At 39.2% G+C, this 72,089-nt stretch overlaps 1 long non-coding RNA gene across 1 annotated transcript; it reads left to right on the top strand.

The window, feature by feature from the left end:
• Positions 1 to 14,917: 14,917 nt before the first annotated feature.
• On the top strand, positions 14,918 to 56,320 carry LOC308559735. The gene is made up of 3 exons (XR_013999202.1): positions 14,918 to 15,147; positions 41,979 to 42,104; positions 55,643 to 56,320. It is a non-coding gene; the product is annotated as an uncharacterized lncRNA (long non-coding RNA).
• Positions 56,321 to 72,089: the final 15,769 nt, after the last annotated feature.

Genomic DNA, 72,089 nt, shown 5'->3' with positions numbered 1-72,089 from the left:
TAATTGTCTAATTCATTGTGTGTGTCTACAGTGAACTTAATCATTGTGTCAGCTTCCTAATAAAAGGTTATTATAGAAACAAAGATCCCAATTTTACATATGGTAGGCAAGGGAGGATTCGAAGAGCTGGTCTCCAAGGTAGACTTGAGGATCTTGACAAATGATGCCCATGCTGTGATCAGATACTTAACAAGAAATCTCGTTATTAACTAGGCCTGTACAGATAATTAGCACTTGAGCTTCAAATTTTAAATCTGGCTTGAGATGTATAATTTATCAAAAGCCTTAGCTTGCTGTCAAAGTTCAATAATAAGGTAGTGTTATTGATGAATTGAGATTAAGAGCAGATTGAAGAGAAAATTAGGCCACTGGTTAGCCTGAAAGGTCTGATTTCAATATTTACAGTACTAATTTGGTATTATTTTGGTAAATGGATGTGGTCCCCAAATGCTGCATGGTATAAAAGAGTAAACTGTGCATCATTATTCTAACAGAAAAAGTATTGTTTACTGTGTACTGGATTTTGCAGCACTAGCAGTCTGGTTAATAGGCTGCTTTATAAGATGAGTGTACCTGTTTTTTATTGCATGCATTTATTATAACCCATTCAGCACCTAGGGCTTTTAGTGAAAATTAGAAAATGTAGCTTCTTTACATTAAAAATGATATTACATTAGACTAATTGCTACAGAGCCGGTCTTCCTGATTTAAACTCACTTTCGTTTATCTCTTGGCATTGTCTTCCAAACATTCTTGCCTCTGGAATTCAGATAACTACCCTTTTATATATTCAAGCTACATAAAATGAGCAATCTCTTTTTAATGATCTCTGGTAGCACTTCATTGCAAGCTATCTTGGGGGTGGGGGAAGGAATGAGATGCACCATAAACCATCTATCTGTAGTGTCTCTTGGTTTCGAAGCATATTCTGAGTACACTTATGTGACCCTTAGCAAGTTAAATCTTTTTGATGCATGTAATAAAATGTCGTTTGGGGCAATAGCTGATTTCCAAAATTATATTAGGCATAACATAAGGCTGTGGCAAATTGTCTCCCTATTTTTCCTTGCTCGAGCTCACAAATGGGATTGGAAAGTGTTGGAGTGTTTTATTGTATATCACATCAAGTATAAATAGTACACTGCACCATAATATATCTATATGTAGCTCATAGCAGTATCTGCCCGGGAAATAATAAAGCACAGGACTGTTGGTCTCCAGAAAATTGCTCTAAAATCCCTTGTAACATGTTATTGGCAGCAGCCCCTCTTCTCCAGTCTCCAGCTGTCCAGTGGGGTGTGCCAAGTCACAGCAGGACCTGAGGACTGTTTGCATTGAATGGTGGCACAGAGCTTTATGGTGATTTTCCTTGTATATTGTACACTTGCAGACAAGCAGGCTTTCCGAGACTCAGCAGGAGCGTTCCAGTGTTTGTGCTGAGGTGGTTAGCTAGTTGGCAAATTGCTATTATTCAGAAATGTGTGGCGGAGGAAAATGGCCTGCATTACATTTTCTATCAGTATCATCCTAATGCTGACCAATCGCAGGCCTCCGTTCGAGCTGACCTTCCTTTCTGACTTTTATCTCAGGCATGATTAGATTGAGTGGAGTTTAGTGGAGACATTTTCTTGGGACTAGGAAGAAGAATTTTTGCCCCATTCAAGGGGCATCTCCCCAACCGACCCCCACCTCGACTCAGCAATGCCTCCCCCTCCCAGCCCCACAACTCATGAAATAACATTAGTTTAGCATTCTGCTTCTAAAGGAAAAAGATTTGGTGTTTCAGCTGTTCCAATATATGTTGACTACTGACTACTGGATATTTATTTTGCTTTATTGCTTTCTATAGGCAAAACTCAAACAAAAGGAATTGGATTTTGCCAATGGCAATGAGCAACATTGGCATTTTTTGACAATAGTAAGCATAATAATAGCCCTCTCCCCCCATGGAGATAGAACACACAGCTTTTCAAAGCAGTTTTACATACATCAGGCCCCTTGATTCTCATGTATGACACAGGGAGGGGAGGGATTATAATGCCATTCATCATACGAGGAAAAACAAAACAAGGAAAGAGATTATAGAATTAGCTTATGGCAGAGCTGAGACCATTTTGTTCTATGAAGTTTTTAATTTTTGTGCTCTGCTCTTTCCTCTGAATAAAGCAATTCTATTCTTTGTAATAATCTTCCTTTTTCATCATGAAAGTTTGCAGGAATACTGCCTGTAAGGGCATTTGTCCTGCATCTCTCAGTTGTCGAGAGCCAGCAGAGTGGGTGGAAGGGTGCTCCTCCTGGTCTGTTCTCTGTGGGATTGTTCTCGAACTCCACGTATACATTCTAAAATTGTCCCTTGTGGGGCACTGCCCAGGAGCTAAAGAAGGCAGCAGAGTTTAGCCTCGTGTACTCTGCATTGAAAAATCAATTAGTTATTAATTCCAGACAGTTTGGATAGTGCATAAATTTCAAGAAAATCACTGTGTGATTTTTTTTTTTAAAAACTCCTTCAGAAAATGTGGTGACAGAAGCAGCAGTGCTGGGATTGGAACTCAGGGCATTTCCTTCTCTGACATCTACATCCCTGGGCCCTGTAGCTTTCTGACTTTTTTGAAAACCCAATATCCCACCTTGCACCCTGGTCACACACTAAGAACTTGGTGCCAGGAAAGCATTTGTTTCAGTGCTGGTTCTGTGAGGCCACGTTCACTTGGGGACTTTGTGAATGACACTTGGGAGAGGGACATGAGTGTGTTTCCTAAAAGGAGAGGTTTTTGCTCAAACATACTCCTTCCCAGGCTTCAGCCTACAGGACTACATCTCAGCTTGTAAATAAAACGTCCCGAGCAGTTTAGCAGCTTTTGCTTGTAGTGGAGTAAAAATACTTTCTTCCATTTCAAATAAGGTTCGGAACTCATCATAAATAAATCACACAAGCATGTATGATTTGGTCCACATGGCAAAGAAATAAATGATCGATGAACACAGTGTGTGGATAGAAACTTGTATTTTAGTGTTGAGCTCACAGGTATCAGATTGTTATGCTCCACACCCAGGCTCTCTCCTACAGTAGGAGCTTCATCTAAAGGCAAGGAAAGGCTTGTGATATGAAGAAAAGACTGTCCCTGTGTGTGTGTGTGTGTGTGTGTGTGTGTGTAGTGTGTTTTGAGGGGGGAATGACAGAAAGAAGAAAGGTGAAAGAAATAGCAATTTAGTTTGAAAGGAAAAATCATAGAGAAGAAAACAAGTATGAAAATGTTAACAAAACCAATAACAAAGGTGAATCAAGAACTGACTGTGTCTGTAATTCTTTTTCAAAGGCTTGCCCCCCATTAGCAGTATTTTTGTTTAATAAGATGTATTATGTTAACATGCCTTTTTAGGGATATGGATACTTTGAGTCTAAGCACAAAGACATTTTTCACTTGGTAGGTGATGAGCTTTGCTTTTTCAGAACAGTGTGGACAGGGTAGAAGTTTTTAATGTTTTTAAAACTAATACTTGAAATAAATAGCTATCATATTCATGTTGCCATTATCTCTTAAAAAATTTATTTTAAAGGATAGATTTGAAAAGTATAGAGGAAAAACACCAAACAAGATGTACGATTAGCATTCTCAGACAATTCCCCGTCCCAAATGAATGAAGATTTATGGTATCATACAACACCTTTTACATTATAGTTATAATAGAAACCCTAGCTATTTAATCTTTTAAGCTGCCAAATGAATTTCAATATACACATTGAAGAATACATCTAGAGGTTTGAGAGGTAATTATTTTTTCATTATAAATTTTTTTTTTCTTTTCGATTTAAATAAAAATGTTATTTTAAACATTTGGAGGTTCTAAACTAGTGCCTTTTAATTTAAATTAAGCAAGGTACCACTTAAAGGCCCTGCAAAAGCCTAGTTATTTACTAAATTCTATCACAGAAGTATTTAAAACCGATACAATATTGTTTTTAGAGTTGTATACATGAAGTGTATAATTTACTACCCAACTCTCAGAGAGACTGGGACTTTGCGGATGCGTTGCTGTATTTGATCAATATGTGCTTATATAACAGCAATGCTGCATTTATCCCTGTTGTCTATTATCCACGGAAAATAAATTGCCCTAAAATTGCAGGTCACATACTGTTTTTCTTGTCATTTGTTCTGCCTTCTCACTCAGTGAAGTCTTCATACAAACACAAAATACACTTAACACACACATTTGCTTTCACAAACTGATTAATCGGTGGGTAAAAATCGTCAACAGTGTCGCTTTGGGCTCAGCTGGAGCCCAAAGGAGCCGAGCCAAGGGGACCGGCTCCTGTTCCTCGGGGCGAGGAGCCGCGCGGTCAGTGCCCCCGTCCCGCCAATAGGGGTCCCCAGCGCACCGCAGAACCATCCGCAGCCGCGCCGCGCCGATTATTTACCGGAGGCTGCGCGGAGCCGGGCGCGGGGCAGGGCAGATTTATCCCGGAGGGGCTGGCACTGAATTTATTCAGGGAGTGAGGGGGTGACGTCAGGAGTTAGAAGTGATGAGGAGAAGCAAAGACAGTCTAGGCCTGGCGTGACAACACCTTTAACCCAGCGTGGTGGGCACAATCTGACTGTTCTCAAACAGAGGAGGGAACACCCAGGTAGTTACATTGGTGTTTCCAAATATTTAAATATGTGTCTTTGCTTAGATGAAACAGCCAAAAGAGTGAGTGAATTTCTCTGTTCACACCTGAATCTTCTGGGAATGAATTGATGCTGTGTAAATATAACCCTGAAAGTGGTTCGTAAGAACGTTTTATAAAGTTATTTAATTTTAGTGAGGCTGTAGGTATTGAAACTTGTCTTTCTTCCTCTTCATTACAGATAATTTAGCTAAGGAAATCTAGAAAGGGCAATTACAATTTATCATAATTGAATATAAAGTTTAGGTCATGCTTAGAAATAGCAATACAGGGTCATGGTGTACAAAGCAAGTCATACATTTGTTTTTATGCATCACGGAATTTCTTTATATCATACATTCTGTGAAAAATTAGTTTTTAAACCCTTGACTAACAAATTAAGACATCTCTGGAGTTTTGGGGTTAGATCTATTTGTGTAAAAGGCAACGGATTCTCAAAATGCCTTTCTTATTCACTTATTCATCTAACAAACATTTATATAGATCATGCTTTGTGAAGTCACTCAGTGCCTAAAGGAAAGTATCTCTTTTTAGGGAGTGCAGTCTGGTAAATAATAAATAAAAAAGAAATCCTAATAGAAAACAGACCAAGGAAGGAGCTAGCACGGAGGCAACGGCCGCATTGTGAGGGGGAGAGGGTTAAGCAATGGGCAAGGAGGGCTTGAGGGTGGTGCACATGAGTTGGCCTTTGAGAGGAGTTGTGGGTCAGGCTTGGGACTGGGCTGGGCGGTGCTGGGAGGAGAACGGTCCATGTGCAAAGACCGGAGGCTGTTCACGGAATGGCAAGTCACCTATGGAAACGGAGTAAACTTGACGAGATGTGTTGGCTTGTTCGTCCAGAGAAAGGTTAGGTGAGGCTATAAGGGTTAATAAAGCCTTGGTGAAGATAAATTGAATTTAGAGTTCAAGGTTGAAATGGACTGGAAGTGAAGCCAGGTAAATACAGAATATTAGTTTCCAGAAGTCAGAGTCAGGAAGCTTAGGGGGATTGGCAAAAATGACCCCATTTAAACAAAGCACATGACTGTGGAAAGGTTGACTCAGTAACACCATGTGACCAGCACCATTGTGGTCTATTTGATTTTTCATCACATTTAGGTGTGGCCAATGTGCTCAATTAAGGTTTGGAAACAGAACACTGATTCTAATCCATTCATCACCCTAACTTGCTGGATGAGTTAGTTTCTTTAAGCTTCCCCGGATTAATTTATTATCTATAAAATGAGAGGTTATATTAGCTTATAGCTGAGGTTTCTACCAGCTCTGAAGTTAGGCATATTTCATGAGACAAAGGAGTTCAGAAGAGCTCCATATTTTAAAGGAAATACCATAAGGACACAAGGAACTCTTATCTCATTGCTAATGTGGGAAAGATAAAAGCTACTGAGGAACAACTTGATTAAATGAGGACCAAAGAGCCCAAATTCAGAAAACAATATTACAGAATGTGAAAATGAGACTAAGATATTAGAGATGAATATTATGGATGATTCTAACCTCCCTGGAATCAACTGAGTAAGTGCAGCAAAACTGCACTTGGATAAAACTCTGATTTCAAATACATCTTTTTTCAGTGAGTCTTTTGATTCCGTCAAAATTAAGTGGCTAACATAGGGAAACAAATAAGGACAGAGTGATAATTCTAGCTTGAGGAAGCATGGAAGGCTTCCCAGGAGAGATGATACTTGGGCCTGACCACTAACAATGAATTGTGCTTTTATAAGTGGACATAAGGGTACTTTGAGTTAAGGCACCAGCATGATCAGAAGATGATGAGAACCGTGGAGACTCCTTGAGATTGTCAAGTGACACGCAGAAGCAGAGGAAACCTGTTCAGATGGACACATAACGAAGGAGATTTTTCTGACTCAGTATTGGCTAGGCAGATGGTCTTCCTTAGGAGCCAGCCACCAATCTATAACATTTCTGAAATTATTAGGGACATAGATAATGGAATGGCACCACGATAATCAGAGGAAATGACGAGCAAAATTTGAAATCTAATAACCTTTCAGGTTGTAAAAATGGCTATAATAATTGGGATAACCCTTAATAGGAATATAATGCATGCAATATACGTGGGAAAAAGAACCTCAATGAAATTTAGAAAATGATTCACTATGCATATTAGACAGGAAATGATATGGGGTTATAAAGTTAAATATGAATCAATAATATAGTTATAACACTAGTTATGAAGTGTTAGGCTAATATCTTAGTCTCATGTTTTGGGGCCTCCTAAAAGGTGAGAGAGTTTTGAAAGAGATTCTTATGCTACACCAGTCCCAAATTCTTCAGTTTGAGTTAAAAGATAGACATGACACTTACCAATTTTCATTCTTCAGTAAACACTGTTATGGAAAAATACAGCTATAAAGCCAAGTTAAAAGTTTGTAATTTAATTAGTTTAATCCAGTATTGATTGTGAATGCCACAGATGCTCTTACAAAACTCAACCAGGGTTTGCTTTGGGATGCAGGTAGGGTTGGGGAAGGGTGTAAAACAAGAAAGAAAAAGATACTGTGTTTTAGGTTATCTACCATCTCAGGCAAAGGAGAAAGATGTAAGTAAAGGGATGTATCGAAAATGACTAAAGGCATAGAAAATGGGTCCTCTGGAATAATATTATACTTATGGTGGATAATATAGCTCAGAGAACAGAAAACTGAGGGGTGTCTCAATAACACCCTGTAAGAAGTTTTTGGATAAAACTAGTGATCAATTTTAAATCTTCACCAGATCCTCAAATTACAGGATTACAGACACTTGCTTTAGTTGAAAGAATGTTGCTTGTGCTAACAGAAGTGATTGTTAGATATAGGAATTGGCCCAGAGTAAGGCCTGGACATCAGATTGCTTTACTGAACTTTGGTTCTTTCACTTGGTAGTTGTGTACTTAACTTCTCTGGGCCTCCATGTTTTTATCAGTAAAATGGACATAAAAAATAGTTTCCATTACCAGAGGATATTGTGAGGATTAAATGTTTTATTACAACAAAAGGACTTAGAATAATTCTGGAACGTAGTAAATGCTCAGTAACGTGATTAGCTCTTATTATTATTACTTGAGCATAATTGGTGCTCATTGAATATCTATTGATTGATTACCGTAGCTAGTGCAGCCAGATTTTTACCTGAGTATTTTGAAAAATAAAGGTAATCCTTTTTTGGCATGATTTAGTTCTAGCCTTGCTTGAATTAAATGTTGCCCTAGTATACACTCTTTCTTTCTTAAAGAAGCGTGTCTAAAGTGTGCACAAAATACTTCTGATGTTAAGAGCAAAATTAAATAACAAAATAAAATTGATAACTCAGTGTGAAAATAGGTTCTGGTAATTAATGGGAGGCATGGAATAAATTTTGAGGGGCAGCTCTACATTTCTGATGGCCAAACAAGCAGACAACTGTCCTGAACTGGGGCCCAGCTCCATGGTCTATGACAATGCACAGCGGTTGATGAGTTAGTTCTGGAGGCTTCTGAATTTTAATGATGCTGGAGATGATATTGTGTGTCCTTCAGCTTGTTAGAGTGACACCAGCACTCCATAAATCATAATACCTGTGTATTGTAAAATCAATAGCAAAGTGCTATCTCAGCGCTAACCCTTAATACGTTTTTCAGTGCTCTAACAGCTTAAACTTTGCTGTAACGCCATTGGACCTGGAGGTTAGGATCAGAGCCTGCTTAATTTGTTTTGTAATAGAGACTTCTCACTAATGAAGAACTGATTAGTTAAGCTTTGGTTGCCACTCTGGTGATCAGTTGGCACTACAGCCCCTGCAATTAAACTCGTGTATCTCTGTCCTGAAGCAAAAAAGCAGGCTTAAACAGTCAATAAATGTTAATCCAGTCACAACCTGTCTCTGCCTTTGAAGGCTGCCCATGAGGGTTTTTTCCCCCACATCACATTTTTTTCATCTTGTTTTAAGTGTGGTGGTCCCCGTGGAGTCGGGATGTGGCATACATGACCTCCCACGGTTCTGTAATAAGATCTGGCATGCTAACAACATTGTCTACAGATCTGTCATCTATAGGTCTGTCTGTCCCTCCCCCTCCCTCATCTCCTTGTCTTTTTATCCAAGGTTGAAGAATAAATGAGCAATTGAAGCACATGAGACCTCCGGAAGAGACGGGTAAATATGCATGCAAAAGGGAGGGTGTGCGTCTGTGTTGCTAAAGCATGTATTATGGTCTCTCTCTCTCTCTCTCTCTCTCTCTCTCTCTCTCTCTCTCTCTCTCTCTCTCTCTTCTCTCTCCCCCCCACCCACCCATACACACACTTTCACTACATACATACGGCCAGGATGGTATAGAAAAGACTTTTCCTTATTTGCTGTTATTGCAGTGAAAGTGAGTTGCAATAGTCACTGATGAATGCTAGGAAGTGAGAGCTCAGGGCAGAGCCAGCACGCAAAGTGGAACTTCAAAATAATTTCCAGCATGGGGGAAGAGGGGAGAGGAAAAAAACACACCACTGGGAAATTTAAAAAAAAAATCATCTGAAAACTATTTGATACCCCTCATGTTATCTGTATTCTCAACCAAAAATCCAAATATTTTCCCAATGTTTTCACATAAGAGAGAGGAGTAAAGACTGACAGCCAGAGAGGAAAGCAGCTAATACAGACTGGCCCACAGACTTGTGGGTGAATGAAAGTGGTCTGAAAATGTAAATGTCTTCTGTTGGACCCAGGACCACGTGCTTTGGGAATCCAGTGACATTTGTTTCTTTCTTTCTTCTAAGTAGGAGCTTGCATTCCACAGTGCTTCCATGGGATCCATTTTACTTTATATAATTTAGCCTATGTTTCTGATTGGAAGATTCAAAGTTGTGGGGAAAGGAGATGCAAAGGAGGGTGAGTGGGTGAGAACATTGAAAGCTAGTTTTCCAGGAGTCACTGGTATGGGGTGGCAGAACTGAAAATTGATACAAGGAGCAAAGCCCTAATCAAAACATGGAGGTTTAGAATTTAACTTGCCCTTAACCTTGGTTTTGTAAAGATTGTTGTTTGGTTGACAATTTAGCATACTGGTAATTTATGAAAAAAGTTATTTAAAATAAGGTAAATTATTACTCAACAGCATATTAACTTAATCTAATTATGCTTTTCAAGCTTTCTGAAGCTGGAGATCTTTTTCCTGGGTCTTTTTCCTGGAATGCAAACACTTGGATAAGACCTGATAGCTATGGAGCAGGCAGGAATTTATCATGCCCCTATGAACTCATTTATTTTATAAGAACCCCCAGTGATTTCTCTGTGGCTCATTGGTTTTTCAAAGAAAAGAGTTTCAAAGCCATTCTATAGAATATACACAAATACACTAACCCTGCCTTAATATTAGTCAACTACTCAGTCAACAAATATTTATTGAGTGTCTACTATGTTTCTTCTTACCAAACCAGGTACAGAAGAAACAATGGAAAATGACAAGCATGCTCTTTGCCATTGGTCCTCTGCTCACTGTTGGGAAATCTAATATATGCAAAGAAATACATTTAAAGTAAAAAACAAACACAAATATATTGATCTTGAGCACTGAAGGCAAAAGATAATTAGCATCACTCAAGTAATTTATGACCCTAATGAACATTGAGCCACGTGCTATAAGCCTTAAGTCATTCAGTTAATGGCACATTTCTGAGAAGGCAACTGTGTGAGACACTGCGGGTACCTGTCAGGAACTTTAAAGCTACCCAGATCTCAAACTTTAGAATTCTATTTATCTCCCTCACAAATGTAAGATGGACTATAAGTATATACATATGTATATGTTAGGAAAACGAATCATTTAAACAGATGTAATATCTATATTTAGACCTCATTTCCTCATTTTTTACATTATAGACATGCACGATTTTAAAAACCCTGCTGTGATTCTTTTTACTAAGCAGAGGAGAACCTTTGTAACAGGGAGACATTACTGTAAGTTTTCTGTCGAGTCTGAATTTTGGTCCATGGGATAGACACGCACACACACGTATAAAGCCCCTCCGTGAGTCTGAGTTAGGGAAAAGGCAAGAAATGCGGTTGGCCCTGCCTGGGCGTTTTTAGGCAGAACTGGCTCTGCGGCCAGTGGCCACCGAGGCCACTTTCTCCTGGACTTTCACATTCCCCACCGACCAGACAGCCGCAGCAAGGACGGTCATTCTGACTTAGTGGCAGACAAGGGAGTAAGCAGAAGCGGAGAGAAAGAAATCAATATCATCATCAGTGTTGTTTAACATTTCTTTGCTAAGCTTTGCAGCCTAACAAATATTTTACAACTCTTTTGTTCCCTAGTCTGGTTAACCAAGAAACAAATCCGGAAGGAAAAGAGCTCTGTTCTCAAGCTCCTGGGAGGGAACTTACTGTTCCCTTTAACCAATTAAAGGTCGTTAAAAGCATGTGGTTTTCCCTTGAGGCTCTAATTTAAATAGACAGAAGCAAGGACATTCCTAATGGAGGTGCCTCGTATTTCTTTCATTTACGCGTCGATGGCACAAATATCATCCCAGCGGTGGGGAGCGTAGCTTGACAGAATGAATGGCATATGAAGCAGAAAGGAGGTTGTAGCCAGACTGGAGTCTCCTTGGCCTCTTGGCCCTTCCTTACGGCCTCTTCCCACCAAGAGCTAGTCACCTGGCCGGTTAGTGGCCCCCCGGTCCTCTGCCAGCCGGTCTTCCCAGTATAATAATACAAATGGACAGAAGGAGGTCTCATGGGACATTGGTCTCCAAAGAGCAAGTACGGCTTGTTTAATAGATAGGCATAGCTTAGTGGCAGATTGCAAAGAAGCATACAATTAATCTTTATTAAGGCAGAGCTCCAGAAGTTAAACAGATAGTGCAGGGGCAATGTCCCTCAGTAAACTGAGACTCAGTGTTTGTTCTCTGTGAAAGCACACCCATGGCTTTTTGGATGAACCTCCTCTGAAGAGGGTTCAGAAACTTGCATTTAATTCTCAGTTGTATAATCTGTCCTGGCAGTTCCGTTGGAAAGGGTTCTTTGCATTTCTCTGGTTGAGCTTTTCCCATCCTTCATTCTGCTAGGGTTGCCTTGAGCATTGGGCACACTGGTAATCTAATGCTTTCAAAATTAAGCTCCACTCTCAGCGTTTTTGTTAAGATTAGCAAATTCTGGCAGCAACAAGCAAGGCTAATTTAGAGTTACTGTGGGTAGAAACTGAGGAAATTACGGAGCAAGAGCTCCACAGTAAAATTAGTTCAGGAGGGGAAAGAAAGTCAACTGTATAGTAAATTACAGCAAGCAGAACACAGCTTTTGAGGTCTGACACACTGCGTTTGAATGTCTGTGCTGTCATTTAACTTTGTGACTCTGGGTAAACTTGCTTAACCTCCTGGAGCCTTATTTTCATGGGATTGCTGTGAATTTTTATTGAAAACGCATATATAAAGCATCTAAAACAGTGGCAGGCACGAGTTGCTGCTCTAGACTTTATTGATTTTCCCATCCTTTCACTTTCTTTTTGTTTGTTTTTTTGGGCTAAATTCAAATACTCATGGTGTCTTAACCTTTGAAGATAAAATGTCTACAAACAAAAACTATAATTAGCAAGGGTAACATAAACAAAACTAAAGCTAGGGAGATAGTGTTTAATTTTATTTGTACATAGGGTATGCTATTGTTAAGTATATGGATTTGTGCATTCCCCATTTCCTCTTGCCAAGATGTAGAAATAAAATTATTTGTAAGCATTACTAGATAATGTAAAGCACTGGTATCATTGCTAAGCTTTCCTCTCAGTAAGCCCAGCTAATGCTTAGGATTTTACTCCACAATATGATCATGGTTAACATGCGCTATCATGAAAAACCACTAATGCCCCTGTGATTGAAGGCATTGTACACTATTTCCAACTCAATTTGAGCCAGACTCAATCCTGGACCCACATTGTGAAACAAAACTAGTGTGTGGCAAGCAATAGTTTCTCCTCAGCCCCAATAATTCAAATATTTTCATTAAAATACACACCACCCTTTACTTACTTGATGCCTGGAAAGTGCTTTTATTTTTTCCTTTTTTATTTTTAAACAAAGCAAGGAGCTGAAAACATCAGAAATAATGAAAGCAGCATATTTTTATTGCCCTGTTCTTACAAGAACTGATTTTTAATGAAATTTGGTTTAAAACAAAAAATCTTATTCCTGTGTTGAACCTTTTTGCGTGGCGCATTCCAGCCTGGGGCTATCTTTTATTGGCCAAGTTATAAACCCCAGAAAAGGGGGTTTTATAGTGGAAATGCTGACAGAACCCGCATAGTGCTACTGGGTGCCTCTCTAATTAGTCTGAAATCCTGAAAGCTGAATTCCATAATATGTAGCCTGTACTGTAGTGAGATTACAGTGTGGGCCAAACCTCCAGGCTTAACTGGGCGTTTCATGTGCAATCAGGGCTTCATATAGACTATGGCGGAGCCTTTTACAGTTGTAAAATGCTAGTACTTTTAAGCAAAAGAAATCTTTATTGGTCCTCTTACTTATTTAAATGTTAAATAGGGCTGTTTGGATATTTTTTTGATAATCTAGGAGTCCCTGGCATGCATTCCCCCCTTTGCAGGCGATGAGCTTCCACCTGGGCCTGGACAGTCCGATTTCTAGGGACTGGTGTTAGCACTCATTTAAACACCTTCCATAAAGCCAACTTTTATTTGTACTCAAGTGTTCGGTGCTCAGGTTGGACAGAGAAACATCCTGCCCGGGCACTGAAGTGAGTGAACAACAGGACACTTACAGCTTTACACACACACAGGATTCCCATTTTGACTTTCTGCTCTCTCCCCTGCCCCCACCCCGATGTGCCTCACCTAGGCCCTCGGTTTGCCTGGAAGATTATAGGCGCTCACACTGGCTGGTACAGGTCTGATCAGACCTATTTCTCTTGCAGCTGCTGAGCTCAGTTAGGAGATCCCTCTATTATGGTGCTCTGGCCTGGACTCAAGGTGGTCATGCTCTCTCTGCAGGGCCTTACCTAAGAAAAAAGGAAAAGTCTCAGATTCATTTAAAAGGGGAGCACGTGTTAGACAGGCCTATGGTTTGTGAAGTAGCGCCCCCTCCTTTCCTCCACTGTGACCTTGATTTCCCTCTTAATTTTTCCTTCATCTTTTGGTCGATTGGGTTTCCTGCCCTGTTCTGCCGTGTTCTGGAGGTTAGATGCCACACCCTGAAAGAGGTTCCTAAAGCTATCAGTGCTTGTGCAAGAGGTGAATGACCGCAAAGTAAAAAACCTGGGTAACAAAATGTCAGAAAGATTGGAAGTTCTCACAGCTACACCTTGGACTGCAAACCTGGTGCCTTTTGGCCAAAGGCTGTGCAGGCATAGAATCGGTCACACTGAGAGCTGTTAGAACATTGTAATGAAACTGTGGTAACCCGATTGTCTTTCTCCTGGAACGCGCCATCTCTTGGCACAGTATTTCTGGTCCAGAAATTACTCCTTAGCAATTTACAGGGCATATGATATATGAAGATGGAGGTCTGTGATATAAATTATCTCCTTAAAATAGTAATAGCAATAGCAAACACAATTTCTTTTGCTCTTTTCTGTTTTGGTAAAGTGCATGGTGAATGGTTAGTATGTATACACTCAGCTAACCTGAGTTCCAATCTGAAGAATAAACTGTGCAGTAATTATAAATACATAACTAATAGTAAATTAAGTATGTTTATGTACCTTTTTAGATTGGACATTTCATAGGAGAAAAAAATTTTCAGAGAAAAGTCTTAAATTTGACCAGCAAAAAATGAGGTTGGCTTTTTTTCCTTTCCCTTTTTTCCCTTTTCCTGTGAGAGGGCTACTTTTAGTCTGACCCAAAGGCTATCTTACTAAGATTTCAATGAATGTAATTTGGCAAACTATTCATCTTGGATTTCTCCAGGTCCGTTTTGATTACAAATATTTTGCTAGTGTTAGACCATGGGTTAGATCATATATGCTGTTTTGGAGTTTGGAAAATATGTGATCACTCTGCCCACTGTCCAGCAAACTGTCCAAAAAGTAGATGATCACCTCTTGCGTGGGGTATGGGGATGCAGGAGTGCTGGTGCAGAAGGGAGACAGGGAGAAGAGAGGGAGGGAGGGAGAGAGTGGGGCAGGAGAGAGAGGGAGGGAGAGAAAGAGAGAAAATTATTCTTCCAAGTTATTTATGCAACTGTATTTGCTGATTGAAAATACATCATGTTAAGGAAAAAGACCTTGATAAAATAAATGATACAAGACTAGTCAACTCTCTAGGATTTAGCTGATTGAACTTGCAGCAAAGTACGGAGATCTCAGGGAAGGCGCTGGAGCAATGGCACACTGGCTGACTCCCTCTGAGTGGCTGCAGGCAGAAGCAGCTCACTCCCAGAGAGGGCAGGCAGGACCTGGCGAGCTGATCCTAAAGTTTGGAAGATGAAGAATGAAAAACAGTCAAGGCACGTTTGAAGAAGATCAGAAGAGGGAATTCATTTTAGAAGATATCACAACTTCCTACTAAGGTACAGTAATTAAGACATTGAGGTATTGGTTAAAAGACAGACAAATAGACCAATGAAAGAGAACAGAAAGCCCAGAAACAGACAGACGGGCATTTAGCAGTTGGCAATGATAGCATGAGATTTCAATGGCATCACAATTTTTAAAATGCTGCTTGGACAAATGGATATACAGGCAAAAATGTAGATTTAACTCATACCATATACAAAAAACATTTCAGATATGTGAAAAATTAAACTTTCAAGATTAAATATGGAAAATACCTATATGAAATGGGATAAAGAAGAATTTGCTAAATAAAAAATACAAACCATTATGGAAGAGATTGACAAGTTAGACTAAATTAAATGTAAACTGAGAAATAAACTGCAGACTAGGAGAAGATATTTACAATACATATAACTGATAAAAGATAAACTCTGTGTGTGTGCACACACGTTTATTTATAAGTGCTAGGAGTATAAATTATCAACTCATTTAGGGGAGAATCTGACAATATCTAATAACAGTTAAAACTGAGCGTATGTCATAACAGCGATTCCTAGTCTAGGTGTATATAACATAGTAAAGCAACTTTTGTCCATGTGTATAAGTCATTTATAAGACTATTTGATGCAGTTTTAAAATGTTAAAATATTGGAAACAACATGAATGTCTATTAATTTTAAAATAGAAAAGTGAATTGTAAAATCATAAAATGGGTCAATATTATATAGTGGTTAAAATGAACACATTAGATCTACATATATCTCCACGGATGCCTTTGAAAAACATACTTGATTAAAAAAACAATTTGCAAATGAAATATACAGTATACATACACTTTGAGACCATTAATAACAATTTTTAAAATTTTCTAGATATTTCTATTCTGTTATGGGTACATATATAGGTTGAAACATGTAATGATAAAGTTATGGAAGCTATATGACATCTCCTAGATAGTGGTTTCCTCTGGGGAGCAAATGGAGAATTGTTAATCTGCATAGTGTGGTAAATTTCATAAGAATTTCTGTTTATATTATAAACCTCATCCTCTTCATATTTTCATTTTAATGTATCATTTACAATGTACATAGGTTATTACTACAGTAGAAGACAAATATTAAAATATTTATGCAATCATCTTATGCAAGATATTTTTGACACCCTTTTCACTTACATGGAAACAACTTTATCAATAAATAATTTTCTTCAATATCATTTATTTAACTATTACTTTTATAATATTTAAAGTAATCACATATTTCTGATTATAAAAATAATAGATATTTATTGTAGAAAATACAAAGAGAAAATTTTAAATCACTCATAATTCACCACTCAAAGAAAATCAAGATTAATATTTTCATGCGTGCATCCTTCCATTCTTGTGCATCTGCACCTTCACATTATATAGATTATCATTCTAATTTCAGAAAAACTTAAAAAGTAGCATATAAAGTTTCACTTTTAAAAAACACTTAACATTTTATGATAAGCATTTCTCCATATTATTAAATATTCTTACAAACTTACATTTTAAGGGTTGTACAAGCTTCTATCAAGTAGATTGACCACAATTCATTTAACCAGGCCTATATTGTTGAACATTGATGATATTTCCAATTTGTTCCCATCATAACTAGCACTGTAATAAAAACTCACATAGAAATTGTTAGCCTAGTGATTATATCCTTATGATAGACTCTGGGTAAAAGGATAAGAACTTTTGAAGGCTCTTAATACATATTGCCAAATTGCTTTCCACAAAGAAGCAGATAATATTTTATACCTACACATAAGTGATAAGGGGATATATAAAAGACACTGAAAGTTTAATTCATGGGGTGAATCTGTCCCTAAATTTCATAGAAGAATCTATGCTTATGATTTAATTTTCTTTGAAATTCATGGATAAAAGTAATTCTTATAAAATGTTTTCATAGTTGTTACATTGGTCATCTGACTTGATAAATGTCATTTTAAGGCATACTGGAAACTAAAAGAGAAAAAAATTGAATGTTTCTTTTGTGGTTAAATGAATGAGTAAATCTGGAAATACTATAAATTTACATGTAAATTATTACGTGCTTCAAAAATATAGAGAAAAAAATACACTTGGAAGAGGAAAAGATTCAATGCTTTTTAAATAATATGGACCATAATTGGAGCTTATTTATAAAACATTTTCGTTATTAAAACCAAAACATATGGTTGTTTTTCATGAGAGTTGGCAAGTGATTTTATTGCTTTATAAAAAATTATTGAATTATGCTCTATAAATCTAATCGGCATATAGATTTTTAATGGTATATATTCTCTTTCATTAACTTAGAGCTGTTTTCCATAAATACCAAATAGTGGTTAAAACTCAAAATGAGGGGATACAAGGTTAAATGTAGGTGTTTAAAATTTTGACAAATCAAATTTTGAAATATAATTTTAGAACAAGTTCTAGGTCCTTAGGATTTTCATGGCAGGTTAATTCGAGTGATTTATTTCAATTTCCACTTTCAAGTATAAATACTACCCATAGGAAAACAAAGACTTGGGGATATTAAGTAGTTTTTAATTTCAGAAGTCAATAAAGGTCAGAACTCTGTGGGAACAAAAAGGGGTTGTATTTACTGTGCTAATTCTTTTAGCACTCAAACAGTTACAAAATTTCACAAATGATTTTTGCCAGTCTCAATCCAAGAAGGAAGAATCCTATGGAGATAAAGACCAAAATTGTCATCATTGCTCCTTAGAATGTGAAAACAAACCAAAGTTAAATAGCATTTTGTTGAAGTTTGGAATTCAGTTCCAAATTGCTCAGCTCTAATGGTTCAGTCTATTAAAATAGTTTTGTCTGTTTGTACCACTTCCTGCCTTTCATGAATGGGCTCTGAGCCCCTCCAGACATCAATGATGGACATCAGAGACCCACCAGGTCTCTCTGGGGAACAACTAGGGTAGGAGTGCTCATGTGCTAGGAAGATGGACAAATGATGGGAAGGAAATCATGACTGCTCTTCTTGGATCTCCTAGTCCAGGCTGCTAGGTCCTAGAAGATTAGTGGGTATCGCAGATGTTCCAGGGATAAAACAGAGATATTGTAATTTATTGAGTTTAAATTATGATGATTTTTATTGTTGAGAAAGAAAGTGAAACAGAAAGAAATTAAAAGAAGTTTTATGCAAACCCAAAGATGAACTCTTAACAGTTGAATCAAAACCCAAATACACTGAACAATAGTAGAGTGGGTGAATAAGCCTATATTTCTTTTCTTTTTTTCCAGAAACAAATTATAATTGTTTCTTTAGGGTGAAGATTAATTTATTAATTAATATTTACTGTTTGCTTATTATGTGCCCAGCTATGTGCAAGTGAGACAAAGAGATATGAGCTATGGTTTCCTGGAAATAAGCAGCCTAATCTATTTGGGCACCTTAAGGCACAAGGAAAAGTGAGACCCAAACATGGCAGTCATCTTTTGAAGCTCACATTGCCATAGGAACTCACTCAACTAATGACCTGTGTGTTCTTAGGGCCACTGGACTCATTCTACTCATCATTAAGTCAACTAGTTCAGACAGTTAGGCATGCAGAAGGCACAGCTGACACATCCTCACCAGAGTTGCTGAGATTTCAGTGCTAGAAAATAATGGGAGGCACTGGAGTTAGACTAGAACCAAGTTCAAGTGCTTCACCACTGTCCTAGCTATATATCTTGGGCAAGTGACTTAAACACCTTGAACTACAGTTTTCACATCTGTAAAATGTAGCAATAGCTTGTAGCATTGCTGTAAGGATTAAAGGAGTGATCTATGAGAATGTCTAAGGCAAAATATCAGATTTCTTTGAGTCCAAGATGTTATCAGTTGGACAACGTACCCTTGGCCAAATAACAGCATTGGAGACAAAAGAAGAAACATTGGATTACTGACATTAAAATCTGCCAATAGCATATATTTATGTACTTTCTTCTTATAATACTCTAAATTTTCAACTTAGCTTTCTCTATATTGAGATAAAGAGCCTTCTGAATCACTTTTGGTAATCAAGTTAAGTTTGTGTAACAAGACAGTGACACGTGGCTTTCCAAAGCTGACAGTAATGATATTTAGGACTAAAAATATAATTTTTGAGGGTTATGGATGAGAACCAGGTTTTCATCTGTATTTCCTGTTTGGTTAAACATATAGTATTTTCTCCTTATGTAAAGAAAATTAAGTAGCTTTTTCTTGCAAGTCAGATGGAATCTCCTGATGTAGATATTTGGTGCTTAAAAGATCATCTTTCATGATCCATGAATCAGTCAAACCAGTCTTAGTTTTGGTAAATCTAAAGTGTAATCTGCTAGATTCAGTAAGTTCTATTGCCTTTAGTTATATTGCCAAGGACAAGACAAGCATTCTTCTATGTCCCCAATAATTTTTTCTTTCAATGCTGCATCATGACATAATCTTTTTGAAAAACAGTTAAGGATACACATTTAAATAAAGTTCATTTACTTATGGTAATATAGATGCAAATAACTTAACCCTTATTCTAATTGTCAGGTCGGAAGCAAGACTAAGAAATATAAGTGCAGTTATCTAGAGAAATAACTTGCACTGTAAAAAAATACCCAGATGAAGATCCCATGGAGCTGTACCATTTCTTTTTTTCTTTTTTCTTTTTAATCTACACCTGAGGATATGTTTCCATTGATCTTAGAGAGAAAGGAAGGGAGAGAGAGAGGGGGAGGGATGAGGGGAGAAGGAGAGAAAGGGGGGGAGGGGTGAAGGGAGAGGGACAGAGAGGGGAGAGAGAGAAGGAGAGAGAGAAAGAGAAACATTGATCAGTTGCCTCCCATACATACCCTGACCAGGGATTGAACCCACAACCAGGATATGTGCCCTGACTGGGAACTGAGCCAACGGCCTTTCAAGGTACGGGACAACCCTCCAAGCAACTGAGTCACATTGGTCCAGGCAGAGCTGCACCCTCCCTAAGAGCTCATCCTTGATGTAAGGATAATGATGGCACCTGTGAAACCCTGATCCAACCACCCAATACCATGTGCTGAGTGTAGACATAGCACCTGGCAGGAAGGAAAGGCCTTCACTGGACTTGTCTTGCAATCTTAATGCAATTTCAATGCTAGAAATGTTTCACCGTCTAACATTCTAACTTCAACTCTCATCATAGAACAGAATGTGTTGCCTGATATCCGGAGATTATATATATCATGAGGAATTACTGACCTATAGAATCTGGACAGGTCTCAACAGTGAATGAAATATTAATCAACCAAGTGATTAAAACCCAAGATGGGAAAGAGAAGAACATGAATGCAACAGGTTTGCAAAGATGACACTGGGTTTGGTTACCTATTGTGGAACCCTGGATTCCATGTCAGGAAACTTTTTTGTTCCTCCCTAGATACAATGACTTTGGAGTTAAGAGGCTTTATATATATGAGCTTGTAAGGTCACCCAGAGTAGCAATAAGAACAAATAAATATGTATCATACCGGGTTTTCACTGAGTTTTATAGCCTCTAGAAACAGCAGTGCTCTGTCTTAGTGTAGTGTTGGGTTGGGAAACTTGTACAATATTTAAGCAACTATGTAAGTGTAGTGAAGCATTGCCATACATACCTTTTAAAATGTATTCATAACATGAAACCATGATGAGTTCTAATTTCACTATTTTCTAAGCCATTTGCTCTTTATTCTAGAAATATAAACCAATGACACAGTCAGAAATATAGAAACTTTATAGAGATAGAGAACTCAAAGAAGTGAAGGGTGGTAACACCTGAAGAAGCAATGATGAAATTGTGATGTACTATTTGAAGTGGGGACAATGGAATGACAGACAAAACAGATTAAAGAATAAAACAAGAGGATGCAGAACATGAGAATTTTTTTAAAAAAATCATGTTTCGTGTGTATAGATATAGCCATACAATTCTTAAAAGCATCAGATTAGAGAATGTTCATGGAAGTGCCCCCAAATCACAAAGCACTACATAAATATGTGATTATTTATATTTCCATTATGTTTTAGGATAAGAAAAAAAATACTTTGTAAATAATGTATTGTGTTTGAGGTGTGTTCCACTCACACCATTTAGGATCTATCTTAGACTGATCCTTCAGTGCTCTAAGGGAACTTTTAATTCTTCATGTTGTTTTAATGGTTTATGCATTTATAATTATTACTGCTTATATCATGTCTCCCTGAGAAAGAGAAATAGAGGCATAAATATGACATGAGGGTGACATAAGGAACATTTTAAAGATGGAAAGAAAAAAAGAAGTAGGAATATAGAGAAAAATTAAATCAAGGACAGGAAACTAAACTTCAAAATAATTTATCATTCAATGAACTCAATCAACAAATGTTTATTGAGTTATATGCCAATTAAACGCCAGGCATTGCTAGGGCCTGGGAGTCCAGAAATGAAAAGATAAGGAAATTAAATATTTATTGTAGTCTTGAGTTCCTTGAAGGAAAATGATACTTATCTGAGGCAGAGGAAATTGACTATGACCAGCTTAGAGTATTTTGACTAATATGTTTTCTGGTAGAGGGGATCCTTTCAGCTTCATGCATGACCTCGAGACAGCCAGAGGTACTATTTTCACAGAAGATGCAGTATGTTGGGTCACTGGTCAAATGGTTGATCATGTGTCAGTAGCAGTACTTAGGTGTAATTTTATAGGCTTTTTTCTCTCTCATGTCAAAAAATACACAGTATTGAGAAATACGCGACATCATTTATTTTGAAAAATGGACAACCCTAACCTAGTCAATGAACTGAAGGAGTGGCATCAGGAATTTAATAGTGGCTTACTGGAGGACGAGGAGAGATGACAGAAGCCATTCATTTATGGGTGCTGCAAAACAAATGGGTAGTGGAAACCTGCTGTCATTGGTCTGGGGTTGTGAAACATGCTTAACACGGCCAAGCTGCACTGAATAGCCAAGGAACGCTTACCTGGCAATTGATCTATAAATTGTGGAAAGATTTTATTCAGCAAAGATGTACATAATCAAATGTTGCCACGTTCCTGCCTGGGAGGCTGAATATCAGAAAAGCAACTTATACTGGGTAAAGGGTCTAGTCGCTCAACAAAGTGATACAGGGGGTAAGTGTCTGCCTAGGGAACGGTCAGCTGCTTGTCTTCCAAGAGGTCTCACAATGTGGCATTTATTATGTTGGTGGATTAATGTGGCCCAGAGACTGATCCTCAGTTTCACAAGCTTAAAAACTTGATCTTTATGGGCACACCAAGAGTGGGTTCATTTCTGGGAACTGAGCTCATGCTAACCAAGCTCATGAGACAGATGTATAAAACCATAACTCCCAGTTAACTAATTTTATTGATAGTGGAAATGTATGTGTCACTGGAATGAGTATTCCAAGTCTAAAAGATAGAGTCAATTTTTTCCTCATAATCAGAAGGTAACTTGGTGAGTGTTGAATCAAAGGGAGTTCAAAGAATTAAATGTTTAATCATGTTGCATTAATGGAACTTGATGCATAAGCTTACAATAGAAATGGCCTGGCCCAAGGGTTCTGAAAATCCAAAGTCCTTGGCTTGAAGCCCTTCTGCCATGGCTCGTGACGTTTAATTTTCATCTCTGAGATAATTCCATTTTCTTTGCTCCCACTATTAACCACACCCTCTGATTTATAAATAGGTGGTGGGACATAAACTGGATTTGGAGAGTGAAATACAATGTTCTAGAGGAAAAATTTAGTATGCCCTGGAAGACACATGAGGAACTATTATGTATTTGGAGGTGATTCTGTTAGCACCACCCAATTCCCTTGAATCACTCTACACATGTAGGTCATGTGGCAACTAGCAAATAGATTAAGCGGTGGTGATCTAAAGTTGATATGAAGACCTCTATTGCTCTTAATGAAGAACCCTGAACAGTGTGCCCCGTGTGATCATACCTTCAGTTAGCAAGGCACATATGCTCAAGTTAGCAAACAAATTGAAAGCACAAACTGAAATTGAGATGGAAAAAGATTATGGAATAAAGAGTGTCTTTAACTATCAATTAAAGATCGGGAATCAGTAGAATAAGTGTCTTCCAAAGTGATGTTCTTTGGTTTGTGGCCTAGCATCTCTGAACCCTTTCCTGCCCTGCTCCACCTCTGCCCCTGAACTTCAGAATCCTAAACAAGGTGAACATCTGTCCTCTCCCATGCAGCTCACTCTACTGAGAGAAGCTGATTTTTAAAAATGATTTTCTGAAACTAAAACAATGAATGGTGAGGAAGAATGTAAGGCAAAGATGCTGTTTTTTCAAAAAGCTTTTAGGCCAAACCACTAAGGGTTCCAGGAAGAAAGCTTTCCTCTTGGAAAGCTTTTTTCTTATGGTTCACCCTGAAGCTCTTAAGGAGGTCTTCAGGCCCTGTGAAGACGTTAGCCAGCGTATTATGTCTAATGACTGCTGGCACAGCGCGGCAGCCTAGAAGGAGTCAACTCCAGGAATCAGCGTGAGTTAAACTGGTCCAAATGTGAAGTAGGCCCTACTGTTGTTATGTACATGAACCTTCGGGCTTTGAAATTTCTCTTCCAAAAGCCCATTTTATTGCATTATCTCCTCAACAGAGTCCAGCTTTACCATTTCTTGGACAGCCTTTCTTCCAAAGCACAAATACAAGGGGCTGCTGCAGCACAGAGTGACATTGATGGCAGGGCAAATAGAGTTGATAGAACTAAAGGTCAGGATGAATTACAGAATGATTATATAGAGTCAGACAATGATTTACTCCTATTTAATTGTCTATAACCTAATAATGATATAAATTGGAAGGGGAGAAAAATTTTCATGTATTTATTATTTATTAACCTTCCTTCCTTCCTTCCTTCCTTCCTTCCTTCCTTCCTTCCTTCCTTCCTTCCTTCCTTCCTTCCTTCTCCCTCCTTCCCTCCCTCCCTCCCTTCCTCTTTCCTTCCTTCCTCCCTCCCTCCTTTCTCATTCCTGTCCTCCCTCCTTCTCTCCCTTCCTCCCTTCAGCACTAGACAGGCCCTTGTGGAAGTGTTATATTTAATTTTAACTCCTCAGTAAAACCAAGATGTGGAAAATGCAAAGAAAGTTCATGGCAGACTCGAATTGTCTTTGGAAGTGTATAGGCCTCCCCCACCCCCCATCCTCTATTGACATCAACAGAGCTGCTAGTCTAAGAACAAGTTTGAGTCAGTAGCAACTTCATTTTCTGTAGCTCCCAGTTTCACTGCCACCTCCAGCTCCTACTGAGACTCCATTTCTTTAATCAGGCCCTTCCTGTTCACTTCCCTCTGTCCCATTTGTCCTCCTAGAAATTACTACCATGGTAATTGAATTGGTCAGTGGTAACTGCTTCCAGTCTCTACAGCTCTATATTTACCTTAGTCCCAGACTCAAACATCATTTTTAGTACATCACTTTTCTGGGATTGCTTCTTTTTTTGCCTTTGCTAAGTTGAGTATTTAAGTATTTCATTATTTTCAAAATTCATTAATAGGTATTATTTTTAGCTATCATAAATGCTCTGCGGGCCCCAAATAAATTACTTCCAGAATTGAGAGGTAAGATCATGAAGAATCATGATAACTAGAATGAAGAAGTCAAACAACAAAATGTGTTTAGCACTCTTTGGAAGCCATCCTGGAACAAGTCACCCTGGAAGGAGAATTGCAGATATATTACTGATGAGATTGGAGTATATCTGCACAAAGAGGATTTGGCATGGAGTCAAACCAATCTGCCTTCTTTGTTCTCGATCAATGATTCTCAAGCCTGGCTACTGTGAGAAAAACCCCTCAGTCTCTACCCTTGGCACACAGTAGGTGCCTGGCACACTGCCTGGCACAGAATAGGTATTCAGTATTTCTTCCTTTTCTCATCACATGAGTTAGGGAAGACACTCGAGATCTCCTAGTCTTAGGCCTGTAACTAAGTAAATGTCTTAATAAAACACTGTGGAGTCTTTCTAGTGGCCATCTGTCTATATGATTCTGGTCATACCCAGGATGACTGGGAAGAGGGCACTCCAATGACCCATTCTGTTTGGGAGAATGGCCTCCAGGCCACAGGGTTAACTCTATACTTGGGAACATGGTCACTTCAGACTTTAAACCTACAATAGGGTATATCAGTGTTATAAAACAAAATTCAACTGAGTAAAGATCTAATGACTTTATTCAACTATTCGTGAATTGGACAGCATCCCATCTAGCACACAGAAAGGAGCTCCAAGGAGCTATATGAAATGAAAGATTTTAAAGGCAGGAGGAAGTGGGAAGTTATACTAGCAAAAAGTGGATTGGTTGTAGCAAGGTCACTTTCCTTTAGGGAATGGCTGGGGTCTAGCAGGCACATTACATCACAAGTGATGACCAGGTAATTCCTGATTGACTGGTTTGAGATTCCATTTCTGGGAGAGCTGAAACTAATTAAGTATTAAGTCTCAGTTTGGTGATGTGGGGCTTAGCATAAGTGACTCCATTTTGGGCCTGTTTTCTTATTTTTAACATCAGGTAATGCCAGACCTGGGACTTAATTAAGAGATAAGGCTTTGAAAAAAACCCCATAGTTCCTCAGCTGTAGATTTTTCACCCATCTTTCTCTTTGAACCTTGGAAAGGTGGAGTTGTTTGTTTGTTTGTTTGTTTGTTTGTTTTGTCAGTGCATGTTCTCTCATTTTTTGATAATCATTTAGAATCATTAATATAGAGGATGATTTTGGTTTTTGAATATAGATACTTTCTGTGATCGGAAATGTTAGAATATAATAAATAATTAAAATAGCAAGCTTATTACTATTTTAGAAAAGCACAACTTCATGAGGACCAGTGAAATAAAACTATTCATATAATAGAAAGTTGGAACTTGCTAAACAAACCACACACCTAGCTTCATATGTGAGACATTGGCAAATTTGGTAGAAGATCTATCATGCCTAAAGTACTTAGGGATTCTGATTAATTGTGGTGAATGTGCACTGTGGTGGAAATACTATAACCACCACCTGATCATTACCCTGCTTCTCTCCCCAGCATCTTCTGCTCCTGAGGTGCTGGATCTACCTGGGCCCTTGTGCCTCTCCTTCCCTTCTATCTACAGTTAGTTTTATTTTTTACTCCCCACAGTCTGTTGCATCTGTGTCTTAGTGGATCAAGATACTTGTATTACTTTGGGAGGTGTCTTTCCAGTCATTCGACTGCCTGACACAGTGCGGGGACACAAGAGATAAATTTGGCAAATATTTCATGAATTATTTATTGATTTTTAGAGGCTTCCATGTGTTAAGAGCTAGAAAGTGACCTGATACATCCAAGGCAGAATAAGAGAGATTTATTTTATGATGACTCATGATGAAAAGGCAACATTCCACCCACTGATATCAAATACCTTTATATAACTAACACACACACATGCCTCAACATTATTTTCATCTAGCAAAGCAGAAATAAAATTTCCTCTAAGAAGATCACATAAAGGTGGTATTTTCGGTAGTTTGTTCACTGTCTAGAAATATTTTGTGTGCAAAATGGCCATAATTCCACTTGGAGATAGGAGTTCTCTTTACTATCTCAGTTCAGCCTGATTTAATGCATTTATTTTAGAAGTTTATATGGCTGATCTTTTCTTAAAAATAAAAAAACATGTAACTAGACTGCTGTCTGACATCATACACAAAAATAGGCTCAAATGGATTAAAGACTTGAATATAACACCTGAAACATTAAAATACATAGAAGAAAATATAGGCATAAGGTTATGGACATTAGGCTCAGATGGGTTTTCGTGAGTTTGACTCCAAAGGCAAGGGAAGTAAAATCAAAAAATAAATAAATGGGACTATATCAAACTAAAAAGCTTCTGCATAGCAACAAAACAAAACAAAACAAAACCCATCAACAAAACAAAAAGAATCAACTTAATGGGAGAAGATATTTGCAAACAATACCTCCAATAAGGGGTAATGCCCAAAATATATAAAGAACTCATGCAACTCAACAACAACAAAACAAACAATCTGATTTAAAAATTAGGAGAAGAACTGAATAGATACTTTTCCCAGGAAGACATATGATGGCCAACAGATATATGAAAAAACACTCAACATCACTAGTTATAAGGGAAATGCAAATCAAAGCCACAATGGATACCACCTCACTCCTGTTAGAATGGTTATTATCAATAAGAAAAGAAATAACAAGTGTTGGAGAGGATGTGGAGAAGGGGGAACCCTCGTCCACTGCTGGGAGAGTGCAAGTCGATGCAGCCACTGTGGAAAACAGTTTTGAGGTTCCTCAATCCCTCTCCTGAGTATGTATCTGAAAAATTTGAAAACACTTATTTGTAAAGATACATGTACCTTTATGTTCATTGCAGCATTATTTTCAATAGCCAAGATGGAAAAAACCCCTAAGTGCCCTCTGATGGATGATTGGATAAAGAAGATGTGCTGCATACAGTCAGTGGGAAACTACTCAGCCATAAAAAGATGAAATATTGCCGTTTGCAACAACACGGACGGATCTTGAGAGTATTATGCTAAGTGAAATAGTCAGATGGAAAAGAACAAGAATCATATGATTTCACTCATCTGTGAAATATAAAACAAAAAGCAACAAATGAACAAACAAACAACCCAAACTCATAGACGCAGCCAACCGAATGGTTGTTACCAGAAGGGAAGACGATGGGGCGGAGGGAGAGAGTAAGGGGCCACAGACAGGGTCACGGAAGGAGACTAGGCCCCAGATGCTGAGCACCCCAGAGCACACAGATGCCACACTGCACAGCTGTACACCTGAAATCTATATAATGTTATTTAACCAATGGTATTCCAACAAATTTAATTAAAAAATCAAACAATCCAACAAAATAGTTTGTTAGAATCTTGTTATTAATTCCTAGTCCTTCTGAAACCAGATATAGTTTGTTCTTAGCCTCACCATGAATTTAAGAGAAACCAAAAATGAGAGGAATGAGTGTGTACTTCAAATTTTTTTATATAAAATCTGCTTTGTAGAATCAATAAATCATGATGTTCTAGAACTGCTAGTGACCTCGGAAGTCCTGTCCAGCTCCCTGATTATTTTGTAAATGTGGAAACTGAAATTCAGATTAAGAAACTTGTTGGATGCTCCACAGCTTATTGGTGCCATACTCTAAAACTACATGGTCTCTTCACCCTCTTTCCCTTAACATAATTGGAAAAAAATACTTAGAATTTATTCTTTTTCATCATCCATTGGTTAAACTTCTTCACATCCTTAAGGGTAGAGCTGAAGCATAAATGCCATTTCCAGACTTAATGGATTCAAACAAGGATTTCTGGATTACCAGAAATTTTAAAACCCCAATTAAATGAGATAATATATGCAAACCAGCCAGGACAGCATTTGGCAAATAGTAGATGCTCAATAAAAATATTTAAAATTCCTCTTTCTGCCTCAGTTCCAGTTAAGACGTTTGACATTTATTCTTTTCAGTAGTTGTACATTTAAAACAAGGTTATTGTTAACTGTAGTTGTACCCTCTCCTCCCCTATCGTATTCTTTTGAATACCATTTATATTAGACAAAAACAGGTAGAGGGTGGAGGGTGAGGTCTTGGACTCACAAGGTTTTGAGCAAGATTCTCCAAGACCCTGTGGCACAGGGGTGTTAGTGACTCTTGTAGTTGAGAGACTGGGTTATAATTTGTGTTGAAGCTACATGGGTTTTAAGCGGCAGGTTTTGTACATAACAGGGAGTTTCTGGATCTTGTTAGCTCAGGGCAAAAAGTCATGCTTTGGAGCAGTTACCCCAGCAGGAGGAGAATAGATGATGGTTGGTAATTACATCAGTTTTGCACTGTTGAGCAGATGTTCTTGCAGATAGATTTTGGCTGGCATTTACAGAATATCATTGGTGATTCTCATGATAGTGTCAGAGCCGCTACACGTGGAGGAAACTGCAGGTCTGTAAAATACTGTGAGAGGAAGGACAAGAAACCACATCGCAATCTGGAAGTGGAAAGGCGTTTCTTAGAGAGCTCTGCGGAGATTTGCTTGGAGATAGTGGTTTGCAGGACTGGATAATTAGGCCTAACACATATTTGATAACTTATTTTGCTGTTTAACTTGGAGAATAATTTGATAGTTTATCAGTGTTTAAAAAAGTAGATTATTTCTTTTTAAAGTAAGAGACAGTTCAGAAAACAGATAAGGGAGCTGAACTTTGATTAGAACATGAAATTAAGCAGCGAGATCAAACACACTGCAGGGAACGGCAGAAGAATGACTAAAGGGGATGTTAACAAAAAGTGCTACACATTTGGCTGGGCATTCTGGCCAACTTCAAATCAGGCCAAAAATGGGATGGTCAGCAATAAGACAGTGCTAGGTAACAAAGTGCCCTGAAGGAAGAGCCCCCTCTCCCTCTCTTTGTTTAAAAATCTTTGCAAATTTGCCCTGTTCATTTCTTTCATACTGATTTAAGTTCTCTGTCTCTATGCTTTGGGATATATAAGTACATTCCTAGCACTAGATTTTGGTATCTTCCTTTGTTGGTGTCATAATAATTGTAAATCTTCTCTATACACAGTGATGAGAATATTTTTTAGTTCACTGACAGGCAACATTAAGTGAAAAGATAAATTCTAATACATTGATAATTGCATTGGAATCCATACCATTTTATTTTCCCCAGCCACAGAAACACTTTCAACACTGCCACCTTGTTGTCATGGGCTCTTCTGGGTAAATGATGGGGGTGGGGGAAGGGAGGGAGGGAAGGAGGGAGGGAGGGAAGGAGGGAGAGAGTGAGGAAGGGAGCAAGGGAGAGAGGAGGGAGGGAGAAACCTATCTATCTTGGGTGGCACCAGTGGAGGTGGGGAGAGGTGGGTAAATATGGGAGGGCCTGGTACAGCATTTCATATATACTAGTGCTTAATAACCACTTGAATGGGTTAGTCAATGGGTAAGTGAAATGACATAAGGTTCTAGAAAAGTAATTTCCGAGCACTTCATCACCTGTACAGGATTGTCAAAAGAATCCTCTTGCAGAGATAGTATGCACTTTGGAATGCACCTTGTCAGAAACAGATGCACTGTTATTTTGTAAAGCAAATAGTTGGTCTCAGAATTGATTGACAATAGCAGAAAGACAGCCACCTTGCCCACCTCTGTCACTCTAAAGAGTGGACCCAGAATTCCTTCCTCACACTTTTGTTTACCACCAGCTCACATTTGCCTTTTGTGGGTTATTTTTATCTTGTTACTCATTCAGTGATGTTTATTTTTCTTCTTTTACAGTATCTTCTCTTTTTAAAATTTTATCTTTATTGTTGAAAGCATTATAGAGGTCCTCCCCCCTGACTGACCCCCCTCCACCCTACTTCCAACCCTCCCCAGGCCTTCCCCACACTGCTGTTGGTCCATGGGCTATGCATATATGCCTATAAGTTTATTGGTTAATCTCTTCCTCCACCCCACCCCCCTCCCTCCGAAACACATCAGTCTGTTACATGCTCCAATGTGTCTGGGTCTTTTTGTTGGTCAGTTTATTCTGTTCATTAGATTCCACATATAAGTGAGATCATGTGATACCTGTCTTTCTCTGACTGGCTTATTTTGCTTAGCATAAAACAGTATCTCTATTTCTACTTCTCTACAAAATGAGATCACAGGTAGTTACTGTAATGTAACTGGATTTTTTTCAATTGACAAAAGCACAGACATATTTTCACATATTAAAAATTCTTCTGCAATGATATTTTAGTAGCCATACAGAGTATTCCATTGTATCAATAAAGCATACTTGTGGGCATTAAAGTTTTAAAAAATATTTTGTTATAAACTGTGCTGTGATGAACAGGTTCTAAGAGAAATCTTTGCCACATGCATTATTATTTCCTTAAAATAATTTTATAAAAATAGACTTAGTGAGTCAAAGGGTTAGATTAATCTTAAACCTTCAAGCACAGTGACAAGTTATGAGAAAGATGACTGGGAAATATCAGGACTTTCTGGTTCCCCACAAAATGTCACCTAGCCCAAGAATAATTCTAGGCAAAATAATAAAGTGGGAATTAAAGCATCTCCCCCGATTGCTTCCAAGGTCCTTCTTTTGTTTTCTCTTTTCAAAAGCTCACTTTCTCCTTCTTTTCCAAAGCACTCAATGTATTTTAAGTTATAAAGTTATGAAACTTATTCTAGGAAAGGATCCAACAAACCAATTTATGTTAAGACCTAAGTGACTGGGATGGTATTATTTACAATTACCATAAGGACCCAAACTTCGGTTTTGGTAAAACAGAAGGTTGAACATCTAAGTATGGGACTGGGACATCCACTGGAGAGGTTAACAAAAAAAGCCTTCCGGATGCCCCGACGTCACACCCTGCAGGCCGACATTCACTCCAAGTCAGGGGCCTCCCTCGGATATGACATTATGGATCTGCTTAGTGCTTGTCCTTAATGACTATCTCCATGCGACGTTGTGACACCCACACCAAACTCATATAGTAAAGGAATGTCATTTAATTTTGGTTCTTAGGAGCTTAGAAAAGAAATACTCTTGTTAATAATGATTACCCTTGAAATTTAGCTTTAAAACCAACACAGAAAGCCCTTATTATCCAAGGATAACTGTTAATGGAAAAAGGGCACTTGAAGTAAATTTACATAAAATGAGGAATCAAATTTTACAGTATTTTATCAAATGTGGGAGACTCTAGCTTAAAAATGAAACCAAAATTATAAAAACAAGTATGTTTTCTCTTAAGTTTGAGGGCCTTTTAGATCACATTTGCAACTCTGTGCCAATTCTCAAAGCAAAGGACCCGTCCAGAGTCAATGTTTTGGTATAATTTTTCTGATGACACTGTGACAGCATGACTCAGCATCCTTTATGGCATGTTTGACCTTTTCAGTGTAAATGTGAAGTCAGTTAGTTTATGAAAAATAGTCTAGGGTTTTATCCAATTTCCCAGAGGCCTCTCTTTATATTGGGTACTTGCATCCTGGTCTTTCCAATGCCGACTGCATTTTCAGTTCTTAGAGCTGGTCTAACCTGTCCAAATCCTCATTTGTCAATCAGTGGCTTTGCTTCGTGATTAGAGTAGTTCCACGCTAATGTTGAGAGGGTACTTATTTTTTAAGAAGTCACGTCATTAGTGAATATGTTCATGTTTTGGTGACTTTCACTTTTCTACCCAACCCTATGACTGTAGGGATTCAAGTAATTAATACTTGGCTCATGAGCAACACCCCATTCTTAATTTCTTGGTGGACATTAGGTACCAAGATATCTGCATTGAAGGGCCAAAAGGCATTCATTCCATTCTACAGATATGTAAACTGAGGTAAAGATGGTGCCACACAATGTCTTTGAAGTTAGAAGAGCAAATTAAAAAAAAAATACAGGTTTTCTCTCAATTTTGTATTCACTCCCACACCCGGCTCCACCGCTCTACATCATGAGCCCTTCTTCAGGAGTGATGTTGCTGGCAAGTGGAAATTTGACCGTTAAGAAAAATGGCATCTTTGCCCTGGCCTATACCATAATAAACTGAATGACAGAAAAACAAATGTCACTTATTAGAACATCGAGGTTTACTGTTCAAGTGATTAACTAAGAATCATTTGTATGATTAAATGCTGTAAAATAATTTGCTTTCCCTATGAACCTATAGCTTAGATCTCATTACACAGAAGTGCTGCATATTAGTTGAAGCAAATTAACATTCAAACACTTTCTGGAGTGGCTACTAATCACAGGCTGTTAATTACTGTCATTACATTAGGCTGCAGCAGAGACTACCCAAAGAATCATTCTCATGATCTTGGTATTTGAAAGTGATCTTCACCAATAAAAGCACATGTCAGATACACAGAAATTGCAAATTGCTGAAATTGCTGACAGGGTTGAAAATTCTGCTGACTATAAGTACCCATCTAGTGATGGATGCATTCTTGACACAGTTTCAGTGTTTGGACTTAGGAAATAATGAGTATCAATGTCCTAGCAAGGGAATATGCAAAGATGAAGGAGCCCTTTTGTATCCTTAATTAAGGAAAGTAGTAGCAGAACTCGTTCACAGATAAGTGACTGTACATAATAATCATGTATTTATGTAAGGGGCTGCTATGCTATATTACTGTAGTGGCAATTAGATCTTCACAAAGTCATTTTAATAAAAGGCATACTTACATAATAAATAAACAAAACCGCTCATTTCCATGGCAGGCTCTCTAATTATACACTGGCTTGAAATAAAATGTTCAGCAATGCTAAGTTAAACATATAGACTCTAGCTGCCTTCCTCAATGTGCCCCGAATCTTTTTTTCGCTCCACAGTCTCAGTTGCCCCAGGAACTTTGCTAAACAATGGAAGAGTATTTGTGCATTTTGCTTGTCCTGCGGAAGGGAGGAATCATTTGAGAACTTAGAGGTCAAGGCTTCTGGTATCTACTGACCTGACTTCCTTTATTGCCCAGAAAGTTTGCCGTCCACCCTGTGGCTGCCAGTTATGGGGATTGCCCAGTGTCAGTACGGAGAGAACTCAGGTGACCAGCACATGCGATAGCTTCTCGAGCAATCTAATTCATTAGCAATTCACTAAGTGAGAAAAGCCCAAACCAAGGGCCTTTGAGGATCCATTTGTAGGTCTAATTTTGGCTTCTCATTCTTTCATTAATTCATTCAACAAATACGTATTAAACACTTTCCTTGTGGAAAACATTACACTGGGTACTGTGGGAACACAAAGTTGAATTAGATATGGATCTTGCCTTCAAATAACTTAGAGCTTAGTATGGGACAATCATTTTACCAGTATAAACCTTGGGTCCCAGGGGGGACAGAATGGGAGATTTTGAGGGGATCTGGGCAAATTCTTCTCTGATCCTGTGATTATGAATCACCTCAAAGGACTTACTCTACCATCTCTGAGTGTGATCACATCAGTGCCAAAAGAATTCCTGTCCCTAAGTTCACAGGTAGGACACTGTCTCCTAAGGAACAATTAAGACTTATCCACTACAATACATCCCTCTCTCCCTTCCTCCAGTATTTATTCAGTGTTTGCTATGTGCCAACTTCTGGGAGTTTGAAAATGAACATGACACACATGATCCTGCCCAGAAGTTGATCCCTATGGGGAATATAAACAGACGGCACTTCCAATATGCGTGCCCGGTGGTGGAGGAACATGGAGCATGCAATGGGAGCACATGAGAAGGACTCACAGACTTGAAGGGGCAGGTTAACTCGGGTTTAGGGAAGACTAGCAGTGAACAGCAGGAGTTCTGTGGGGCAGAAAGATGTTCCAGCGCGGTGTGTTGGAGAAACCCAGCGAAGTTTGGTATGACTAGCTTATGGAAGGCAAGGAGATGGGAGCAATGAAGCCTGATCCTGGAGAAGCAGGGCTTGTAAGTAATAGGAAAAATTTAAGATTTATTCCAAGTATTTCCTAAGGGAAGCTACTGACATTATAAAACAGAGAATAGTGTGATCTAGTTTGTATTTTAAAAAGATCATGCTGGGTTAATCTGCAGAATGAATTGGAAAGGGGCAAGATTGAAGGCAGAGAGGACAGTTAGGAGGCTACTGCAGTGGTCTGCACAGTTTGAGTGAGGTGGTAGAAGTAGATGTAGAGCTTGGTAAGGGGTGTGTGTGTGTGTGTGTGTGTGTGTGTGTGTGTGTGTGTGTGTGTGATTGGTTGTACTGAGGGAGAGGGAGAAATCAAGGGTCCGAGTGGAAATGTTCAGTAAGTAGTTGGATATGGAAGTCTGCGGCTCAGAAGAAAGGGCTGGTGTGAAGAACAGTCCTTGCTGTCCTTTCTGTTTATTTGCTTTAAGTTGCTTGGTTTCACTACAGAGGCAGTTTTATCCACAGAGGCAGAGATTAAAGTCAGTGTTTTACTCAACACCGTTTCTCTCCCAGCATGTGTACATACCTTTTAATTATCTTGCTTTATGTATTATTAAACATAGGAAATTGTGCTCAGATATCATGGGCTTAATTTAAACTGACAGAAGTAAGAGACATTACAAATTAAAGTTGTTATGCGTCCCTTTAATGCCTTTAAAGTTTCCACTTATTACAAGGAAATTTAAAAGAAAAAGTGTTTGTGTTCTTTTTAGGAAGAAGTATTTCTGGAACCTCTCCAATCTTGCGGCAGGTTCTTGACATGGTGTTGAAAGGGAGTGTATAGTACACACACAAATCAGCTTTGGGTGGATTTGTGTCACAGTCTCCCCTTGTGACAGGAGTAATAACATGTATAACCACAGGGTAATGTTTCCTGGGGCTCAAAAACCTGGGCAGGACTGGGTTTCAGTCTATGGCTGGTCCACTGGCATTCTCCCCATTACCTTCTCCACTGAAGGTGCTCTCAGTGTCCCACTCCATGCCAAACCAGTGGTGGGAATTTTTGGCAAGGCTAGATTTCCTGGGAAAATTATAACCATGCACCTATTTGAATGACACGGATATAAATATTAATGTCTGTACTTTCTTCTAAACATTATTGCATAATGAGGCATTTGTACTTCAGCACAGTTGAAATAATTTAGTAGATTAGGATTCTTCTTTGTTGTGTAAAATTAGAGTAACAGGTGTGTCCTTACATATGGGTATCAATGTAGACAAATTTATATAAATTTGATGCTCCAAAGCATAAATTTGATGCTTAAATCTTGATGCTCCAAATCCCCACATGTTGAACTATAGCTAGATTAGAATTCATTCTTTATGCCTTTTTATTCCAATTTTCTGAACATCAGCCCCTGTCCCCAAAGTCTTATCCAGATTTTCAAATGAGTCTTCAGGTGTTATGGCATCTCACACACTTTCCCAATTCACGCTGTCACATGTGCTTGCCCAACTGACCCTCAGGAACACTGGATGGCTCCATACTGTGGGGCAAACCATTGCTCCCATGAAGGATGAGAGCCTCCTCTGGGCTCCCAGTCCTCCGCCCGCTCTTGGGCTGTATCCTACCACCCAGGAGACCTCGGCAAGGTAACACCTCTCTCTCCTTTTAGGCAGGCCAAAGCCTGAATGAGAAGCCCTTTCCTTGGCCTTCACCCCCCCACCCTGACACATACACTTGTTGAACTTGAGCTGAATCATGGAACAAGACTTTCATTTATTTAAAAATTTCTATGTGTTTATGTTTTATAGTATTAAACCTCCAACAAACCTATGAAACTATCATCATCATCTTCTTCTTCATCATCTATGGATGAGGGAACTTGTTCAAAGTCACACAGCTAGGAACTGGCAAAGGCAGGATTCAGACGTGGGTGGTCTAACTCCAAGTCCACGTTTCTAACTGCTGTGTTAGCCCGTCTCCTGACTCCTGCTTGCCACATCAGAGAATTTGATCTTTGCTGGATTTCTTTAATGTGGTGACCTCTGGAGTGTCTATAAGTACACTTCCTATCTGACAGTTTATCTACAGTAACATCCTAATACTGATTTGCTGTGTGACTTTGAACACGTTACTTAAAATGTCCTTGCTTCAGTTTCCTTGGTACGTTATTCTTCCCGTAATGCTCTGCCCCCTGCAACCTGGCTGGCATGCTAGGAGCTTGAACAAGAATCTAAGTAAGGGACGATCAGAGTATGCCGATGAAAAAGTTACCAAGGAATTTATGATACTCTCAACTCTATCCCCTTTCTTTCTTCAACCCTGTAACTGAATGGAGAACCACCGTCCTAAGGAATTGCTTGGAAAAAACTGTATATTAGTTATAATGCTGGCTGCTATAATCAACACATCCAATAATGTAAATGGCTCCATCAAACATGTCTACATTTTATCCCTGTAAAGCCCAGTTGGTTTCCTAATTGGTGGTGATTCAGAAACTTGAGACCTTTCCAACTTGTGGCTTCATAATCTTCAATTTTGATTTCCAAGGTCACTGTGCTTGTCTGCATCAAGCTGGGAGAAGAGGAAGGAACGTGGAGGATGCATCTGAGAAGTTTTTATGAGCTAGGCCTGAAAGTGGCTTGTACCACTTCTACTCACATGCTATGGGCTGGATCAGGGCCACATGGACATTCTTAAGTGGACTGGAAGATGTAATCCAGCTGTGTGCCCAGGAAGACGAGAAAATGGCTCTGGTAAACAAGAGCTGGTCAGTCTCTGTGATGAACAGCAGTAGCAAAATTAAGAAGAGAAGTTTAGAAGAAAAACAGAGCTTCAGACTTGCAATTTGCATTGTTTCAACAGTCAGTAACATAATTCTGTACCTCTTTCATTCTGATCTCAGCCCTCAGGTTGCACCTGCTGATCAGTTAGCCTGATCTGACTCTTGAATTGCTAAAATGAAATTTTACTATAGACATATTCATTAAGCAAATGTGACACTGTAAACTCTGAAAAAAGTTGATCTAATACCCACAGTAGTATAGATGGTATAGATTGGTGTATTAACATAATTTTACCATCACCAGAGTGTGCAGAGGCCATTGTAAAAATGCTACTGCACAAACAGTCCATTGAGAGGAGTTAAATTTTGTATACTCTAGTGAGCATAAAATACATGGTTGCATCTGACTCTAATATGTGTTAATTATGGAAATCAGCTCCAAGTAAAGAAAACCATAATAATTAAAACCCATCTTTTCATCTTAAAAAAGCCTTCCTCCCCAAAGTATTTATGCACTCTAATGAAACAAATAAAAATAGTTATGGCAAAGCCTAAGTAATAAACTCTATTAAAGTAGTATATATACTTCATAATATGTAATTATGTTGCACTTAAATAGCAACAGAGATAAACAAATCTATTTAGTGAACAGCAACAAAATAGATTATAGATTATGAATGTTACTACTTCCTTTATTATTTCTTTCTAATTTCTGGTATATATAAGTTATGAAAAATACCACTTAGGCATGATTCTCAACTTATGCATTTAAAAAATTTCAAAATCTCCAACAACAATAGGCTCTAAGACGTCAAATAGGATTGGTTTCATTTGCTAATTCTGACTAGTCATAGTGGCTGCTCAGAACATTGCATAGAGTTGTGTGGCTGTGTGTAAAGTCACTGGGAAAAGAGTGCCATGATCAATTAGTTATGTCTGCCTAGGCATAGCAATAGGAAGTTGTGGCATTCTTGCCAAAGGTTTTTCCAGTACATAGTCATTACACAGACTAGAGATAAAAGAAAAAAGAATAGAAGAAAAGGTCAATTTGGGTCCTTATATTGGATCTAAAGTTTATCCTTCCAATTTTAGGAACCAATAGGGCAAAGCAGACAAATTCTAGAGGCAAAAGCAACAAATCATGCATAAAGTTACTTAAGCAACTTTTTTTGTTTGTTCTTTGTCCATTAGTTTTGTTTCTGAGGCCATTTAAATGTGGCTGATTGACTATAAAGTCAGTGAGTTGCATATCTTAAATCTTTGGCTTCCATAAATAAATGCAAATACAACTCTATGTACAAAATGCTATTCAGTGTCAAAAAATATTAGAAATTCAAATATTTACTTTTTTTAAGTATTGAGAAACTAAAAGGAGTTTAAGTATAAAAACCTAAAATAATATTACAAGTAAGAGAAAAATGTTAAACATCACAAGTTTTGCCCAGCTGGGCGTGGCTCAGGGGTTGAGCATCAACCTAGGATCCAGGAGATTGTGGTTCGATTCCCAGTCAGGGCATATGTCCAGGTTGTGGGCTCGATCCCCAGTGGGGGGCATGCAGGAGGCAGCCGATCGATGACTCTCACTCATCATTGATGTTTCTATCTCTTTCTTTCCCTTTCCTTTCCTCTCTCTGAAATCAGTAAAGAAATAAATATATATTTTTAAAAAAATCACAAGTTTCTTCCCCCACTTGGAAAATTTATAACAGAAGTTCCGTTGAAATCAAAGCACTTCTGGGGCACAGCCAGAGGTGATTTCAATGCTTTAGGGATTTGGAGCAAAGAATTTCACCTTCCCTTTATCACTTAGAAGAAAGAAGGCCTGTATTTTTCTAATTGGATTTATGGGGTGACATTGGTTTGCAAAACCACAGTTTCAAGTGTACAACTCAATAAAACCTCATCTGCACACTGCATCGTGCACCCATCACCCCAAGCAAAGTCTCTTTGCATCTTCATTTCCCCAACTTTGCCCACCTCCACCTACCCTCCACCCCTTTTCTTTCTGGCTAACACCACACTGTTGTTTGTGTCTGTATTATTTATTTATTTATTTATTTATTTATTTATTTATTTATTTATTCATTCATTCATTCATTCATTCATTCATTCATTCATTTATTTATTTTTGCTTAATCCCTTCACCTTCTTTCATCCAGCTCCCTAACCCCCCTCCCCTCTGACAGCTTCCATGTATCCATGCCTCTGTTTCTATTTTTCCCTGTTTATTTTGTTTATTAGATTCCACATATAAGTGAGATCATATGGTATTTGTCTTTCTCTGAATGGCTCATTTCAGTTAGCATAATACTCTCCAGGTCCATCCATGCTGTCACAAAAGAGAAGATTTCCTTTTTTACAGCCTCATAGTCTTCCATTGTGTAAATGTGCCACAGCTTTTTCATCCCCTCATCTACTGATGGGCACTTGGAATGCTTCCAGATCTTGGCTCTTTTAAATAGTGCTGCAATGAACATAGGGGTATATATATGCTTTTGAATTAGTGTTTTGGGTTTCTTTGAATATATTCCTAGAAGTAGGATCACTGGGTCAAATGGCAGTTCCATGTTTAATTTTTTGAGGAAACTCCATACTGTTTTCCACAGTGGCTGCACCAATCTGCATTCCCTTCTCTCCACATTCTCACCAGCACTTGTTGTTTGTTGATTTATTGATGATAGCCATTCTGATAGGCGTGAGGTGATATCTCACTGTGGTTTAAATTTGGAATTCTCTGATGATTAGTGAAATTAAGCATTTTTCATTTGTCTATTGACCATCTGTATGTCCTCAACATAATAAAGGCCATATATGAAAACCCACAGCCAACATCATACCCAATGGGCAAAAACGAAAAACATTTCCCTTAAGATCAGGAACAAGACAGGGATGTCTGCTTTCACCACTCTTATTCAACATAGTACTGGAAGTACTAGCCATAGCAATCAGACAAGAAGAATAAAAAGCATCCAGATTTGAAAGGAGGAAGTAAAATTGTCATTATTCACAGATGAAATGATATTATACATTGAAAACCCTAAAGACTCCACCAAAAAACTACTATATCTAATAAATGAATTTGGCAAAGTAGCAGGATGCAAAATTAATATTCAGAAATTAATTATACACCAATAATGATCACAGAAATTAAGAAACCAATCCCATTTACTATTACAACAACAAAATAAGGTATCTAGAAATAAATTTAACCAAGGAGGTAAAAGACCTGTACTCAGAAAATTATAAGATACTGAAGAAAGAAATTGAGGAAGATACAAATAAGTGGAAGCATATATCGTGTTCATGGACAAGAAAAAAATAACATCATTAAAATGCCCATACTAACCAAAGCAATCTACATATTCAATGCAATTCCTATTAAAATACCAATGACATATCTCATAGATCTAGAACAAATATTCCAAAAATTTATATGGAACCGCAAAGACCCCAAATAGCCTCAGCAATCTTGAGAAAGAAAAACAAAGTTAGAGGTATCAAAATATACAATAAGATCATAGTACTCAAAACAGCATGGTATTGGCACAAGAATAGGCATATAGATCAATGAAGCAGAAAAGAGAGCACACAACTAAACCCACACCTTTATTGTCAATTAATATTTGACAAAGAAGGCAAGAATGTACAATGGGATAAAAAGACAGTCTCTTCAATGAATGGTGGTGGAAAAATTGGATAGATACATGCAAAGAAAACAAAAAAAAGAAAGTACACCACCAACTTACACCATACACAAAAATAAACTCAAAATGGATTAAAGACTCAAATGTAAGTCATGAGACCATAAAAATCCTAGAAGAATATATAGGCAGTAAAATTTCAGACATTTCTTGTAGCAATATTTTTACGAATATATCTCCTCAGGCAAGGGAAACACAGGAAATAAATAAGTAAATGGAAGTACATCAAACTAAAAAGCTCTTGCACAGCAAAGGAAAACCATCAACAAAATGAAAAGAACAACCCACTGAATGGGAGAACATACTCACCTATACATCTGGTAAGGGGTTAATTTCCAAAATATATAAATAACTTATACAATGCAACACCAAGAAGACAAACAACTCAATTGAAAAATGGGCAAAGGATCTGAATAGACACTTCTCCAAAGAGGCATGCATTTGTTTACTTGTTTGTTTTTTATTGTTTGCTTGGTATGTTATTTAGAGCCTATTTGGATTTAATCCTAAATAACTAACTTCCTCTTGAACCCTTTACCTCCAACTTCCTTCCCACAACAAATCGTCTTTGCCTTGAAGTAAGCTCTTTGCTACATGCAGTTTGACAAATTGCACTTTTCTGGATGATCTCATGTTTCTCATATGACTGCACATCCATTAGCCCCAAGTCTTCCCTTTCCAAAACAGAAGGCTTCCTTGGCACATAGCCCTGCATGCTCGCTATAATACTGATCTCCTGCTAACCTTAAAGCTTAAGCTGTAGAAAGTTAATTTTCATTAACTTGCTTAGTATTTTCATTTTACCATGTGAACACATCCCCAGCTGCTTTATTTCTAAAAGGAGAAATTACTCCCTCTTTCCCTTCCACTTGAATCTTCATTTTTAAATACTAGATTTAAACAAAATAGAATAGCTTGAGAACACAGATATGGAATGGTTTCTATACAATTTACTGAATGAGGGAGACTTTATTGTCATATATTCTTAAGTCCCACTATTTTTTGTTTTTACAGCTTTCTACTGATCTACAAAGCTCAAGTTCTGATTTTTCTCGACTTCACATAGCAGCTGAGGTAGTCTTTTCCTATTGGAGAGGGGAAGACCTGCATTAAACGTTTCAACCTTAAGAAGTGGCTTAAGTGAGTTGTAAACTTTTATCTTCTCTACATGAACAAATATAAATGATTATGCTACAGGGAAAAGTTATTGATGATAATTATAAACTAGTCATATATTTAAAATGTTCTGTGAAATTTTAACTTCATCCATCACCAAAATACCAATCTTCTCCCCACAGCATGACTATAATTGACTTTTTTCCTAGCTACCGTCAGTCACTCAAAGACCAAAAGATAACTAAAAATTTTCAGACCCCTGCTGAAAACTTTAGAGCCTAAACCCAGACAACATGGAAGACTTGTCACAGGTTAGCGTAGGTATTGCACAGCACCTTGGTCAAGGCCTGAGCAGAAATTTCTTCTTGATTGCCCTGTTTTGATTCTAATTATATTTATTTTTAAATTAGGATATATATATATGTATTATTCTATACACTGTTGAATAAAGCCCCAATTGCTTTGTCAATTAAATCTGCTTTTGAATAATTGATTTTATCTAATTGCCTATTATTTACCTGTTTGTTTTTTATTGATAATTTGATTTGCCACAGGAGTAGGGACCTCTGTGGGGCAGGAGGTATAACCATCTGTATGTAGAAGTGCTAAAGAGAGACCAGTTGAAGAGCCAAGGATAAGCTAGAAATCAACCAGCAAATGGTCAGCAGTGAACCAGACGGAAGGCCTTTATCATCTCAGGGCACTTTCCAAATATACAAATCAATAACAATTAAAGCAGATTATGAAAAGACAATGCTGGATAGTTAAATCTTTGGACTTGATTTAAACTGGGCTAAATACTTTCACATGGAAATGTACTCTTTGGGGAGGATGCAAGTCTTGCCAAAGAGGATAATTTAGGGCTGTAGATAATTAGGGTAAGGCTTGGCAGCATAGTTAATACTTTCTCATAATCTTAAGTTATATGTACATATATACATGAGTATATTTCTGGCATGAGAATTGTGATATGTATACAGCAGGAATCAGGATAACAACATGAACTTTGTATGTTTTTCAGGGTGTTGGTATGCCCTTTCCTGCCCACCCATAATGTGGTACTTATTGCTGGGTCCTTGGAGAACTTTGGAGCTGGAACTCAAGATAAATTGCTGACCTCACAGAAAGTCTCAGGGAAACAAACTAAAGTAAACAAAAATGAACCAGTTATCTGGGCTGAAGCTCTCCAACAGCATTTGAGCAACATAATGGAGATGCACTACTGCCCAAATGTTTTGGCACCATGAAAGGGCTTTTCCCCAAAGACTATGCAAATTCCCATTTACTGATAGTATGTAACTTGCATATCTGTGGGAAAACCAATCTTGCAGTGAAGGCAATTAAGGTGGAAGAAAACCAAAGGGCCTGGTAAGTCAGCATCTATGCTGATGGGGTTTGGAAGCCAAGAGGCAGAAACCTCTTGTAGAGAGAAACTGAGAGGTTGGAGGAGACTGAGGCAGTTATAAAGGTGAGAGGTCCATCGAGTTTCACTTAGTCATTCTGCTGTTCAGAAACAGGAACTTCAACGGCCATGCAAGTGAAGTGCAGAATGATTGCACTTCCAGGAGAGGCAGGCTGTCTGCAAAGAGCTCTGGGACCAGAAGCAAAGCAAACGTGCTTGAGAGAGTGAGAGAGAGGAAAGCCTTCCCTGACAAGCCCATTAACAGGGCTCACCCAAGGCATCCTTCAGTTTCTGTTCTCACGGCAGCACCCAGCTTTCCCTGACTCCTTCCCCGTCAGGGCTTGCCGGCCACGACCTCTATCCCACTCTCTGCCCCACCTCTAGTTTTACAACCTTCTCAGTGTGTTCCACACACTGCTGACCTCATGGTCTTTCTGCAAAGCCTCCCCAAGCAGAGTTAGTTTCTTCCGATTCTGTGCATCTGTGCCTCCCAGTGCAGATTGCTCCTAGAGCCCTTATCACACCGCAGTGTCATTCGTTATCTGTGTACACACCTGCTGTCTCCACCCACTAGTGAGCTCCAGAGGGCAGCTTAATATCCCCAATGCTTCACATGCTCACTGCTAGGTTCAGAGTAGCTATTCTACCCTCTCATAATCTTTCCCATTTCAGGTAATGGCAACTCTAGCCTTCCAGTTATTCAGGTCAGGAACCCAGGAGTCATTCTAGATTCCTTTCTTTTTATCTCAAGCTCTTTCAGGTGTTGGCACAGAATTTAAGATTATCTAGACATGCATCATCTAAAACCAGAGGTTCTCAATTCTGGAAGGGCATTAGAAACACTTAGGAAATAAATACATGCACACCCCCACACACAAACACACAAACATACTCATGCTCTGTCCTCACACCAGATCAATTGAATATGGATTAGGGGTGAGGCCAAAGTATTGATATTACAAAACAAAAACAAATAAAAACTCCTTAAAATGAGCTTAAACTGATTCCAATGTGCAGCCAGGGTTGAGGAACCTGAACTCAGGTGCTGGATTGAGGATGTGATAATCCCCAGTCTTCGTCCTGTGTCTAGCTGCCTGCCTCCCTCTTGTCCACTCCCTGCTTGATGACTGTCGGTTGTACTCTCTGTGCTCTTCTATTACCTGTGGCTGTCTTCATCTGCTGCTATGTTTCTAGGTACTACTTAAGGAGTGCTTTTTCTGAACAAGACATAGTGCTCAGCACTGTGTTATCTCATCGAATATCCTCAGGAACCTTACTGGGAATGGCTAGTATCATACCATTAAACAGATGAGGAAATCGAGGCTTAGAGAGGTTAAATAATTGACTAAATATTGCAAAGCTAGTCAAGTAGCCTAACTGGAATTTGAACTCAGATTTTCTACTTTCTTTCAGGTTCTCTTCTTAACTACAGTTCTCTGCTAACTCGTCTCAGTCTGACTCATTTGGGACTTCTAATGTCTACTCCTAATGACCCCCCCTTTCCAGATGGCTTGTATTTCTTATTCAGTTAGCCTCAACTATTGCCCCTGACTCCCCCAAATCCCTTTAATGTTCTTCTGGGCGTGCGTTAAAATAATTCAACCCCACCCTCTATGATTTGTAGCTGATATTGACAAAACGAATAAGTTATCTAGGAAATAACCACTAGGACCTCATAACTGCTGAGAAGCTTCAAGTCCATTGCTCTAGATTTGATGTCCTGGCGGCTACTCATGGGCTTCCCGAAAAAATTCTTGGGATAACCTGTTTGCCATGGCTTTAAGAAGGCTAAAAGGCATCTTGTACCCTTGCTCTTGGGACCCCATCCTCTGAGGTTAGTGAGAGAAGCCTGTTTTGGAACTGTGGCAGCCTTAGCTTTCAGAAGCCACATGGTCTGTATGACCCCAATTTCTTTCCTATATGGCGCTACTTTTAGCTTTAAGAGTTGCTGCTGGCATTGGAAAAAGGTGAAGTGAAAATGTGGAACTGATATACAAATAACTATAGCTTTGTTCCCAGGTTCCCAAGGACACATGAATATCAAAATAAAGCCAATGTTGGAGAGTTCAACTTCAGGTCATCCCTTTAAAAGGACACAGGTGGCTTATTGTTCCACCTTCTGCTCCACCCTGCCCCTCCGCCCCTGCCAGGTGCCCTTATACTTGTATTTCTCATCCTACGGAAGCCTTGCTCCTTCCAGCCCAGGCCCAGCCCTGTTCCTTTCTTTTTCCCTCTGGGAAGATTATCTAAAGTGAATGTTTACTCAGGAGTCTGCAATCTGTGAATAATGGGCTATGCTGGGTGAACTATGCAGGCTGAACATAAAGGATGTGTTTAATAAGTCCTGATACAGGTGAGCTTAGCCTGTGACATTATGGCCTCACTTTGGGTCCCAGCTGCACAAAAATTGCTGGCGCAGGACATGATTACTGCCAGTGCACGAACATGGGAGTGGGGCTCATGGCTCACCTTCTTCAGGAAGCACAAGATGCCCCCCTCAGAGCTCTCGTAGCTTCCTGTGCCTAAGCCTGCTATAGTGTGCATTGAGGACTAGGCCGTCTGCTCTTGCCTCTTCTATACAATATTACAGTGAAGGTTTTAGCCAGTGCAGTCAGTCAAGAAAAAGAAATAAAAGGCATCCCAAGTGAAAAAAAAAAATGAAAGAAGGAAAACTATCTTCATTCATAAACAATGTATAGTTGTCTAAGTGAAAAATCCAACCCAATCTACAAAAAACTATTAGAATTAATAAATGAATTTAGCAATATTGTGAGAGATCAATATATAAAAATCAGTTGTATTCTTATATACTAACAACAAATATTAAAAGATTAAAATAAAAAGCAGTAAAAATAATTTAACTCATTGAAGTTAAAAATAAATAGCATTTAAAATAGATATAATTTTTAATTTTACACTGAGGGATAAATCTGACAAAATATATCTGTATACTTGAAAACTAAAAAATATTGCTGAGAGAAATTAATGAAGACCTAAATAAATAGGGAAACATTCCTTGTTTGTGGATTGGAAGACTCAATATTGTTAAAATGTTACTTCTTTCCAAATTCTTCTATAGATTCAATAAAATCCCAATAAAAATTCTAGCTTCCTTTTTTGTAGATAGCAAAGAGATGAGTCTAACATTCGTATGAAAATGTAAATGACCTCAAATAGCCAAAATAAGTTTGAAAAAGAAAATTATAGTTGGGAGACTAGTGCTATCTCTTATCAAGACCTATTACAAAGCTATAGTAATCAAAACAGTATGATTTTGGAGTAAAGATAGACTAAGAGATCAACAGAACAGAACAGAAAGTCCAGAAATCAACCTGGTAATATACAGAAATCTGATCTTTGAGGAATGGACAAAATATTTGAACAATAGGTTCACCAAAGAAGAGGCTCAATATCATTAGTCATTAGAGAAGTGAAAATTAAAACCACATTGAGATACTGCTATACTTTTACTAAAATGGCTAAAATGACCATTTACTAAGCTGGCCATTTTATGTGTTGGTCATGATGCGGAGGCACTGGAACCCTCAAACTCTGCTGGTAGTAATGTAAAAGGTACAAACATTTTGGAAAACAGTTTGGCAGTGTAACCCAGACATTGGGTTCCTAGGTATTTATCCAAAAGAAAGAGAATGTATGTCCATATCAAGACTTATATATGAATGTTCACAGCTGTTTTATTAGTAATAGCTAAAACCTGAAAACAAGCCAAATGCCCATTCACCAATGGGTGAACTGGATAAATAAACTGTGGAATATACATAGAATGGAATGTTATTTGATAATATAAAGGAATGAATTACTGATATATGCAAAAACATGGATGAAAATCTAAAGTATTCTGAGTTAAAGAAACCAGACACAAAAATGGAGTATGTACTGAATGAGTCTATTTGCATAAACTTCTAGAAAATGCAAACTAATCTATGGTGACAGAAAGTGTTGCAGTAGTTGCCTGGGGGAGCAGAACAGGGATGAATGGGAAGAAGGGCTTACTAAGGGCAGAAGGAAATTTGGGAGGGATGAAAATGTTCAGTACCTTGATTGCTATGTTGGTTTCACAGGTGTATGCATATGTCAAGCTTATCAAATTGTATACTTTAAAAAGTGCAGTTTTCTGTGTCTCAGTTATACCTCAATAGAGCTGTTTTAAAAAGTGATAGAAAAGTTAGCAGAATAACAAAAGATTGAAAGCAAGTGTATCTTTCACCCTGAATTCCATGACACACACCGAGGTGACCTTGGGTCCCACCTTCACAGCATCATATAGGATCCTGGCTCCCCCTCTACAGCAGGTCCCACAAATGCTGCTCCATTTCAGCTCACTCTGCACTCAACTTGTCTGGCATGTAAAGGATTTATAAGGAACTGTGAATGAATAGCTTGTTAAATAACCCATAAAAGTGATTTGTATATAAAAAGCATCTTATGAGACAGGAGGGTGGGGAGTGGCAAGTTGATAAGTTTCTTGTTCCTGGTATCAGCTGGGAAGGTCATGGCAGATTTCCTAGGAAAAAACCTAGGAAATAACATATCAAACCTAACCAAGACTAGTTCATAACCAAAACCCCACTGTAGTCAGTTTATGATAAGGTGGTCGATTGTTTATAATCAGAGTTCTAGCTGCCTTGTATGCCATGTGTGCCATGTGTGAATGTCAAAGATTCTCATAGAAGCAGTCATTAAAAAATAAATCGTAAGCAATTACACTGCATCTAATTCAAAATGGAATGCTGTGTCACTGTCCTGCTCATTTTATAGCCAAGACTGTTAGTCTTCACAGAAGACCATCCTATTGTGCTCCACCGCCAGCCAGCCATCCTTGCTAAGAAAACTTGAATGTGAGGGACATAAAAGTAATGTTAACTTATAAATAAAAGCCCTTAACGGTGTAGAACAACTTGGGTGCATTAAAAAAACCTGGACTGATTTGGAAAAAAAGTTAATTACATAAAACCAATCATGACTAACATATCCCAAACTACTTCTTGAGCATACATTTTCGTTTTAGCAAGGAAAAAAGAGTATTCTCATAATACGCACACTATTTTTCCTATTTTATTTACATTTTCTTTCTTCTTTCTTATTTTCTTAAACCAACATGAAACTATCGCCAATGCTCCTGTCCCGCGCGGGGACCTGCTTTTGCAGCAGAGGCAGGTTCTGCGCGAGAGCAAGTGCTGCCGTCTGTGACGGGGCGCTGCCTGCCGCCGTGTTTACCTTCCCGGGGCTGCCGGGCTATTGTCGAGCCAGCTGAAATGATTCATGGGTCTGACAGATGTCTGGTACAGCTGGATGTGTCCTTGATTATCCCAAAAGTCTGGACAGCACTGTCATTCACCATTGCCCAAATTATCTTTGTATTGACTGTGGAACCCTCTGTGACAGCCCTGTAATGGCTAATTACCCAGGATACCTTTGGTACTCGCTTCATAATGGTTTAGTGGAAAAGAAAAAGACCATAAGGATATGAGGAAAAAACCTACCAATAAAATAACATCCTGTTCTTTGAAAAAAACATGAACTCTGGTGTGATACATATATATATTTTTATTTGATATCATGCAGTTTATGCTAATGAAATCCAGGGCCACATAGTAGAAGCATAGGTTTCTCAAGAAACACATGAGGAGGAAATAAAATGTAAAGAACCTTGACAGTGATAAATTATGGACAATAGAAGGAGCTATTAGCTGAGAGAGAATTGTATGTATAACATACTTGAAAAAGGGTGACGAGTGGCCATTTGCCTGCCTCATATATGGCGGGGGGGGGGGGGAAGAACATGTTCTGTTTAGCAAATAACCTCCCCAGAAATAGAGAGGAGGGAGGAGAAAGGAGGAGATCCTTAGTAAAGCTGCCCGGAGGAACAAGGATAGAAAGCTGAGGTTTCATTTCCCCCCAAAATGCCATAAATTAGCACATTTGACAAACATAGCTCCCACAAAGCAGATATATATTAGGGGGAAAAAGATAAGGGAATAGAGGGTGCAAAATCCCATTTTGACTTTTAGTGGAGATGATGAGATCCCAGGAGGACAGACAAAGCAGACTGGGAACAGCTTTTCACACAAAGAATACAGTAATTTGCCACATCCTGTCCAGGCTGTGTTTGAATGTCACTCCTGTCTTAATTACCAGGCTAACAAAGCTATTCTGTTATTCTGGAATCGCTTTCACAGCTCCTGCGATGCAGGAGAGCAATTGGAAGAACTGCTCATGGATCATTACTAAGCAAGCGGGTGAGGGGAGCGGCCTCCAAAGGAGTGGGAGCAGGGGGGCCACTGAAGGTAGGGAAGGGCAGTGGGTGCCCAGTGGAGACCTACGCTCTCCCCTGCTCTGGGGTTTTGGACAGTGTAGCTTGCAGAGGAGTGCTTTGGCTTGTATGGAGATCTGGGACCATACTGCTTTGGCTCTGCGTGCCCTCTGGATGGGCTAAAGTGAAGACTGTCCCATCGCTCCACTCCCTGTCTAGGTGTCAGCCTCATGCCAAGTAACCCATAAAACATAAAACCCAGCTAGTCAGACCACAGAACCTTGGTTACTGGAATTCTGGCTGGTTAAATTGTCCTTTTAACTGTAGATAAAGAAGGAAGTTCCTCTTGTCTCAATCCATTGCTGAAATCATTTCTAAACTGTCATTCCACTCTCCTGGGTCTTTCTTGGGTTATTCTTCAGTGTTTTGGGGAGACCTCGGTAATTCTCACGGAGGACCATGGTGGGGTTCGGGTGAGAAGGGTGCAGGGGTTTAAGCCCTGTGCTGACAGGCATCCTGGATGGTGGCTGTTTAGATTCGAGCTGACCAGTCTGTACCCGATTGTACCCACCACGTCCCTCTCCTTGAAGACAACTTGTAGTAAAAACACTTAGTTAATCATGGGCTCTGGTTAGTTGGAGTGTTTTTGTATTTAGAAAAGAAACTTGCTTCATTCATGTGGGACATTTATATTTCCTTTACCATCAGGATTTGGGTGTGATACAGTGATGATACAGTCCAGCAAAAGAAGAGGAAAATGAAAAAAAACTTTAGTTCTATGTCCGTCCCAATTGAATAGCAATGATCTGTCCTTTATACGCACATCAAAAAATTATTAAAGACAAATTTCCTGGTCCTATTTAATCTACGAAATTAGGATTTTATTTGGAAGAGATGGACGTTGACATAAAAGTATTTCACAAAGTACTGGGAATAATTACATAAAATGGTAGTTCATCAAGCTTAGTTTAAAAAGCAAACTACCCTTATTTCTCTTTTACCCTTTTAAAAGAATCTAAGAACAGCTAATTCTAGGTATAATGTGAAGTTTGTCTTAAAGTTATTTCTCAAAAAGTAATAATGATACTAGATTCCTTAAGTCCTTGCTTATATGAATAGGATTTAGATAAGAAGTGAAAGAAAGATCTGAAAATACAGCAGGTGGTCAAAGCTTGAAGAGGTGCACATCTATTACTATAGCAATTACCATCTATAGAAATTATCTGTTAAGCTGGGTTTCTAATTAGTTAATTAAGTGTATTACAAATATGTTAAGTAGTCATATAATTGTTTGTTTCTCCTTACAAATGTGATACATAATCTAAAATTTAAAGTATAATCTTTTAAAATGTCTTCACTTATTATGATTGCCCTGAAAGATTGTAAATTTCAAAATTGAAATCAGAAAAAAGTAGAGAAAACATACTGGTATATTGTTATAAAATAAGAGCATTGTCTTATGAATAAGTTTGTAAAAATGTATTTTTATAATGGTCTGCCTAGGACTAATTGCTGTGGATATAATAGGCACATATTTCATTTGCTAACTAACTCTGTGACAATGATGGACCAAAATTCTAGAACGGGAGAAAAAACATCACACACACACACACACACACAGAAAGGACAGTTCTGCATGCTGACTTAACAATTTACCATTCAAGATCTGAAAACATTTCTTAGATGTGATTATTCATTACATTAAAAATAAAAACATGTGGCAGAAAAAACCTAAGAGCTGCAAACTCTTATACGTACAGGGGCCAGCAGGAACATAATGGGCTGGTGGGGATGTTGTCTAAACTAATGAGAATTGTTGCCATGTGGGAATGCAAACCAAGTTTTGCCAGACCTCTTACATTTTCAGGAAAACCTGAAAATTCACACGTTTAGAGATTGTGAGTCCCTGTGGCCTCACAAGCTTCTAGCCTGCATGGGTTTGCCAAGTATAGGGGAGAGACCCGGGCTGAGGGGGATCCAATGCACGTGATTATTCAATACATAGTAAGAACCGTAAGTAGTAGAATGCTGTTGACATTGAGTAATACATGGTTGACTACAACATTGCGCTCACAAGTATACAATTTAATTAATAGCACTTTTTCATATCTCATATCATCTAATTCACCTGATAAGAGAAATAAGGATCTTTCTGTGCTGCCCATTTATAGGTTCCTCCTCTCGCACTGGTCTCTGACAAGTCTTTCCTTGCCTCTTCTCTGAAGGATAAATCCTACAGGGCTCAGAGAAGACTCTGGGCAGCCCTCTAACTGGGCTGGCTCCTTGTGCCATGTGCCCTGGACCTCACTTTTGCAGCACTATCACAATTATGAATATGTAATTTTTATTGTCTAGCTTCCCTACTAGACCTTGAGCTCCGTGAGGACAGAGAACTAAATCTGTACCCTAGGTACCTACTCCAGTGTCCAATATATATTTGTTTGATAAATGTTTGCAGAATAAGAGACATTTGAATGATACATAAAAATTTATATATGTGTCCAGAGATTATTCTTGTCATTCAAAATTCTCTCTGGAGAGTCTAATTGAGAGCTATTTCTTTATCTGCTGTCAAGCAGACTTGTTACTTATTTCTGGCAGTTCTTTTAAAGTTCCTCTGCTGAGTTGGGGATTCCTTAATTTTTCTAAGATCCTTGTGTGTGTTTTTCATGACATATACAAATAATGAAGGTTTCCTTAAAATGCACATTTAGAACAAATGCTCTACTTTGTCCAGATAACAGAAAGGGTGGGAAATACTAATTGCAGTAAAAATAGCCACAGACTATTTCCCTCTCTTTATTCATACCCTTGGATAGCATCCTCAACATATGGCTTGGCTGTGGTACTTGTTTTCGCCATTGTGACAATTCAAATACGATGGAAGCAGAGACTTAGATATTAGGACATACTCTCTCTTGCTGCTCTTGGAAACCCTATGGCCTTATTCATGTGAATAAATAAGGCTGGGCTAGCCTGCTCAGGACAGTAACCTTCGTTACTTGAGCCTCCAGCCTCCAGACACACATGTGAGTGAGGTCATCCTATCTTGCTAACCCATCTCCAGGTGACCTGCCATCTGACTGCAGTAAACCCAGCTGAGCTCAGCCTCTATTGCTGACCTATAGAACTGTGAGTTAATAAATGATCATTGCTTTAAGCTGCAAAGTTTTGGGGTGATTTGTTATGGAGCAAAAACTAACTGATTTACCTTTTTTTTTTTTTTTTTTAGGGTTATGGTGCTTTTTCAGTAAGACTAGACTGGAAAATCTGAGTATTAATCCTCCCTTCCTCCAACTGACCCGTGCACTATTACTATTAGCTTCAATGAAGCAGAAGCCATTTAACCGGGAAAGCAGCCTACCAGAGATGGGGAATGTGACTGGAAGCGACAGAGACCCACTCTGTTTCTCCAATAGCCCCTCTCTAGGTCTCATTAACACCCGAGTGGGCAGCAGATCCAAGGGTGAGGAAGCAACACGAGAGAGAGAGTAGGTGGTGGTGAGAGCCAAACTGACGGTAAAGCTTATACAGAGAAACATGAAAGAATGCGCTGTCCTGGCATTGTATCACAGCATCCTCTAAAAAAAATCCTGTCAAAGTTTCTAGCCTCTGAAGGCTAAAGGCTGAAGTCAAGCAAATATGGGGACAAGGCAGTATATCATTTTAATGCAGAGAAAACACACATATTAGATGTGTAAGCCTGCCTTTGTTTAAGGCCCTTAAGCCTTTCTTAGCATTTTTAGGAGAATGCATTGAAAGTAAACATTTGTTACTTTTTAAAATGCTGCTCTGAAATTTTTAGTATGTTTAAATGTGCTGAGTCTTGATACAGTAATTTAAAAAAGCAAGAACCACACAAATGTAGCGTGTTGTTGCAGAGTTGGGGTAGAATAGGGTGGGTGTTTACTGAGTGCTTGCTATTTGCCCAGACGTTATCTCATTTAATCTTTGCAAAGCACCCTATGTAGTATCTGTTTTATCTTTAATAAACAGATGAAGAAACTAAGGCTCTAAGAGGTTAAGTAATTTGTCCAAGGGCACACAGTAGCTATTAAGATTATAAATGGCAGATGTAGACATCAAATCTGAATCCACTGGTTGTGTTGTCTCAACAATAATAGAGTGCTTTTTCATTAATAACACTAATAATCATTATTTTTATGAAACACTTATGTAACTTTATTAAAAAATAATAGCTGAAAATTAGAGTATATGTGTCAAGCAGCTTACACCTAATAAATAATTTAACCCTCACAAATACCCGATGAGGTAGGTATAATTATTGTCTGTATTTTCAAGATAATAAAACCTAGGTATAAATAGGTTGTTTGATTTTCCCAAAGTTCCATAATAAGTGAGGGGTGAAGCAGATATTGTATTTAGAGTTCTTAAGGTCCAAGCTCTTTCCTTTAAACCATACATCCTCACTTTTATGTTTCTTCCAAAATAATTGTGATATATTTTGAACTCACTATTACAACAGCTGCTAGTGCACTGGGTCTCCAAGAAGGGTGACCAGCCACCACTTAGAAATACCTAAAGAAAGCCAGACCCTTTGGATTTGTATGATCTATGGCATTAGCCCCCATTCATCTTGTTCTGAGAGCTGAATCCCTTTCATGGAGCATGGTGCCCAGATCATGGTAGCAGCTCAATCAATATGTGCTGCCTGAATGAGTTTTGGGGATAATTCAGTTCTACTCTACAAGCAGTACTATACGGATGGGTGACATAACACTATAGAACCCTTTGGGCCTTTTGGTAGAAATATACTGTATTGGTTTTTTAGAATTTCTGTAACAAAGTACTACAAGCTAGGTGGTTTAAAATAACTGAACTTTATTCTTACAGTTCTGGAGGCCAGAAGTCTGAAATGAAGGTTTTAGTAAGGCCATGCACTTTCTGGAAGCTTCAGAAAGGGAGCCTTCCTTGCCTCTGTGGAGCTTTTGGTCGTTGTGAGCGATCCCTGGCATTCCTTGGCTTGTGGCGGCATAACTCCAATCTTTGTCTCCCTCTTCACATGACTGTCTTCCCTTTGTGTTTGCCTGTGTCCAAATCCCTCTTTTTATAAGCACACCAGTCATACTGAGCTCAGGGCCAAACTCTAATTCAGCCTGACCTCATGTTAACTTGCTTACATCTGCAAAGACCTTATTTCCAAATAAGGTCACATTCATGGGTTCCAAGTAAACATGAACTTTTTTGGGCAGAAACTATTCAACCCAGTATGAATACATTAAGAATTTAAAATGTCATTTGCAGGGCCAAATATAAGAGGAGGCAGGACTGAGCGTATGTGGTCAAGGCTGGAAAGGGTTTTACCGCCCCCAACAAAACTATAGTCCCAAACGCCTTTTGGGGTAGGCTTGTTTGTTAATTTCAAACATCTATGCAGGCAAAGCATAATAAATCCTATCAGCAATGACATCTTAGTATGCATAAATATATCTGAGAGCCAATTTGGATGAGTGAGGTGGGGAAAAGCATGAAAACTAAAGTAAGAAAGTAGGAAGTTGTAAGGAAATGCCTTACAACTTACTCGACAAGGAAAAGGGAGGCAAGAGTTGCAAGAAGCAGAAAGTCTGGATGGATCCATGCAAAGATCAAAGAGACAATAACTTTACAACGAAAGGCAATTGGAAAGAGGGAGCTTTCTGTTGGTCATTGGTAGAGGTATCTGATTATGGGCTTCGAGACCTATCACTTGCCAAGGGATGGTATAGAGGAAAGACCTCTGAGAATGTTACAGAGAAAAGCAAGAGAGCCACTTGGAATGAGTATGGTAGTCAGGGACCTCAGACCGGATGATATGGGTCTATAAAAAATGCAGGGGTGTCCCTAGAAAAGATGCTATTTTCCTATTTCTTTCTGCTCTATCCTTAGGCATCCATTGGAAGGTCTGCATTACTAACAGATAAGACACTGTACAGTGCTTGAGAAGTGAAAGAGGAATGTGAAATAATCCTGCCACGAAGCTCTCCCAGCCAGGGTGAAGAATCTGTGCATAGTGACCATACCTGGGGCCCAGTGCCATGGCTCATGGTACTATGGGAGAGGAAAGAGGCATGACTGGCCCTGAGTGGAGGGACACCTTCTTTTGGTTGGTGGTCTCTGCAGGTCTCTCCAAGGAGTGACACTAAAAACCTGGGTGAGTTGTTGGATTAGCTGTGTTGTCTTGGGTTATTTACTTACAGTCTGGGTTTCCGTGGAAAAAAAAAATTAAGTGAAAATACTCATGTAACATTACCATTCTGGGCACATATTATGTGCTCAAAAATTGTTCTCTTCCTGTTTCCTTGATCGTCAAGTTTATTTTTCAGATAAACCTGTTTTGTGATCTAAGTTTCTTTAACTGGGTTCAGAAATGTTAAAATCTTAATCATAATTTTGTTTTGTTTGTAAGAACTCCCTATTCATCTGGGGCCTAAAGTTTCATTATGGTTTTAATTTAAGGACCTAAATTGGTTACTTGGCAGAAGTGGAATGAAATATGCATTCTACAGCTGAATGAATGGAATGCTGCTAGGATTTAAATTTTGATAAATGCATAGCTTTTATGCTCTTCCCAGTTCAATTTTGCTCTGCTGTGTATTGTAAAATTTTTTTTAAATGCTTCATTTTAAAGGAAATACTCTCTTGCAGTTGGATATTTTCGTACAGGGGTATGGGTTAAGGCTGTGGGTGCAGACTGAAACAATTCCCTATGTAAATTTGATGATACTGTTAATGAAGAGTTTAAGAATGCTAATTAAACTCTTTATTTAACCACTCCAAACTTCCCTCAGGATGGTTACAATACCAATGATGAAAAGTTGCAAAGGTATTGTAAACTTCTCTGTGTGGTATTTTTTCCAATAATGCAAATGATCTCTCCAGCTCTTGCAGCATCATTTAAAAATGAATTTTGATTACATCTAAGTTTGTTAAAAAAAAAAAAAAAAGGAATCACAAATGTGCTCATTTCCCACAATGAAGGGGGACAGGGAAGGAGAAGAGCAAAGGAATACATAACATTTCTAAGTAAGCAGTCACAAAAGACCTTTAAATAACTCAACTTCCTACCGTATTTTATTATCTTCTCTCAGTTTTACAGCATTATCTACCATAGAAATGCAGGGAGATTTGTAAAACACTATAGCATTTAAGTCATTACATTTTATAGCTAATTTCTAATGTGGATTTGATTTTTTACGAGCAGAAAAAGAATCTAATTTGCATTAGTGACAGTAACTAGAGAAATTTAACACCTGGCCCTGGTTGTACCAGAAATTGAATATTAGGTACTTGGGTGCTAAAAACCCATTCAGATTTTCAAGGGAGATTTTTCATTTATTTATGTGCTGCTCTCATGTTTATCATTATAAAACTGCTCATATTATGATGGAAGAAAACTCACTGCCAGCAAAAATTCTGCATATACATTTTTCATCCTCTGCAAGAGAAACAGAACTATTTACCCATTAGCATGCACACACCCTGAAGAAAGCACCACCATTCCATGCATCTAAAAAAATATCACCACAGCCTGTGTGAGAAGCACTCAGATTCCTGCTGGCCTTTCCCATCTCCCTCCACAGCTCCATTCCCAAGCCTCCCTCTATTTTCTCTTCCCCACTCCCCCTACCCCACTGAAGCCCCCCCTCTGTCGTTGTTTCCCAGTTAGAAGCTTGGGTGCAGTGTATCCAAACAAAATTAAACCTCTGCTAAGAAGATCACATTGTTGTTACAAGAGCAATCCATATGTTTATAAAGTGTAGAAAATTAGGAACTGCAAAAGAGGCGAAGCTGGTGTTAAATGATATGGGAAGTGACACTTTACATAGCCAGTTACAATTAACACATTGATGGCATTTTGCTGGCTCCTTGCAGTGATAATGCTGTTGTCAAATGTGTTTAGTGCACCAAATCTCCTGGAGCCTTCAGCCAGGCAGCGAGCTTTTGACAGATTGAAGGTTCGGAGATAGGCTATCATGACAGATGGAAACTGGCACCGATGTTCAGCTTTCGCCGATCACAGGGGACCTGCCCCCCTTATTCTGCAGGGCTCGGCTCTGCAACCTTCCCCCTTCTGATGAAAGCAGGGGATGGCATTGTTAAATAGTGCATCTGTGTGAGTTAGACTCCTCTGATGAAAGCATAAGGCAGACGCGCTGTGAAGCAAAAGACAGCTTCTGCTCTAACTGCATTTTAGATAGACTTGAGGAGGGCCCTAGGGAGCTGGGAGGAAACTTTGGTAAATTTCAGACATAAATGGAAAAAAGACCACCTATTAATATCCTCCCCTCAAAGAATATAAAAAATACACCTCTGATGATAAAAATCCCAAAGAATGACTTTCATAAATAGTTCCCCAAGCTAGCACTCTTTATGGAGTTGTGTGAATGTGTTTTTCTTCCCATCATTTCCTTGTTATTAATCAGTTAATTCCCAGACAATCTAAGGAAATCTATAAGGAGATGCCCAGAGGCAGTTGTGTACAGTTGACTTGTAGGAAACTAATTCAATTACTCCAAGACACTCCTTTTGACACTGAGCTGGGTTCTTGAATCTATGTTTTAAAATCCAGGGCAGGGCGGGCAGAGCTTTACACAGCTGGGCACAAACGGGCAGATAATATAGTTAATTAACCTTTCACCCTCTCCCACCAATCCCCTTTTAAAGAAACACACTAGTCATTTTATTTCAGACGCCCATCCATTTCAAAGGCTTCCACTCCAGCTCCTGTCGTTCTTTCTTCTTTTCGCTGACAAATTCCTCTCTAATTTCCTTAAACTGGCTGAAGAGCCCTCTTTCTTTGCCGTCTTAATCTCCAATTCCGCTCCGGCCGTACAGGTTGGGAGCAGCAAGTACCGCAGCCCATTGGAGGTATGATAATCAGCTGATTAGCTAGTGGAGTCGTTTTCCCTGAGGCTCTTTTGTGTGAAAAATCCTCACACTCAATTGACATGTGGACATCATAAAGCTGATGAAATGCAATTGTAATGAACAAGAGGGAGCGGCATCTGCAGCCGTCTAAATGAAGGGCCCTCCCCTCGCGCCATGCTAATTCAGAAAATCTGCTCCTAACGTGTACTCCCCCTGGACTCCAAACCGAGGCGCATCTCCATGAATGCATATTCAAGACGCGAATTAGCCTCGGTGGCAAGTGAGCGCCTAGCCTGGCCAGACGGATTCTCATTTCGAGACAGATTATACTGCATCAACTGTAGTAATGATCTGACAGTTCATTTGTGACGGAGTCCTAGAGCCGGGTTTACTGCACGGACGGGCACAGGTGCATGGAGAGCTAGCACAACCTCTCAGACAAGACCAGAGATTGCTTTGCTGTCAAATTATTTCAGCCAAAATAGCCCAATGAGGGAGAAAAGGGGTGATGTATTTAAAAAAATTAATGGGTCCTCATATTTACACCCTGGATGTAATGGTGGTTAATGGGTGTTCCCTTCCTTATTATAGGATCATGGAAACCTGGCAGTCATGAAATTAGGAAGAAAGAGGTGAAATTTCCCTCCCACACTCCTTTTCAGAAAGCTACATTACTTAGAAATTTCCAAGCGAATGAAACTTGGCATACAAGTTGTTTTTTTTCTTTCTCTAAATTAAATTTTACATGAATCAGTTTATAGGAAGAAAAACTCTGCAGTATTGGGGAGAGAAGCTGTTCATTTCCCCTGCTTGCTCTGTGACAGTTGCTAATATAATATGACAGGTTTGTTCATCACTATTTTGGATCACCTTTGAGGTTTCTGTACTACTCTTTCTATTAATACATGTTAATTAATGATGGTAAGGAATGTTCGCCTCTATATCTAAAAGCTCAAAGCAGTTTTCAGACATTGATTTATCTTTGAGAGTTAGAAAGAGGGCAGGTGTTAGCACTGCTATTTTTATAGAGGAGGAAATAGAAGGGTGGTGATAAAGTGACTTGTGCAAGGTCACACTGCAACCCAGTCCCAGATCTCTGCCTTGAACTCATTCTCACCCCTCTCCCACAGCTCTAGACACAGAAATTACTCCAGGGAAAGGGTTGCTAATCCAACACTAAGGAGACTCCATAAGCATTGCTAATAAATACAGCACATGCCTTAAAAGCAAATGAACAAGACAAGCTTAATAAGAACTGTTGTTACTACCAGGTAAGTCACCCAGCGTCTGCACGGTTCACGCAGAGGTCCTGTCAAGGAGCCGTATTCCCATGATTGCAAGAGCCACTCCTCAATCTTTTTATGCTTCTCTTCAGCACTCACACTGACCTTGATCTATAGCCTTTCAATTCAATGTATCTCAATGTATCTCAATAATGGTGCAGCATGTGTCTGTGGACACATTCATAATTTTGCTGCCTCCAGTAGGTTTGGAGGTGAATTTTGGGGATGGCTGCTGAGAGCTGTCGGTGTACACCTTCCTCTTCTAGCGATCAGGAGTCAACCATCAGACCACTGGCTGTCCATGTCAGGCAAAGGAGTGCACTAGGCACTTCAGGGAGGTGAGTGGAATGAGATAAGTCTGTCCCCAAAGGCAAGAATGCCTAACACTTATATATAGCAAAGACAGATGCACATAAGCAAACAAACTTCAAAACGCATGATCCTCATTCCAACTGTGCCAAGACACATATGCAGCCCCCAATTCAACTACTGGCTGTTTTCCAAAATCTACTTGTAAATTGGTTGTTTCAAACTCACAATGCATTTTCTAATGGAAGCTGAGTTCTAAATGGTGGCTAGATTCTCAGGCCAGCTGTCAAAGTAAAATTTAACCTATAGTGTAGCTGAATGCACTACTAATAGTGCACAAACAAGTATAGCTGAAAGAGCGTCATTGCGCTAAGGGCAACGTTTGGGCTCTGAGGTCAGGTGGTTTGTGTTCAAGTCTCAGCTCTGCTATTTATCATCCTTTGGCCTTGCACAAGCTATATAATCTCTCTAAGCCTCAATTTTCTGTGAAAGGGGTTGGTAATAGTACTTACTTCATAAAATTTTTGTTAGAAGAATTAAATAAGACATAGAGTTAAAAAACCTGACAGGATATAAAGTGCTCAATAAATGCCAGGTAGGAATAAGAAGAGGGTTTATTTTTGAGCTATCTTTCTTAAACTCATTGATGATATTCCTCATGCCCCATTCTAAGGCTATGAAGAGGCCTGTGTGTGTGCCTTTCTTTGTTGAGGACGAGACCTTCCTCATTTTTTTAAGAGAAGGTGTTACAGCCTGTAGGGGTTAAAAGCTAGATTCCAAAGCCAGAATGGGTTCAAGTTCTGCCCCTGACACTTACCAGTTGTATGACTGTGGGCATGTTAGTCTCTCTATTTCTCATCTGTAAAATGGGGATATTATTAGTACATATCTCATAGGGCTGTCTTAAGAGTTAAGTAAATTCTCAGGCCAGCTGTCAAAGTACCCTGCTTTTAAGCACCCTACAAGAAAATGTAGCTCTAATAAGGATACCATGGCCTGTCACTGGCAATGACAAATGAGCAGGAAACCAAGGCCCAGTTGGAAATTAATGACTGTCTTAAGGTTACTGTTAGTAAGTAATGATCTGGGACTCCAGGCTGGTCTTCTAATCCCTAGTCCTATGCTCTTTCCAGGTCATGGTTTTCCCTTTACCACGTACCTGTGAGGCACCCTAAAGCGTTAGTTAACATTTATTGAGTACTTGGTGTGTGTTCAGAACTGAACCGATTCCTGTAGAATTTCCTTAAAATAGAGAAGTTATTCTTTAGAGTCTAGACACTAGACCAGGAATTGGCAAACTACAACCATGGGTCAAATCAGATCATTCCCCATGATTGTACGGCGTGTGAGCTGAGACTGGGTTTTACATCTTTAAATGGTTGAAAACAATTCAAAAGAAGAATAATATTTTGCAACACGTGAAAATTATATGAAATTCAAATGTAAGTCTCTGTACATGAAGTTTTATTGGAACACAGTCGCACCCGCTTATTTACATATTGTCTATAGATATTTTTGTGCTACAATAGCAGAGATGAGTAATTATGACAAAGGCCATAGGGTCCACAAAGCTTAACTTATTTACTATCTGGCCTTTTGTAGAAAAAGTTTGCCAACCTCTGATCTAGACCCAAGAAGATTGATTCTGTCTGGTTATTGCTGAGAGAAGTTAAGAGGCTCAGTGACCTAACTCAACTGTCTAAACAGTAAGCCTCATATTGGCTGAGATGAGAATGTAATTGTCTTCCCCTACCTGAGTGAATGTTTTAGCGTTGTGTCCTGAAGTATATTAGAAGCAGAGCAGTATTGTAGTTGACCTCACACACTAAGAAGCCAGACTGCTGGGATCCAGTCCAACCTCTTAAATACCCTCTAGTCCATACCTGCTCTGGTACTATTGTATCTTGGCTCTCTTCCTCTCCCTCCCATCCTGTTTCCACACTATGGCCAGGGTTCTTACTGTAAAACAAAAAGTTAGTATAGTCTTTCCAGTTCTTTATACCATCCAAAGCTTCCTATTGTCTACGTTCTGCCAAGTCCAGAGTGAGCACAACACCCAAAGCCTGTTATGGTCCCTAACCTCTTCTGATCAACTTTAATTTCTTGTATTATATTCTCAATTAAGAAAAAGTCATGGACTTATATATTTGTGGAATTGCACTGCAGTCAAGATAGGGTAGCAGCTAAGAGCTTAGGCCCTAGGTTTGAATCTTAACTCTGCACTAGCTCTGGGATCTTGGGTAATGCATTTTACCTCTTTGAGCCTTAATTTCCTGGGCTGTTCCTTCCAAGGTCAGGGTGAGAATTAAATAAAATGAGGCATGCTAAAGCACACATCATAGGGCCTGGTAACCAGCAAGCAGTAGATTAATGTTGGCTATTATTACTAAAGTGCTTTGGGTTTGCTCCAGCTGCAATCTCCGCAAGCCTTCAACTATGTCTTCATTTTAGAAAGATACACTTAGGAGACTCAAGCTTAGACTCTTCTGCCAAAACTGGATTTTTAAAAAACGAGATAACTAAAATAAAAGTTTAAAACCACCATTCTAATATGAGTTTAATCCTTGGAAACCCAGAAACAATTAAATGGAGCTTTTGGTTAAGTTAAATACAGTTCTTTGAAATCAGCTTAAATGCACAGCTTGCTACTCAAAGGTTCCAGAGAACTCCACGCGCCTGCTTGGGAAGCAGCAGACAAGGTCAGTATTGATAGCTCACGCTCCAGTGAGTGTATCAATTTAAAGCTTCATCAGTGATTCTCACTCATCTGCAGCCCTGCATGGCTGTTGTCTTGTAAGAACCGGGTGACTTACGAACCTATTAAATAACTTCTTCACTTGTGCTCTAATGAGCCTATTGTTTCCCTGGAAAAACACAACCACCTGAGTGCAAGCACAAGCCGACGCCACAATGAGAGGGTGCGGATTTCAGCCATACTTGACTTATAGGCAGTTTTTGTTTTGATTCTCTGTGCTTTCCAATTGCTTTGCCAGCCTAGCCAGGTACATGTTTATAACAAATCCTGAGTAGGGCTGTCTGGGTCCCCCTGCCCACTTTCAAGAGCTCTGTTCATGGTTGACTCATGCGCTGTGCAGGGAGCTTGTGTGTGACCTTAGGGAATTTTAATATCAGATACTTATCTCCTGTTCCCCATGACACCAGCAAGTGCCTTTGCAGCAAAGATGACCACCCTCCCCATTCCTACGTCCATGCTGCATATGCAGAAGTAGGATGAAGCTTCTGCAGGGGAGGGGACACAGAGGCCACCCACAAAGAGGGCCTCCTGGGGATGGCAGCCAAGAAGTTCTTGCAGCCCTGCTCAGGAAGGCTCTGCCCTGTTTTCTATGACCATAACTCAAGGTTACTGTTCCCATATCCTCTATACACAGTATCACTGGCGAGAGAGAAAAGATTGAAAATTAGGGTTTTGGCCCAGCACTCTCCATGGGGGTATAGCAGGTAAAAAATATATGTTTATTTACACTTGGCTCTCTTTGTTTAGAAAACAAACCTGATATAGTTTAAGGGCAGGGGTTGGAAGAAGACAGCAAACATAGACAGCTAAATGGTTCTATTTCAGGGATGAAGAGGAATCTGGGGATGGGAAAGGGCAAAGAAGAGAGAAAGGAAGGGGCAGACAGAGCCGGACACTGGAGGAAGATTATTGTTGAGACGATTTCCGTGAAAGGGTGGGAAGAGGATTTTTAAGACTACCTAATATTCAATTTTAAGTTTTTTTGCATAGCTCACCTCCCCAAAGTTTCAGAAGTTACCTGTTTGAGAGGAGCTCAAAAAAAAAAAAAATAAAGCAAAAGGTGAAGTTTTCTGAGGGATAGGGGTGGAGAGTAAGCAGACAGATGAGCCCAAAAGGCAAGAAGTGAAATCAAGAGGAGCCAAAGTGGCCATGAGAACATAAGCCCTTGGGAATTGTCAGAAGTTGTGGGAAGGAATTCCACAGAATGTTAGAGAGAAGCTAGAGAGAATTTCATTTACGTTTTAACATACAGGGTAACCTCAGCTGAGACCTGGGTCCCATGAACTCTGTAGTGAACATCCATCTGTCAATGATGTCTTCTAACCCTTAATTTAACTCTGTGTAGTTTTCATGTATCTTGTCTTCAGTAAGTTTTCTCTGATAATGAAGATCAACACACACTTGGGCCTTGAAAAATAAATTGGGTGAAACAGGATTCTGGGAAAGTAAGAATGGTAATAATCTCAAGTTTATTAGAACTCATTTCCTACTTGGTATCCTCTCTAGGGCCATTATAGGGATGGGAATGACAACTGCCCCTTGGGGAGAATGAGACCATCATCACTGGAGGTCTAAACGGAGTCTGGCCAGGTGACCCAGAGTTGTAGAGGGGATTCATGTGTCAAGTAGAAGCTGGACAGATGGGCCTCCAGACCCTTTGAACACTGAGCCTCTATTACTTGGAGGAAGGCTTAAAACTTCCAGAGAAGTTTAAAATACCCCAAATGTCTGTGGTTGTTTCTAAAGAATGTATATTTAGCCCTTTCCACAGCTCTATGTTAATCTGTTCCGGTTTATGCTAATTATGTTCTCATTACTTGGGAGGAAGGAAAGGAGACTTGGACCCTCTCCAAGGGGTGGGGGTGGCAAGCTGCTCATGCTGTGCACTGGCAGGAGGCAGCATTTGGCATGCTGGGGACCTTCCAAGTGCCCATAGGACTGGGGAGCTGCAAAGCACCTTCCTGATCTTTACTCTGATATCATGGCAATGAGGGGGTGGGTGGGGGTGGGGGTTCTGAAGCCACATTGCCCCTGTTTGCAGAGGTTTAGATTGGGGTGGTTGGGGAAGAACCACAACTACTAACATCCACAGCATTTCTTCCGTGGGTCAAAGCCATGGGTCTAAGAAACTCTAGGGCCAGGGGAGTGACAAGGAGTGAAAAGTGAGGGTGTAACTTCACTGGTAGGAGCACAGTTAGAGTTTCTCCCACTAATCTCTCAGTCTTTTTCTACTCTTGATGAAAAGTCACTGCAGACAGGTACGAGGTGCAGAATCACAGTTTGCTCACATTGCGACTCATATGTGCAGAGAAAATGCACTTTTAAAGTTTGGCTCTACAACTGATTACTTTTTTTGATGAACCCCAGCTCAGAGTATCAAGGAAAAAAATATATTTCAGCTCAGTTCAGTTTAAAGCTTAGTCTGATACAATAATTTGCAAATAAATTGCTCTTTCAGATACCTCCCTGCTTCTACTTCTCTCTCTAATGTGGCTTCTAGATGAAATATATGTGACCTCAGGGCATTGAGGAAGACAGGCGCTTAGATCCACAGGGTGTCCAGATCCCACCCAGTGGCTTATCCGCAGCAGTGTCCACTTCTGCCTGTCTCTGTGCATCTTGTTGACATTTGCAGTTACCGTCCTTGGTGGGTGTAGCCAATTGTGTGGTCACGTTCCTGGTCATGCTCCTGATATGAGTGTGGAGTTACCCCTGCTTATCGGCTTTGCATCTCCTGGGTTTAGCTTGTTTCAGGAATCCCTGCAGGCTGGCAGCAGTTCTCGGTCAGGCCTAGGTAGGGTTGCCAGATTTAGCAAATAAAACTAGAGGACACCTGCTTAATCTGAATTTCAGATAAACAGTGAATAATTTTTTTACTAGCTTGTCCCAAGTATTACATGTAATATTATTTGTTGTTTATCTGAAATTCAAATTTAACTGGACATCCTGTATTTTATCCAGCTACCCTCCTCTAAGGCCAGTGTCCTCAGCCACAAGGGCTGTGGCTCCTGAATAGGGAGTCCTTTTGGTCAACTCACCAGCTACACCTTCAGGAACCTTCTGTGTCTTTCACAAGGCATAGGCTAACATCTGAATACCTTTTATGCTCAAAGGAGTCAGAGATTCCTTGGGGTACCTGGACACAGGCCTTTTTTGGCTAAGCAACTATACTAAGCTGCCACTTCTCCCCTGATGGAGCCACCCTACATGGTGCCAGGAAAGTCTGTGAGCACCATGGGCCAGGGCGGGAGCCCTTTCTGCCCTTGCTGTGACCGCCCTCCCCACTTATCTCTCACCCTCTTCACCTTCTGCCCCCGAATTTCTTTCTTGCTCGAATCCCCCTGGCAAGAACAAACGAGTTTCTCTTTTATTTCTCCTATGTCATGTCCTCCTCCTGTAGTAGAGCAAGCAAGCCTCAAGCTCGGCTGCCATAGCCGAAGGAACATTTTATTTGCACTATAGGCGGACTCAGTGACCTTCATTCTCTAGTGTTGGCTCTGGTTCCCTTAAGACAGAAATAAAGGAATGTAGAAAGCCCCCTCTCAAGGTAATAACCTGGCTTGCATGGCTTTTGTCTTGCTACAAAAATTCTCTATTGAATGCCATTTTTCCTTCTCTTTCCTCACATTCCTTTCATATCAGTTCTGTTCTCCCCCTGGGTAGAAGGATTTTGCCAGCTGATTGGGGATAAGACCATGAGCTCAGAGAGGCTACAGGGAAAGATCACATTAATAACTTTTCACAATACCTCCTCATTATATTCATGTTATGAGGTACTGGCTGACATAAATACTTCTACTTTGAACTGTACTCAAAACTTTTTACATCACCTTTCTCTCACTATTGAGATGTCTCTTGTAACATAAACTTCTATTATGGGGAAAGTTGACTTTGTCTCCTGAAATCTTCCAGAGATAAATTAATTTCTGGGTGATAAAATACTTTTTCCTCCCCATTGAATTATGAAATTTCTCAAAGACACAGAAAGTGAAATAAAATAGCACTATGCAGGTATCTGCCATCCAGATAATATACTTGAGACTGGATCTTACCAACTTCAAGTTTAAGACAGCAATCAATTTAAAAAGATATGAAACAATTATTTAAATATGAAACAATTGTTCTCAAAATATCTTCTTTATATTTCCTTGTATTTTAGGCTGCAGGTTGTGTCACTCTGAAGTAAATAATCTAGCTACAAGGATAAAATTACATTATTTGATAGGACACAATTGGAAGATGCAAAAAAAGGAAATTGTATATTCAGGATGCGTTCCATTTTTCACATCTTGGAATGCTATTTGTAGCCTGAGCAATGGGAGAAAGGGTGGAATTCTGTTAGTTTGGAAATAAAGTCATTGCTTGCTCCAGGTATTCTGTGTCTCTGGGTTCCTTGTCTTTCTTCTGTTTTGCCAGGTGGACCCATAGCTCCAATATGTGTTATCTTTATAAGACTGTTTATATGACCAATCATTTCTGCATTCTCAGTACATCCTTTTAAGTTGCTCATGTTTCACAATTTTTCTTCTTTAGTTTCATAGACTCTTTGAGGTGAGTAAATGGGAGACAATCCAGTGCAATCTCCTCACCTTGAGGAAGGTGAGGGGATCTGTCTTCCAGCCAGGGAGAGGAGATTGGGATGAGGAGCTGTGTCCAGGCCAGAGCGGCCCATGCTCTCCCATCACCTGCTGCACCATCTACCTTCCTTCTGCCGATTAACAAAAACAACCCACCATACCTTCTGGTATCAAGAATGTCGTAAAGTTTAAATTGGCCTATCTTGTAATTAACTACATTTTAAGGGTTTAGAGGTGGGCTAAGCACTCCACTTCAGCATATTAACAGTTTCACAAGGAGGAAGGGGAATTTAAACAGAAAACAAAAAGGGAAAACATGTTCTTTATTTGGTGGCAGTGAAATCTGTTTCAATGTTATTGGATTGTAATGGCCCAATTTTTATCTAGAAACTGTGCCTCTGGTAACACAACCTTCAAAAATGAATAAAAACTATTTTCACACATATTTTAGGTTAACCTCAATAATGATATAGAAAGTTTACCTATTTGTGGCTATTACAGGTATTTTTTTTTACATGTAGTCTTTTCTGAGAAATACTTATTTTCTGCATTATCATTTATTTATTTCAGTAAAAAGAAGATCCAAACTCTTTATGTTCAGATTCAAATCCCTCTATGATCTGATTACATTTCTAAGTATACAGATTACTTGTTTTTTGTCTCTTAGTTTCAACTTGGACCACCTAACACAGCTTTCCTGCCCTCGGTTGTGCTCTTGCTTATGCTTTACTGATTTTTCAACACTTGACTCCTACTTCTAAAAGCAGCTCAAATGCTACTTGCTTCATGAAGTTTTTCCTGATCTTGATTCCTATGTATTTCCTCTGCAGAAAGAAGCTTTGCATCTTCAGTGTTTCCATAGCACATTTATATTTCTAATATGCTAAATAAGTAACCAACATGTGGAAAACTTGCCACTTTATCAAGTGCATTTTACTTAATTATTTCACTTAATTACAGCACTTGGCAACATTCTGCATTATTACTTGGCTTAACATCTTAGCTCTTTCACCAGAACGTAAGAACCTTAATAGTGAACTTTAATTTCATATTTGTTTTTGTGTAACCCACTGTGTTGTGTTTTGCATATGATAAGGATCCCTAATGATATCTGTTGGCACTGCATTGATAGTGGAGTTCATACTGACCAGAGGGATTAAATTCCTAAATGTCAATAGATTGTCCCTTGTCCTCAGATGAAGGCTCTGGTGGTGACCCAGCAGGCACCGCTAGCCTCAAATTCCACCTCCGACTTTGAAGTCTGGCAGCCACCTCAGAGCATTAATAGGCAAAGCTGTGACTTGCTGGGTAATAACACACTGCCTCGGAATAATCATTTTCAAAGGAATCAACCACAGCAGCTATTTGCCTGATCTAATTAGCATCACCTTTTTTTGAGCAGGCGGGAAAAGGTTGGCACATTCTGTATGATGCAACGTGCAGCAAATTATATAGACAAGGCACCATCCCAGGGTCAGGCTCTCACCTCTGTGGCTGAGGGCTTCCTGGCAGTCTTCCTCCCCCCTCCTTTCCTACTCTAGCTCCATAAGTGGCTTGTATCACTTCAAGTATGAGGACCGTAAGGAAATCCTTATTTTGAAATTTAGCCCAAATGTGGTTCCTGTATTTAAGGTGACTTGCTTCACAAGAGCAATGCAAGAACAAAGGTGAAATTCTTCTCACATCCAAGAATATTTGGGAAGCAATTTAAGCTGAATGAAAGCTAACTTGGCCTATCTACCTGGCAGTTATGTTAGAAAAGAAAAGTGTTACCTCTTGTCCTTCCTCACAGTTAAGAGGCATTTGTTTCCAAAGCCTTCTTGATGGCTAGTCTGAGAGGGGGCAGGCTTGAAGGGAGGACAGGCAGGAGGGATGACTCCAGCTCCATGAGGAAAATAATTTCCTAAAACTGGGAGATGTGTGCACGGGGAGGGTGGTCCGCTAATGGCTGCATAGTGCCCTCTCTCACTTAGAAGGTACAGTGGGACCTTGGACTGGGGAGAAGTGACAGAGGTTTGGGAGTGTACCCTAAGGCAATGGTGTGCCGCAGCCAGCTTGCCAAAGAATACCTCTTCCCGAGTGCCATCAGGACACACTGAAAACTCCTTTTCCCGTATTTTCAGGAATGCGTGAGCTCCCCAGACTCTTGTTAGACCCTAAGATGAGGAAGGGCCCCCTACGATGACTGAAACTGATTACTCCATCCACCCTGGTGAGGTTGAAGCCAGATATAATTTGGTTTCCAAAAACAAAATGTGGGCTCTAGAGCCAGACCTCCTGTGTTCATACATCTGGCCCTGCCACTTGGTGAATGTACCTTGCAAGGTGGGAAAGCACCTTAGTTTACTCATCTTTAAAATGGGAAAATTATATTATCTACTTTATAAGGTTGCTGTGAGAATACAAGGAGTCAATGCATGTGAAACCCTTAGAGCAGGGTCCGGCATAGAGTAAGCACCATCTAGGTGTTCCCTCTCCTTGCTGCTGCTAGAGGGTAGGCAGGAGGCACACTCTACACGCTGCGCCAATAGTCCTATTGCTATGCATGTGTGTCCTTTACTTAAGGTCCTCTTCCATGCTGTTGATTTTAGGCAGTAAGTGCTTAGAGGGTGTCAGTGTCTCCACCTGTTTATCTGTCTTCCCATTGCCTCTGTGCTCTCCTAACGCTTCCTGGTCAGCAGCACCCAGGCTTTGAACTCCTCTTTCTGACTGGAAGCACTCCCCCCATCCCCTCTAAACATGCCCATCTCAAAGTCCTCACCTCTGTAGCCTCCCCCAGTTCCTGACACATGGCAGGCACACAGCAAACAGTTTTTAGGTTGAAATGAATTTAGATGTGTTGTAGGGTAGTCAGCAGAGTGCTCAGACTTTAATCAAGGCTTTCTGGTGAGACTGGAAAAAATAATTACAATTATTTATTAAAGGGTTTAGAATAATAGGGCTCCTTGGTCAAGAGGAAACAGGCCCCGAGAAGTCATTACCAGAAGACTGCACGTATATTTAGAGGTAGAATTAGCTTCCTGAGTTCTCCTTGTTCAAAAGCCTCCAGGTTGGAGGAACAGCTCATGCTTCTCTCTGGAGGAAGGCTGAAGACCTTCATCAAAGTAAAAATCCAGATAAGCCCCAGGTTCCCCATGGGGCCAGATCTGGGGGTAGGAGACAGCTGTTTCATTGTATGCAGAGACTTCAGTGGGGCCTGCATTTGTTAACTGAAGCACTCAGTAAACTTTTCCTATCTTCTCCAGTGCTAGGAAAGCACCTAGCCAAAAGACACATTTCTTCAATTCATAAAGAAGTGCTTCTATCAAGTTCATGGCTTAACAGTTAGCCTTACATCAGTTAAGTCTCCTTTGCTTAACAAATAAACACAAAATGTATTTGGAAAGATAAAAGCTACATAGCAGGGGATGCCTTTCTGAATTAATATTCTAATGAAAACAGTAACAACAGGTAGTCAATTGGACATAAGATTTTGTACTGGGTTTTTAAGTGTGTAATGTCATTCAGTCCTTACAGGTGTCTTAGGAGATACATGATTGTTTTCTTCACTTTACAGATGAGGACATGAGGATGAAGAGGTGTTAACTGACTTGCCCAAAGACATACCAGCTGGCCAGCAGCACCCAGGCTCTGAACTCCTCTTTCTAACTGGAAGCACTTCTATCATTACAGTTTAACATTGCAGTTTAAAAACTAAAGAATGGGTCAACTTGGGCCACAAAGGAGTAGGAGTAAATAAAGATGATGACTGAGGCAGAAATAAGTTCACTTATCTCTGAAATGATGGTCACAAAGAGTAAGGAGTTTAAAATCCACACTTGGATTTAAAAAAATTTTTGAGATAACATTGGTTTATATTATATATGTTTCAGGTGTGCAACATTATCATTCAACCTCTGCAGACACTACATCATGCTCACCACCAAAGTCTAGTTTCCATTCATCACCATACAACTGACCCCCTTTACTGTTTCACCCCCTCTCCACCTCCTTTCCCTCTGGTAACCACCAATCTGTTGTTTGCCTCTATGAGTTTGTTTTTGGTTTTTGATTGTTTGTTCACTTGTTTCTTTTTTTGTTTTTTATGTTTCACATATGAGTGAAATCATAGGATATTTGTCTTTTTCCATCTGACATATTCACTTAGTATAATAACTTCAAGGTCAATCCATGTTGTTGCAAGTGGCAATATTTCATCTTTTTATGGCTGAGTAGTATTCCATTATATATATATACATACATATATATACACACATATATATGTATATATACACATGTATATATCTATCACATCTTTATCTATTCATCTTTTGGTGTACACTTCGGTTGTTTCCATATCTTTAACTATTGTAACCAATGCTGCAATGAACATAGGTGTGCATATATCTTTTCCAAGTAGTGTTTTCATATTCTTTGGATAAATACCCATAAGTAGAATAGCTAGATCATATGGTAGTTCTATTCTTAATTTTTTGAGGAACCTCCATGTTTTCTATAGTTGCTGTGCTAATTTACATTCCCACCAACCATTTATGAGGGTT

The sequence above is a fragment of the Miniopterus schreibersii genome (assembly GCF_964146895.1).
Source record: "Miniopterus schreibersii genome assembly, chromosome: 7".
NCBI classification, from domain to species: Eukaryota; Metazoa; Chordata; class Mammalia; order Chiroptera; family Miniopteridae; genus Miniopterus; species Miniopterus schreibersii.
This window is presented reverse-complemented; position numbering and strand designations above follow the sequence as displayed.